The sequence below is a fragment of the Cibotium barometz genome, chromosome 35, assembly GCF_041138505.1.
Source record: "Cibotium barometz isolate CiBa-2024 chromosome 35, ASM4113850v1, whole genome shotgun sequence".
NCBI lineage: Eukaryota > Viridiplantae > Streptophyta > Polypodiopsida > Cyatheales > Cibotiaceae > Cibotium > Cibotium barometz.
This window is the reverse complement of record NC_141080.1, coordinates 20334825-20406913: the sequence shown is the minus strand read 5'-3', so window position 1 is coordinate 20406913 and position 72089 is coordinate 20334825. Positions and strand designations below refer to the sequence as shown.

The following is a 72089-nucleotide window of genomic DNA, read 5'->3' as shown; positions in this document are numbered from 1 at the left end:
AGCAACTTTGTTTTTCAAATCACTTGCCCATAAATTGCATATTAATAGCTCACACCCCCTTGTGATTTCTTTGGCAATCACATTGTGGCAAAAGAATCTAAAGTGGGATTTGTGAAAATCTTTCATATAATAGCCTAAGACCCTCACACATGACAATCCTACCCGGTGGTTTCGCACATTCCAACCCATATACTTTTTGATGATATTGCCAATTCAGCAAGAGAAGCCCATAACTTTAACAATCATTTGAAAATGTACATGATTCAATGTACCGCCCTTTTCCAATGCAAAAAGCTCACTAATGCACTTGACATGGACGAATTGCTCCAAGGGTTCCCATTAAACAAGATCCATATCATCATTACCCACACTGACATGATGGTGATAGAGACTTCGAGGATTTTTGTCTTCAAAGGAGTGTGCAAATTGCTAAGTTGTTCTCCTTCGGGCAAAGTAATAATATATAGAAAAGCATGCAATGTAGCAACTAGATCTGTAGAAGTTCTGTAATACTGGCTAGACGAGGATGCCTAGCACGCTCAGGAGCAAACATATCAGCGCAAAAAAAGCAACACACAGACACAAAGCAATACACACAAACACAAATAGACAGAAAGCAACACGATACCCGATACCCTAGCAAAACGACAAAAAGCAACACAACCAACATAGACATGCACACCCAAACCAACAAACCGCAATAGCAGACAAACAGAGACAAAGAACACACAAACACAAGTGCAAAAAGCTCACTAATGCACTTGACATGGATGAATTGCTCCAAGGGTTCCCATTAAACAAGATCAATATCATCATTATCCACACTGACATGATGGTGATAGAGACTTCAAGTATTTTTATCTTCAAAGGAGTGTTCTTAACATTTGGGCTGGATTCTGATGACCTAGCCTTGTTGTTCACCACAGAATGCAAATTGCCAAGTTGTTCTCCATCGGGAAAAGTAATAATATGCAGAAAAGCATGCAATGTAGCAATTAGATCTGTAGAAGTTCTATAATACTGGCTAGACGAGGATGCCCAGCAAACATACCAGTGCACAAAAAGCAACACACAGACACAAACAGACACAAAGCAACACACACAAACACAAATAGACAAAAAGCAACACGATACCCGATACCCTAGCAAAACGACAAAAAGCAACACAACCAACATAGACATGCACACCCAAACCAACAAACCACAATAGTAGACAAACAGAGCCAAAGCACATACAGACACAAGATGAAACACAAACTAAATAGATAGAGAATGAAGAAAGACCCAGATGAAGTTATAAAGGTGCCCACCCGCACAACGAGCATGGTACCAAAGACAAACCCATCAGTGTCAGTGCTAGACCAAGACCACATGACCACCAACAACAGCATGCAAACCCACTCCCATCATAACTAGAACATAGAGAAATACAAAAATAGGAAGATAGAGAAGATACAGCAATAGGAGAGATAAAAATGGAATGTTACCTTCATGCAACTTGACCGAAGACCACCAGAGTAGTAGTAGCTCGCAACCCAACCCAACCGACCATCGAACACCAACAGATTCCCCAGGCCGAGGGAACCATACAGAGGCAGCAAGCATGAGTGTTGGACATAGCCCCCACATTTTTATATGTGGTCGCATGGGATAAGAGTGGGGGATCCTCATGGCTTTCTTCTATTTGCCTCGCGACCTTGCGCATTCCCTATCCTTGTGCGTTCGCTTCGTCACTTCTGGTATGGTATCTGCTGCTGCTTGTCGTGGTCGTTGAGATGAGTCTCGTTGAACCCTAGTAAAGGTGACGCTGCTGCTATTTGTGTATTGCCACCAATGGTAGACTGGTTAGCTGGCATGCCAAACGACGTCATTACTGGGCGAGGCAGCGTTGAGTCGCAGCGTTGTGGCCCCTGAGGGGGTCATTGATGCTAACACACACGTAGCATAGAAATATCCCATATGCTGAATAAAGGGTGTGGATTGTAACGTTTATAATGCATAATGCTTGTAAAAGAGAAAATAATTTCCATGTTTTTATATGTGGTCGCATGGAATGAGAAGTGGGGGAGCCTTGGGTTCTAAGGTTTTAGCTCCCTTCTATTTTCCTCATGACCTAACGCACTCCCTCTCCTTGTGCTCTCGCTTTGTCAATTATGATAATGAGCACAAGCACAACGTAGGACAAGCAAACCATAGCTAACCACGACATGTAGGGTGATGCCTCGAAAAGAGGAGCCCACTCCCCATCCTTATAGCCCACTCCTCCTCACCAGCATGCAACCATCTAATAGTTGTTACTCAATGGTTGAGATGGAGGCAAAGTCAAACTCAATTTTAAGTTGCCATTTTTTTAAATAGAAGTCTAGGCTAAGTGTATTAAAGATGAAAATGAAGTTGGGCAATTGATCGGTCTATATTTGTGTGGATAAAATGATGCAGGAGTGTTTAAGTGTATTTGTATGTGAAGGCTACATATATTTAATTTGAAAATGGATTTTGAGGAGCCCACTCCCCGTCCTTATAGCCCACTCCTCCTCACCAGCATGCAACCATCTAATAGTTGTTACTCATGGTTGAGATGGAGGCAAAGTCAAACTCAATTTTAAGTTGCCATTTTTTCAAAATAGAAGTCTAGGCTAAGTGTATTAAAGATGAAAATGAAGTTGGGCAATTGATCGGTCTATATATGTGTGGATAAAATGATGGACGAGTGTTTAAGCGTATTTGTATGTGAAGGCTACATATATTTAATTTGAAAATGGATTTTGAGACATGCTAATTAGTCTATTTGAAGGTGAAGAAAATGTATCTTGAGGCTTAAACTCAAGTTTGAGCTTCTATAAGGTGTGACATCTAGAAAGGTTAGAAAGTTTGAGGCTATGTAACCCTAGTGAAACCATGAAATAGCACTTGTACAAATGAGAAAACCCATGAAGCCCTAGAAATTAAGACTCTCCACCTCATTTCATAAGTTTGACCCTCTCTTATGTTAGCCACACTCTTAAGCAAGAAGAAACATACACAAAGTATTTAGCAAATCATCACTTACTTTTGAGAAAGGAGCTACCTGCTGCAAGATTAACCAAGAAGATAGAAGGCTCCAAATCAATGTGAAGCTACCAAGTCCTGAACAACCTGTTTTGGGAAAAAACAATATTGAAACATGTATATAATATTTAGGTTGTCTATTTCTAATGATTATTACATAAAATAGGATCCATAAACACTCAATGTTTTTTTTTAATGATTATTGTTGTTTACTGTTATCACTTGCTGAAGTATGAAAGAGAGTTATGTGTGAGAAATAGATGTAAGTAAAGGAATGCTTTAATGTTTATTTTGAGATAGACATGTGGATTTGAGAGACACAAACTTGGAAACCTCAAATGTTAGGAATAAAGAGATAGAAATCGTTTGGGTATTGTTTATTGTATTTATATAATAGGGAAACAACCGTAATATAAGAAGATTAGTCAAATGGGGTTTATCATACCTTGTTTGAAAGAAAGACAAAGAATCAAAGAGGACAATATGCATGTAGAGGGGATACTGATGGCAATGTAAGAGGAAGGAAAAAATTAAGAGGATGGGTAAAAAAATATAGGTTTTTGATGGCAGCAAAGAGAAAGGGGAAAACGCAGGGGCTTGATGGTGAAGATGAAGAAACTGCGGTTGGTATCAAGGAAGAAGAATGCACAACAATGAAGATAAATGATTCATTGTGATGACGGGAAACACGGACTTGTGAGTTATGGTGATGGAGACACTAGGCATTTTTTGCTTACTTCCTCCTTGCGCTTTTCCTCCTTGCGTTGGAATGTTTCAAGAAAACATTAGGAGAAATATAGATTCTCGATTTTGCCCCTTAAGGGCTTTCTCTCTCTTCCATGAATCAAGGAAAAGTGGTGAAAAAAATGTTATAATATTGTCATTCTCTCTCCTCATCAATGAGATCTTTTTGTATTATTTTTATAAGAGATTCACCTATTATTTTATTGTATTAATGTCCCATGTCCAAAGTTAGGACCACCCATCCTCAAAATTCTCAAACCTAAAATAATAATATTCTATCTAATCTAAAAATGTGAAGCATCTAAGATGTGATACTCTTAAATACCCACATGAATTTTTAACTTCTAAATCCTTCAAAATAGTGACACTCTTAAATACCCACAAGAATTTTTAACCGGAGTCATCAGGTTTCGCATGTGGATTCAAAAATCTCTACATGTTGAATAGTATCCCCATCCCCAGAGAATTTTTGAACGAGCTTGGAAATGATGTGTGGCTTCATTTGGGAGGGTCGGGATTCTAGAGCAGTGCCTAGTTCCCTGACCATTCCTTGGCCCATTTTCGCGGGCTATATTCAACAAATCCGTCCTTATGGCTACATTAAGATCGTTGGTTGGATCCACCCTTGGTCTTTGAGGAATTGCTCCCCCCTACCTAGACCTCTTCCTCTTCCTATGTTGGCTCTTCTAGGTATCTCCGGTCTATGGGATGGTACTGCCACTTCATTTTGGACTGGCTCATCATTAGCCGCCTCTGTACATCTTTGCAGAATTAAGAGTTCTATGTCCTATAGGAACATGGGATGATTGATCATATGCTCGATGTCCTTTTTGGTGTACATGCGGTCTTCCACTTCACCTGCTCTTGGTAGGTTATCCTCTTCATCTAGGGTTACAAACCATTCCTCTACTCTGGGCTTTTCATTAATGGGTTCTAAGTTTGGAATTTCTCCCTCACTTCTTCCCATGACTATTTCCAGCTCTCTTTACCCCGTGAGATTGGAGTAGGTTTACACTTCCCATCTCCTTTTGTTAGGCTCTAGCCCTTCTAGTATCAAGCTCTTGTTTCCTTAAGCTCAATTCTCGTAGCTTCCGTTCCACCTCGATCCTTTTCAAATTTGAGGTTGGAAAGAATACTTGACCAGTCCTGGCCGCACTTTCCATGTCTCTTCTCATTCGGGGGGTGCCAGTGTTTGACGGCCTTGAATTTGAAGTTTGGATAGACACTTCTTGCCTTGGACCAAGTCCAGGGCTGGTTGACGGACCCATGCCTGCAGATTGCACTTCTTTGTCATTGCTGGTTTGGAGACCAAAAAATCCCCGGGCTATAGTAATGATATCGCTCGATCTGGTTGGGGAGGGTGGTTTCTCCTCTTCCCCAAACCCAGAGTATCGCAACCCTTCTTCCATGGATTCTTCACTACTAGTTTCAAGGGTGGTCAAATTCCTTAAGACACTCAATTGAGTGCTTACTGAGTGGCATGAACCCACACTTTTTTGATAGGAATATCCTGGGTGATTTGATGCACTATCGTTTTAGGAGTGAGGTCGTCTTCGATGAGCTTTCTAGACCACCTCAAGTGCATGTATAAATGATTTGATAAGCTAATTTTGCTACTCTAATTAAATTTTGGTCAGATTCTGTCGACTTATTTCTGAGGTCGTGAGATTGCAGAGTATTAATAGTTCACGGCGTGAACTATCAGAAAACAGTTCATGGCGTGAATGATTTTTTACACTTTCACGTGTTTAATTTTTTTGCTTTTGGACTCAGAATTCCACGTTACCTTGTTATGATTTTTTACACTTTCACGTGTTTAATTTTTTTGCTTTTGGACTCAGAATTCCACGTTACCTTGTTATGATTTTCAATTTTCTCAAAACTTCCTTAGCCTTAATTTGACTATACCAAGTTCGTGAGTTTGATTTTATTAAGGCGTGAAATTACAGAAAAAGTTCACATCGTGAACTAAAAATGATTCACGTCGTGAAGGGTTCTAAAATGGTTCACATTATGAAATGAAAATGTTTCACGCTGTGATGAAGTGCTCTGAAATAGTTCACATCGTGAATAATTTTTTGCATGTTCACGATTCTTAATTTTGTCAGACCTCGTAGTGTCAGAGGTGTCAGGATAAGGCTACCTATTTTTGGCAAGGTAATCCTGTGAATTGTGGCATTGATGCCGAGAGCGGTTCATGGCGTGAAGTTGCACGTCGTGAACGATTTTCCTGTAGTTTCACGTGGAAACTTCCCGCGTCGACTAAGGTGATTTTGAGTACAAAATACTTATCCAACTGTTTCCAAAATGATTGTGCTACACCTAAGGAGTGTAATACAAGTTCAAGGGCATAGTCAATGGCTCCTTATTTTTTTAATTTTTGTGAATTTTTAAAAAGAAAGAAAAACAGAACACCAATCTGCTCGTTCACATTGATGATTCCAGTGATGCAAATATCAAAATTAACTAGAAAAAAAAGTGAAGCTCTCTTCCAAGACCACTCCACCACACAATTGCACAATAAACACAACCAATTTCTCACAATTTTTCACTTCCACACAAATCTTATCCATTCATTTCCTACACAATGGACTACCAAAATGCAAAGGCAATCATGAATCTTATGCGATGGGAGCTGAAACTCCAAGAGGAAGGAAGAAACAAAGGTGTTTCCCTGACAGCGGCACCAAAAATGTTATAGAGGCTACCACACCTCCAAGAGGGAAGTCAATGCATTCACCTAAGGGAAGAGCAATAGAACACAACTATTATAGGGCACTTACCAATGCTTCGAACTTGAGTCCCTTGAGGCCTCCAAGCTCACTTGTTAAGCTCCAAACCTCCAAGCTCCACCTCCTTGTCACTATAGAGTCGCTTGCACCATCACATAAGGCAATCACTCTCTCTCACTCTCCCACACAAGCATGAAACATACAAGCATAGAAGAGGCAAAATTGCTAGAATGCTCTCTCTCAATCTCTCTCAAGACACAAAGAAGAGATCTCCATATAGCGCAAAGGGGGATTGTGTCTATTCAGTTACGAGAAAATGTCTTATATACATTTGGCCCTTATTCACACTTGGATGCCCAAAACTTACTTAACTAAGGCCTTGGGTGGCCAATATCTCATAATGTACAACTTTTATAGTGCCTTTACATGACACTTATTAATGTCCTCAATTGGAGGAGCATACTTGTTAATCCAAAATGGGATTAACATCTTTCTCTGAATCTCTCTCTGTGTGACTAACTAACTTTGTTTACTATCTAAGTCTCTCTCTAGTCTCTGTAACTCACTCTCTACCTCACTTCTCTCTCTCTCTCTCTCTCTCTCTCTCTCTCTCTCTCTCTCTCTCTCTCTCTCTCTCTAGCACACTTTCTCTTTAAGTCTCTCTCTTTTTTCCTTTTTTTTTCATAATAGAAGATATGTTACCAAAATTACTTTACAAATGGCCACATGGCCAGGTGATGTACTAGCTTTCCCTCACACTAATTACTCCGAACCACAGGTGTAGCTCGGATTACCCTCATCCAATATACAGCTTTGTCATTCTCCACCAAATGAGCTGATTGCAAGGAAAAGACTTGACACAATAGTAGCCCTCTTATACAACCTATGTGAGCTGTAATACCAACTTTTGCATCAAATATGATGGCATTCCTAGTTAAGCAGATATGCCACAAACCTGTCCACCTGAAAAAAATGAAAGAAAACTGAATGTTCTGTGTTATCTGACCCATTTTTAAGTCTCTCTCTCTCTCTCTCTCTCTCTCTCTCTCTCTCTCTCTCTCTCTCTCTCTCTCTCTCTCTCTCTCTCTCTCTCTCTCTCTCTCTCTTTAACACTCCGAATCTCTCTTACTCTCTCTATTCTCTCAAACTGGCTAACTCTCTCTAACACACACTCTCTCTCCCTCTCCTTCTCTCTCTATCTCTCTTTGTCTCTCTTTCTAGCCATCTCCTTTTCTTTGTACTTTCTCGTTGTTCTCTTCCTCGATTTTATGGCCATCCTATCCATCTTATCAAAAGGGTGAGTGCACAAAAGCACATCTTTAGCATGGCAATCTTGAAGTCTATTTTTCCATTGAAGAATAATCTAAAGCTGTACCTTAGATTCAAATTAGATAAGAAAAATGTAGCATTGGAGTTCATAGTGCTTTTAGATACAAGTTCTTGGATGTTGACCATGTTTAGCCTTAAGACCATGAATAAGTTTCGCACTTTGCTTAACTAAAATGACATAATATGATATGTTTTATATTTGCAATTTCTACCATAATCACTCTTCTTTTTCTCAATTTAATTGGACAAAAGAAAGTACATATAAGTGTTGTGCCAACACAACACTTACATTGAGGTGTCTTCTCATATAACACTATGATGTGGTCTACCACTTTGCCACATCTTTACCTTGTTTACTTGGTATAAATCTTTAATATGCTTAATTAACTATGACAAAATATACATGGGTGCTTTGAATATTAGGCTTTCTTCAAGCTCACTTTTGGTCGTTAAATTCCCTGGCCCTGAGGGGATAGGTAGGTCATAGTTTACGAGGGCAAACACCAGGGTTATATATCCTACTGATTTCTACTCATATTGCAAGACTCTTAGGTAAGAGGAGAAGCCATGGTTTTTCAACAAGGAAGACCCTTCAAGTAAGCATGTGTGTGTGTGTGTGTGTGTGTGTGTGTGTGTGTGTGTGTGTGTGTGTGTGTGTGTGTATGTGTGTGTGTGTGTGTGTGTGTGTGTGTGTGTGTTTGAGATATTGAGAGAGAGAGAGAGAGAGAGAGGTGATGTGTGTGTGTGTGTGTGTGTGTTTCCATACATGAGAGTTGGATAGAGAGGAGAAACAACATAATCATAAAATGATTAACCACAAGAACATTGCAAAGAAGAATTAAAACAATAATATAAATAAGAAAAAACACATTTTTGGTATTAAAAAAATAAAAATATTTTTTTAAAATTTTTAAACCACTGAAGTTAAAGTGGTTAACACTAACCCTAATCCTAACCCTAATACAAACGGTATCATAAATGATATTTCGTAATCGTTTATTTAAGACCTCCTAACAAGTCATTCTTTCTCCCTCTCACACATACACACATCCCTCTCTATTTCTCTCTCTCACACACATCTCTCTCTCTATCTCTATTATGGAGGCCAAAGCTTAGTTTCCCCAACAATGAAACAGGTGAGATGAGGGTGTCTTTGAGCAATGGCAAAGGCTTTGTGAACAAAGAATTTCTTATTCGAAAATGTTTACCATCACAGTTCAAGGGTTTAGAGGCGATCACAATCACAGTAGATAAAGAGATGCATGTTGCCCTTGTTCCACTACAAGATATAGAAGGTAAGGACCTCTACCTCCTTGATGACCTGATATCTCTTACATATGAGGTATGTGAAAGCTAAAAATCCAATACATCAATTGGGACCTCTAATTATGTGAACATTGAAAGTTTAACAAATTCTCATGATAGTCTGCTCTGAAGATATCTGTATTAGATGCAGTGCCTCTATACATCGAGTTACCCAACCATGATGTACTTTCACCCTTGAAATTGAAAAGCACTGTAGAGTTCTTGTTGAACATGAGGAAGGATAACGCTTTGACAAAGTTGGTGAGATGTATTCTACGGGTCTTTCAGGTGAATGACATTCCTAGATTCTATGATAGGGATGTAATATTTGAGTTTCCCATCACCTTGGGTTCTGGACCAGGAATGGATGGCGGCATGGATCATATGTACGATGGTCACATGTGGACAAAGACAACTACATTGAATGTCAACTTTCGAGGGGTGGCGGCATGGATCATATGTACGATGGTCACATGTGGACAAAGACAACTACATTGAATGTGTGTAGAATAAGCCATTGCATTGGTGAAATGCATTGTTTACACACCACATGTGGACAAAGACAACTACATTGAATGTCAACTTTCGAGGGGTGTGTAGAATAAGCCATTGCATTGGTGAAATGCATTGTTTACACACCACATGCCCTTGGTATTTGAACAATGGCTTTCCTCATGACATTAGTTTCAAAGGATGCATAAAGAAAACTTGTGCAGTTGGTGTCCTAGTCATTAATGATGGAAAGCTCAATTGTCATATTACAAAAAGCTAGCTACTTGCAAACAATCTTGTGCGTGTTATGTGTATTATGTCATGCCTAGTGATAGACTAGCACAGCTTCTGATACACACCGGAGTTCATTCACATGGTGTCCAAGTTAGAACATCAAAGGCATTGCTTGATAAGACTAAATCAATGGTTCAAAGAGTAATTAAAGTTGATCTAGGTACTGGTCCAAGGAAGGTGCAAATGTGTTGCAAAGGAGTTGGTGCTTACTTCATTAGTCCGAGAAGGAGATCAAGGACATGAGCTTGGAGATACAGAATTCAATAATGTGCTGGAAGAGCTCGGCCCGCTAGTTGAGAACAAGTGGTATGTTAATTGAGAGAAGCATTTGTTAAGGCCATATATACAAAGGGATTAAAATTTCTTTTCTTGTAGGTTTCGAAGGTCAGTAGCTCACACACGCCAAGGACAGCCTAAGTCATCTTTTGGCTATGATGACTTCCTACGTTTGAAGAGGGATTGCAATTATGACTTCTTCCATGGAAGCTGATTTCCAGGTCAAGGCAATGAAACTAAACGTTGTTTTGTTTTCAAGATGTCTACTAAAGGACCAACCTCAGGTGTTGAACTCGTTAATAGAATGAGGTGTTTAGGGAATGGTGATCTAAGAAGAGCTTGGCTCCAATTTGACTGCAACACCAGATGCATCATAGATTAGCTAACAATGGCTTGTCACGTTTATGATCCAAAGTAGTAACAATGGCTTGTCACTAGTAATAATATCTTTTGAAAAAAGAAATTCTTTGTTATTACCTCTTTTAGCATATTGACTTTTAGTTGCAGCCTGCCATGGACCTCCTGCCATGGACCTTTGGTGGCTGAGCTGGTGGAAATTGCGCATTGCACATTGGGGTAATGTAATGATTTTGGTATGTATAAGAACCATTGTCTTTAAAAAAAGTGTCTTTAATGATGTTTCTAATATGTCTCTAACTATTACATAAGTGGAGAAGAGCGATGATCAGTCATGTATACCACGAACAAACTTGTCAAAGTCTAAACATGAAAGCTAGTTAGCCGGGGAGGGTTTCAAACAAAAAATAACACTCTACAATGCATGTGTATTAGACATGGCTAATTTTTTATTACAGAGTGCAAAGCAAAATTCACACATGATGGGCAAGCATATCGAAGTAGGTCCAAGCCTTGAAAAGCAAATTGAGAGGGCAAATGTGCATACTCGAAGCCCAGCACAAGCTGTGAGGATAGTAAAGAGGACCACTTTAGGTACACCTATGTACAAGGCTCCAACTCATTTGGAAGGTGATCGGGAATCAGCCCTCGACACAAGAGACGACAATGTTATGTAATTGATGTGGATGATGATGCTAGTCATAGGCCTGAGTACAACGTGCACATGAGAGATATGAAGTCTATTGGACATCGTAGGAAAATACATTTCATGGATGAAGATGTGGACATAAGAAATGAACTGAGTGACAAAATCACCCATACATAAGACATTTTGAAAAATTAGAAAGAACTCCAAAGGGCAGCATAGTAAAGTGTTTGGGTTATATAGGTAGTAGTAAGTAAGGATGCATGATTGTAGGATGTGCAAAATGAGTACCTGCACCATCATTTTTTTAAACAAGGTCCCATGCTGCTGGGAAGACTAGCAAAATGATGTGGTTTTGCAATAATGATATCATGCATACATGGGTTGTGGACAAGAACATTGACCATGTAAGATTCCTCCCCAGCCTCTCAGGATGTCCAGTATCTTCCCCTGTAGTCAATTCCCTCTTCAGAAATATAAAAGATCTTGTTTCTACCAGTTTTGGCCTAGAGAGAGAAAATCTTATAGAGAGTGGTAATTCAGTTTTTAAATATTTTTGGATAGAAAAATATCTCATCTTATTAAAAAAAGTTTCCCTGAATCAAAAGTTCAAAAAGATTTCCAGAAGGTGCATTAGAAATTAAGTATAATCTGTTCAAGAGGCATTATCCTGAGGGTCAAGATTTTTTCCAAATTTTAAATTAAGGTTCCTATGGACCAATAAGATTCATCCAAATGTAGAGAGGAGGTAAATGAAGAAATAAAAGGAAAATTTCCTAAAAATGAGTAAATACTCACATAAGATGAAGAGTTGACTAAGGACAAGGTTAATAAGTAAAAGAGAGAGATATTTAGAAGTAATGATGCATTTTTGACACCTCAATATGAGGGAACTCCCCTCATGAAGGAGGACATGCTTGAATGAGTTTTAAACTCCCAAATAATGAGATATTTTTATCTCTCCTCTCTCCTGTTTCAACTAGATCCAAAAAGTGAGCAAAACTGACCTAAAAATGGTCAAAAATTGACCAAACTGATCGGGAAAATTCTAGAATCAGTTTGCTTGGTTAGAAGCTCACGTTTTTCTATAAATAGAAGCCTTCCCCTTTGTTGGAACTCAATAGTGTTTATGCACTGTTACTCTACTCCTCCCAAGCCAAGAACTGTGAATTTATTTAATAATTCACTAGTTTTTGACATTTCCCTCTTCCAAAGATTGGTGGCCACTCTTGTTACAAACAAGAGTTGAACCCTCAAACCATCAAGCCAAAGGAAAGCTCCAAGAAATTATGTAAGTAGAGATTCTTGTAATTTTCTTTATTGATTTTATGTTTTTCTAATATTTATGATTGTTTGAAGTGATAAATGGATGCTATGCCTTGATCGAAAGGCTTTTCCCCTCTCTCTTCTTAGAATCAACCCTTCTTTATCCTAGTTAAAGTGATAATTATTGGAATTAAACTTTTTATAATGTTTTCTCTTTTATAAGTGAACTTTGATTAGCCTAGATTACTTTAAATCATCTAGAATTAAATTTTTAAGACAAATTAAGTAGGAAAATTTAAAAAATAATCAGCCATACAAAGGAGGTTATGGCGAAATTTTTGGAAATAGGTATTATCTTTTATTATGCTAAAAGAGTAATTCCTATCAATTCTATACTCTAAAAGTGTCATTTTCATGCATAGAAGATGCAAATTGATTATTATTAAATTTTTTAATGCATAAAAGAATAATCTTTTTATTATGAAAGTGTTACTTTCATCAAAATAGATTTTTATGCATAAAGGAATAATTTTCTTTTATTATGAAAGTGTTACTTTCATCAAAAAAGATTTTTATGCATAAAGGAATAATTTTCTTTTATTATGAAAGTGTTACTTTCATCAAAATAGATTTTTATGCATAAAGGAATAATTTTCTTTTATTATGAAAGTGTTACTTTCATCAAAATAGATTTTTTATGCATAAAGGAATAATTTTCTTTTATTATGAAAGTGTTACTTTCGTCAAAATGGATTTTTGTGCATAAAAGAAAAAAAAAATTATAAAAGTGTTACTTTTATCATTATTAATTTTTATGCATAAAAGTATGCATGAAAGGTTATATTTTTATTATAAAAGTGTTACTTTTATCATTATTAATTTTTATGCATAAAAGTATGCATGAAAGGTTATATTTTTATTATAAAAGTGTTACTTTTATCATTATTAATTTTTATGCATGAAAGTATGCATGAAAGTATTACTTTTATCATTATTAATTTTCATGCATAAAAGTATGTATGAAAGGTTTTTTTTTTAATTATAAAAGTGTTACTTTTATCATAAATATTTTTATGCATAAACATATGCATAAAAGATATTTTTATATTAAAAGTGTGATTTTCATTATAAACGATTTGTATGCATAAACCTATGCATAAAAGATATTTTTTATATATTAAAAGTGTGATTTTCATCATAAATGATTTTATGCATAAATTAGATGCATAAAAGAAATTCTTTTATATTAAAAGAGTGATATTTATCATAAATGATTTGTATGCATAAACATATGCATAAAAGATATTTTTATATTAAAAGTGTGATTTTCATTATAAATGATTTGTATGCATAAACCTATGCATAAAAAATATTTTTTTATATATTAAAAGTGTGATTTTTATCATAAATGATTTTATGCATAAATTAGATGCATAAAAGAAATTCTTTTATATTAAAAGAGTGATTTTCATCATAAATGATTTGTCTGCATAAACATATGCATAAAAGATATTTTTTTATATTAAAAGTATGATTTTTATCATAAACGATTTTATGCATAAATTAGATTCATAAGAGAAATTCTTTTATTCTAAAAGTGTAATTCCTACTAAATTGGATTTATGTATGGAAAGATGCATAAAGAATTTATTTTAATCCAAAAGTGTTATTCTCATCAATTTTGATTTTATGCATAGAAAGATGCATAAAGAAATCTATTTTTATTTCAAAAGAGTTATTTTCATCAATTTTAATTTTATGCATAGAAAGATGCATAAAGAAATCTATTTTTAGTTCAAAAGAGTTATTTTTGTCAATTTTGATTCATTGATTTTTAATTCAAAAGTGTCTCATTTAAAATGAATTTATGCATAGGAAGATGCATAAAAGATTGATTTTTATTTCAAAAGTGTTATTCTCCTTAAAATGGAATTCATGCATAAATAGATGCGTAAAGAAATCTTATATCAAAAATAAGAATTCTCTTGTATTCTATAAATAGATATGAGGATGTGAAATGAATCAGATAGATAAAAATGAACGAAGAATGAATGTATGAATGTGGATGTATGGATGTGGGTGTGGATGTGGATGCATGAATGTGGATGTGGAAGTGGATGTATGGATGTGAATGTATGAATGTGGATGCGAAAATGGATGTATGGATGTAGATATAGATGTGAATGTATGAATGTGGATGTGAAAATGGATGTGGATGTGAATGTATGAATGTGGATGTATGGATGTGGATGTGGATGTGGATGTATGAATGTGGATGTGGAAGTGGAAGTGGATGTATGGATGTGGATGTATAGATGTAGATATGGATGTGAATGTATGGATGTGGATGTGGATGTGGATGTGGATGTATGAATGTGGATGTGAAAATGGATGTATGGATGTAAATGTGGATGTGGATGTATGGATGTGGATGTATGAATGTGGATGTGAAAATGGATGTATGGATGTAGATGTGAATGTAGATGTACGAATGTGGATGTGTATGTGGAATAATGAATGCAAAAATTTATGTGAAGGGATATGACATCGATATGAACAAATGGATGAGATGAGATGTCATGTGAATCAGAATGTGAATGAATGATATAAGATGTAAATAAATGAGATGTAATGAGAAATGGATATGATGAGACGTAATGTAATTTAAGAAAGTTAGGAATGGATGTTATGTGAAGTGAATGAATCTGATGTGATGGGATGGAAAACGATGTATCCGGTTAAGAATGGATACACATATGAATTGGATTTGGGTTAAGTAATATGGATTGATGTGGAACAATGTGGAAAGACGAGAGTTCAATATAGAAACTGTATTTGTGACTGTTTGTAAATGACTGTTTTATGTCAAGAATGCTGGGGAAGCATTTTGGCCGTCTTGTGATTAAGGTCGTGGAGACCTAACTGATAAAGTTGCAACTGCTGACGGAGAGTCATCGGAGGACGTCTCACGTAGCAAGGTTGGCCGAGGTCTTGACCAACCTCGGTTCGATTTAAATGGTGAGCTTTCGGTACGGTGGATGAGGGACCAAGGAAGCGGCCTATGAGTGAAGCGCTAGGTGACCTGCGAAGGATCCTAGAGGGTGCTCACCATACGATGCTCGGGCTCTGGGTCGCCGAAGATACCCACACGTGCGTCGTGGAAGATATTGGAACAAGGAGTAAGAGTTGTTTTCTGAAACCAGGCATGGATCTGGTTGATTGACCTTGCTGGTCCTTAACGGATGAGTCCATGGCTCTCTTATATGGATCTGTTGATTGATCTTGTTGATCTTCAACGAGGATTCCATCTTGATTTTTATATGTAAAAATATTGTCGGGTACTATGAGCTAGGAAAGAAAAGGCCCCTGAGTGAACAGGTGGTGAGCGTTATGGTTGCCAATGATGCCATAAGTACACCGATGAATGAATGATTGGAAATATGGATTCAACCAGAGATTTTGAGGATTGTCATCAGTGACATAATGGTTTCATTAAAGGGTTGTTTTAAAGTTAGCTGATGCTGCTGAGAAAAAGGCAATTTCATATTGGGTGTGTAAGTGGTGTGACTAGTTTTATGTTTGCATGAACTTCCGGCTAGGGGGCCTGGGAACTCTTTTCCCTGGTACTCGGGACAAAACCTAACCAAATTCCTAATTGGATCCCATCACTACAGTGTTTGGGCGGTTGGCTAACCCATGGGACTGGATGGGGTTAGGCTGGACTGATGGATCCGTAAATCGAGACTCAATTTCTGTTTAGTTCGATAGATGAAGTAAATCCTGGACAAAAATTGTCCTATGGAAAAGAATCAACGGCTGTGCCTCTCAATGAGAAAAAAAGCGTTGGTCTCTATGATCCAAGTACAGTCTTTTTCCCTGATCTGACTATGGGACTTACAGGTTCGGTCAGATGAGCTCAGTTAGTTAAGGCTTTTGACTACGTTAGGGAAAAGTTATCCTGGTGGAATTGCCCGTGCTTTTCAGGCAAGAGAAGTTTTTCTGAGTTCGGTTTGGAAGAATCGAGGAATTAGTCACCTATTCGGATATCCGTGGGCGCGAGGCCCTAAGTGTGGGACCCTGCCCCGCGCAAGATGTGCTACTTCCGCTGCTAGCACCCCAAATCCGTTGCGCGGTGGGGACAGGGATCTCACAGACCATCCCCCACACAATGTGCCTACTATATGGATGAAGGCACAAATCTGACAGTGGAGTAGATAAATGCATTGGTGCTTGCAGGCTACAAGTTATAGAGTAAGCCATTGGGAAGGGAGCAACAAACTCCATTGAGCTCAAGTCAACCAGAAGGAGACAAAGAGAGAGAGTTAGAGAGACTGTGAGTGACATGAGGTAGGGAGTGAGAGAGATTTAGAAAAAGAGTGAGAGTGAGAGTGAGTATGAAGTGAGGTAGAGAGTGAGATAGAGAGAGTTAGAGAATGAGTTAGAGAGAGAGAGAGAGAGAGAGAGAGAGACTTAAACAAAGAGTAAGTTAGAGTGAGGTAGAGAGAGTCTGAGAGAGTTAGAGAGTTAGGGAAAGGTGAAGAGAGTTAGAGAGTCAGGGAAAGGTAAAGAGGGTAAGTTAGAGAGAGATAATGCTTGTTAGAGAGAGAAAATACATAGATAGATAGAGGGATAGAGAGTTAAAGAGACAAAGAGAGTGTGTTAGAGAGATAGATGGATAGTGTGAGTGAGTAAGAGTGAGGGGGAGAGAGCTAGCGAGAGAGAGAGAGAGAGAGAGAGAGAGAGTGTGTGTGTGTGTGTGTGTGTGTGTGTGTGTGATTGATGTGGGGTAGAGAGTGAGATACAAAGAGTTAGAGAGAAAAGGTAAAGAGAGTGAGTTAGAGAGAAAGAGTGAGAGAGAGAGAGAGAGAGAGAGAGAGAGAGAGAGAGAGAGAGAGAGAGAGAGAGAGAAAGAGTGTGTGTGTGTGTGTAAGAGAGATATAGAGAGAGTTAAAAGTAGAAAGTTGAAGTTGAGAGAGAGAGAGAGAGAGAGAGAGAGAGAGAGAGAGAGAGAGTTGGCCAATTGGAGAGAAAAAGAGAGAGGTAGAGAGAGTAAGAGATATTGAGAGAGAGAAAGAGTTAGAAAGAGAGAATTGTATATATATATATAAAGAGAGAGAGAGAGAGAGAGAGAGAGAGAGAGAGAGAGAGAGAGAGAGAGAGACAAGGTGAGAGTGAGTGAAGTGAGGTAGAGAGTGAAGTGAGGTAGAGAGTGAGATACAAAGAGTTAGAGAGGGAGAGAATTGGAGAATGAGTGAGAGAAAGGCAAAGAGAGTGAGTTAGACAGAGAGTGTTAGAAAGAGACACAAAGTTAGAGAGAGAGTGGGTGTTAGAGAGAGGTAGAGAGCTAGAGTGAGGGAGAGTTAAAGAGATATAGAGAGAGTTAGAACGATAGAATTAGAGAGAGAGAGAGAGAGAGAGAGAGAGAGGTTAGAGAGAGAGAGAGAGAGAGAGAGAGAGAGAGTTATAGGGTGAGAGTGAGTGAAGTGAGGTAGAGAGTGAAGTGAGGTAGAGAGTGAGATACAAAGAGTTAGAGAGGGAGAGAATTGGAGAATGAGTGAGAGAAATGCAAAGAGAGTGAGTTAGACAAAGAGTGTTAGAAAGAGACACAAAGTTAGAGAGAGAGTGGGTGTTAGAGAGAGGGAGAGAGCTAGAGTGAGGGAGAGTTAAAGAGATATAGAGAGAGTTAGAACGATAGACACACACACACACACACACAGAGAGTTAAATTGAGAGTGAGTGAGAGTAAGTGAGAGTAAGGTAGAGAGAGAGAGAGAGTTAAACTGAGAGTGAGTGAAAGTGAGAGTAAGTGAGAGAGAGAGAGAGAGAGAGAGAGAGAGAGAGAGAGAGAGTTAAACTGAGAGTGAGTGAGAGTAAGGTAGAGACAGAGTGAGTGTGTGTGTGTTAGAGAGAGGGAGAGAGCTAGAGTGAGGGAGAGTTAAAGAGATATAGAGAGAGTTAGAACGATAGACAGAGAGAGAAAGAGAGAGAGAGAGAGAGTTGAACTGAGATAGACAGAGAGAGAGAGAGAGAGAGAGAGAGAGAGAGAGAGAGAGAGAGAGTTGAACTGAGAGAGTTAAACTGAGAGTGAGTGAGAGTAAGGTAGAGACAGAGTGAGTGTGCGTGTGAGAGAGAGAGAGAGAGAGAGAGAGAGAGAGAGAGTTAGAGAAAGACAAAGAGAGTGAGTTAGAGAGAGAGAAGGTAGAAGTATATAGAGAGATTTAGAGAGAGAAAGAGAGTGTGTTAGAGGAGTTAGAGAGAGTTGATTAGTTCTAGAGAAATAGAGAACGTTAGAGAGAGAGAGAGAGAGAGAGAGAGAGAGAGAGAGAGAGAGGTTGGCTAGTTCAAGAGAGATAGAGAGAATTAGAGAGAGTAAGAGAGAGAGAGAGAGAGAGAGAGAGAGAGAGAGAGAGAGAGAGAGAGAGAGAGTTGGCCAATTCGAGAGAAATAGAGAGATTCAAAGAGGTAGAGAAAGTAAGAGAAATTGAGAGAGTTAGAGAGACACAAAGAGCATTAGAGATAGAGTATGTCAGTTTGAGACAAATAGAGAGACTGAGAGAGATAGAGATAGTTAATGATAGAGAGAGAGAGACAGGGAGAGCGTGAGAGTTAGATGGAGAGTGGGTTTTAGAGAGAGAGAGAGAGAGAGAGAGAGAGAGAGAGAGAGAGAGAGAGAGAGAGAGAGAGAGTATGAAGTGAGATAAAGAGTAAGGTTAGAGAGAGGGAGAGAGTTAAGTGAGGTAGAGAGTAAGGTTAGAGAGAGGAACAGAGTTAAGTGAGGTAGAGAGTGAGATATAGAAGGTTAGAGAGAGGTAGTTTGAGAGTGAGGGTGAGTTAGAGAGATAAAGATTTAGAGAGTGGGTGTTAGAGAGAGATAGAGTTAGATTTAGAGTGAGAGAGAGTTAAAGAGATAGAGAGAGAGTCAAAGAGATTTAGAGAGAGAGTTAAATAGAGAGTGAGGTAGAGAGAGGTAGAGAGAGAGTGATTTAGAGAGAGTGAATGAGAGAGTGATAGAGATTTAGAGAAAGGTAAAGAGAGTGAGTTAGAGAGTTAGGGAAAGGTAAATAGAGTGAGTTATAGAGACAAAGCTAGAGAGAGAGATAATGGGTGTTAGCAAGAGATAAAAGATAGATAGATAGAGGGATAGAGAGAGAGAGAGAGTTAGAGAGACAGAGAGTGTGTTAGAGAGAGTTAGAGACAGTGTTGGCCAGCTCTATAGAAATAGAGAGAGTTAGAGTAAGAGAGAATGAGAGAGTTAACGAGAGAGAGAGAGAGAGAGAGAGAGAGAGAGAGAGAGAGAGAGAGAGAGAGAGAGAGAGAGAGAGAGAGATAATGATAGTAGAGAGAGGTAGAGAGTTAATGACAGAGTGACAGGGAGAGTTGTAGAGACTTACAAAGTTAATGAGAGTGAGAGAGAGAGAGAGAGAGTGTGTGTGTGTGTGTGTGTTCGAGAGAGAGTTAGAGAGAGGAGAGCTAGTGAGAGAGAGAGTTGGTGAGAGTTCGAGAGGTAGAGAGTTAATGACAGAGTGACAGGGAGAGTTGCAGAGACTTACAAAGTTAATGAGAGCGAGAGAGAGAGAGAGAGAGAGAGAGAGAGAGAGAGAGAGAGAGAGAGAGAGAGTATTAGAGAGAGTTGGCGAGAGTTCGAAAGAAATTGAGAGTTAGAGATAGTAAGAGAGATTGAGAGAGTTAAAGAGAGGGAGAAAGTTAGAGAGAGAGAGAGAGAGAGAGAGAGAGAGAATGTGTGTGATTGACGTGACGTAGAGAGTGAGAGAGTTAAAGAGTGAGAGGGAGGGAAGTGAGGTAGAGAGTGATATACAAAGAGTTAGAGAGAGAGAGAGAGGATGACTGAGAGAAAGGTAAAGAGAGTGAGATACAAAGTTAGAGAGAGATTAGGTGAGAGAAAGAGAGAGAGAGAGAGAGAGAGAAACAGAGAGCCAGAGTGAGAGAGAGTTAAAGAGATCAAGAGAGTAAGAAAGAGAGTTAGAGAGTTAATGACACAGAGTTTGAAAGAGTTAGAGAGGTAATGACAAAGAGACATAAAGAGTTAGAGAGTTAATGACATAGAGAGAGAGAGATTATGTGTGTGTGTGTGTGTGTGTGTGTGTGTGTGTGTGTGTGTGTGTGTGTGTGTGTGAGAGAGAGAGAGAGAGAGAGTGATTGAAGTGAGGTAGAGAGTGAGAGTGAGTGAAGTGAGGTAGAGAGTGAGATATAAAGAGTTAGAGAATGAGTGAGAGAAAGGCAAAGAGAGTGAGTTAGAGAGAGAGTGAGAGTGAGTGAAGTGAGGTAGAGAGTGAGATATAAAGAGTTAGAGAATGAGTGAGAGAAAGGCAAAGAGAGTGAGTTAGAGAGAGAGTGTTAAAGAGATACAAAGACAGTTAGAAAGAGATACATAGTTAGAGAGAGAGTGGGTGTTAAAGAGATACAAAGACAGTTAGAAAGATAGAGAGAGAGAGAGAGAGAGAGTAAGGTAGAGACAGAGTGAGTGTGTGTGTGTGTGTGTGTGTGTGAGAGAGAGAGAGAGAGAGAGAGAGAGAAAGGTAGAGACAGAGTGAGTGAGTGTGTGTGTGTGTGTGTGTGTGTGTGTGTGTGTGTGTGTGTGAGAGAGAGAGAGAGAGAGAGAGAGAGAGAGTAAGGTAGAGACAGAGTGAGTGTGTGTGTGTGTGTGTGTGTGTGTGTGTGTGTGTGTGTGAGAGAGAGAGAGAGAGAGAGAGTTAGAGAAAGGTAAAGAGAGTGAGTTAGAGAGAGAAAAAAGGTAGAAGTATATAGAGAGAATTAGAGAGAGAAAGAGAGTGTGTTCGAGAGAGTTAGAGAAAGAGTTGGCCAATTCTACAGAAATAGAGAGCATTAGAGAGAGTAAGAGAGAGTGTGTGTGTTAGAGAGAGAGAGAGAGAGAGAGAGAGAGAGAGAGAGAGAGAGTAAGCAAGAGAGTTGGCCGATTCGAGAGAAATAGAGAGATTGAGAGAGCTAGAGAAAGTAAGAGAGAGAGAGAGAGCGTTGGCCAGTTCGAAAGAAATAGAGAGAGTAAGAGAGATTGAGAGAGCTAGAGAGAGAGAATGAGGTAGAGAGTGTGAGTGATTTTAGGTAGGGAGTGTGAGGGAGTTAGAAAAAGAACTAGAGTGAGAGTGCGTGAAGTAAGGTAGAGAGTGAGATACAGAGGGTGCTAGAGAGACAAAGTAAGAGAGAGATGATTGGTGTTAGAGAGAGAGAGAAAATATAGATAGAGGGATAGAAAGAGTGTGTGTTAGAGTTAGGCAGATAGAGGGATAGAGAGAGTGAGTAAGAGTGAGGGAGAGAGAAAGTGAGAGAGTTATTGATGTGAGGTAGAAAGTGAGAGAGTTATTGATGTGAGGTAGAAAGTGAGAGAGTTAGAGAAAGAGTGATATGAGAGAAGTGAGCTAAAGAGTGAGATACAAAGAGTTAGAGAGATAGAGAGTTCGAGAATCAGTGGAAAAATCAAAAGAAATCCTTACCAAGTTACCAAAAGTGTGCTTGTTAAGGTTTTACCTTGAAAAAAATCATAAAACTAGATAGGTTGATTCTCATGAATGTCTCAATTCTCATGCTCATGAAAATCAAACCCTACGGTGTTCTCATGTCGTGAGAATATCTCTATATTTTCATGCATGTGAAAATCAGTCCAAAGACCAAAAAGCAGTGCACAAACTTCTGTACTCTATTTTTTGTTTTGAGTGTAATTTTGCATGCTAGGAAAACATTATATGCAACTAAGATTAGGGAGAGTGTTTTGTGACCTCACTCCGAAAGCTAGTGCATCGAACTATTCACCATCCTTTTTATCAATGGAGTGTAGGATCTATTCACTTGGCTAGCAATGTTTGCTTTGAGGTGACAATAATCTTTTGAAATAAGTAGTGTGGAATCCATGAAAGATGCTCCAAGTATTGAGGAGAAAGTTGACAAGAGGATTGTATCCTCCTATAAGATCAAGTGGCCTTTTGGACTATGCCAAATTTTTTTGTGGACCTCGATTTGAAAATGATCAAGAGGATCAATCAGCTACCTATGGTCAAGCAAAGAGTAGTGGGCTACTAAATGTTGTAGGTGGGTCCAGTACACAAATTGAACCTCCTCCTCCAACAGTATCTGTACAAGTGCAAACCCTTGTGTATGTCTCTGAGACAAACTCCAAGTCACTCCTAGGATAAGAAGAGATGTAGATAGTGCTCTTAGGATTGATAGAGGCATATTCTTTCCTATTATAAAGGAATTATGGAAGAAGAAATTAGAGAAGCTCAACTATGGATGTAGCTATTCAACACAAAAAAACAAAGCTTGGACTTGAGACGAGCTAATGCTCAAAAGAGGGATATAGAATGTGCACAATCCTTAAACAATATTGAGTTCCAATTTGAACCAATTACACAAGCCCAAAAAACTTTGGTTCAAGCTTTGGAGGAGAGAATGCCACCCTTAGAACCATTCCAAGAGGTTCAAGGGAGGGTTGGGAGTTGGCTACTCAACGTGATGTTGTGGACCCCAATCTTGATAAGTCAAAGGAGTCCACATAGCAGTTGTATACCAAATTAGACATTTACAAATTGTTGAGTAATCCTGAGTTCCTTGCACACATGTAGACTATGCTATTAAAAAACCAAGACCACCGAGGTGACCAACAACAAATACATGTTGTAGCAATCCTACCTAATTTATTGAGAATGGTTAAAGAAACAGGTAGGAGGGATTCAAGGGAGTTAGGGATGATTTCACAACTGTCAAGGACATCACAACCATTTAACATTGTTAAACTTATGCAATAGCTTATGGGTGATGGAGATCTTATCCAGTGTTTAGAAATTTTTGAGTTAGTCTATGATGAGGCTTATGAGCCTATGGATAACTTGACAAAAATATATTCTTTTTCTCCAACTTTAGATAGATGATGAGATGACTTGACAAAAAACTAATCTTTTTCTCTAACTTTAGATGGGAAAGGTCATTAATGGTACAAAACACTAATGCATGAGGATAAAATCAATTTACTCGACTCAAAAATGTATTTGTACCAAGTTTTGCACATAGTGGTTAAAAATGGAGCCCATTAGCAGAACTCTATTGCATAAAGCAAGATGTGCATGAGTCGATCAGAATTAATGCTCTTAATCAAAACATCTAAACTCTTGGTGCAAACTTTGGGAGAGGTTTTGACTTGTGATCACTATTATCATGTAACCCAAAGATGCATGATTATCTGCTCTTATCCAAGCTGACAAAGCTAAATGGTTGTTGCAAAATGGCCATAGACTTTAAGGGCAACATGTTGGAATTGTCTCAGCGAGATGATACTTAGCCTCCATCATCGGCTACATCATCTCGGGTTTTGAGTCGTCACATGACTCAAGAGCTCGTGAGAAGAAAGTAAATAACGTGATTGTAGACAAGCCAAGCACGGCCATATAAGAGGTAAGCGAACCATCAAGTAATCAATATCTCTATTGCCAAAGAGAGCACAATCATATGCTCACACTTGCAACACATACAATTTTGTTTTATGTGCTCATTGTATGCACTTGTCACGATACTAGCATGTGTCGATACCCTTGTAATCAACCGCTAGCCCAATTTCCTGTGCCAATGCAATCTCTAGCTTTACCAACACCACCAACTCATGTCACGACCCATAAACAACGAAATGTGTAAAATGAGCCAAGGCAATCTCTAGCTTAACCAACACCATCACTCATGTCACGACCCATAAACAACGAAATGTGTAAAATGAGCCAAGGGAAATGTATATGATACCTAATATTCCTATAGCACCACCAGTCTAACCACCCCCACTTAAACATACACTAACCACCTAAATATACACTAACCAATCAAGTGTTGATTGAGGAGCTGCCTAGAGAAAGGGAGTATCCTCGTGAGTCAAACTAAACAATGACTATTATGAGGAGCCACATGATATCTCACCGGACTTCTATATTATGAAAGTGCTAGAAAGGGAGTATCCTCGCGTCGTGAGTCAAACTAAACAATGACTATTATGAGGAGCCACATGATATCTCACCGGACTTCTATATTATGCAAGTGCTACACTAGACTTCTATATTATGCACGTGCTACGCTAGACTAGTGTTTTCGCCACGGCTCAGTGGGAGGATAAGATATGTGAGGAGAGATCCATTGCAATGTTACAATTACCATGGACCTCACCGAATAGTAGAGTGCTTTCTCAAGTATGTTTTGCAAATCAACCACAAGCACCTATGCAAATAGTGGCAGCTCCAGCCTTTACACGTTCACAGTGTGAAGTGGGGCAATTTTATCAAAGACTATCCATAAAAATCAAGCAAAGAGGCTTCAGCTTTCGCCAATCCCGTAACAAGCCTCCGCATGATTTTTTTAAAGCCTCTAGACGAGTAGTAACAATTACTCCGTGCACAAATCTAACAACACAGATCCGCATGATTTTTTTAAAGCCTAGACGAGTAGTAATAACCCCACCCGTATTACTCCGTGCACAAACCTAACAACAAAGACAAGGCAAATCTTCGGTTACCGACTTCAACCTCTAGATGTTCAGTTGCCGATTTCAGCCTCTAAACTAGGGAGAAGAAGATGGGTTAAGCTATACACACGTTGTTCGATTATAGAGATGGGATCGACTCTGTAAACTGAAGAGGATCTAATTCTATGGGAATTGAAAGCAAGGACCTCTTTGCAAGAGTGACAAGGGAGGGGCAAGAAGCGCCTCATGCAAAATTCAAAACATATTTTCAACGAATTAGATAAGGATAGGCAATTAATTGTCCAAACTGCTCAACACGGTCCGTGCACTTTTGAAACATTGTGTGTGTGTCATAGAACTCACTCCTTGACATCAAGAATCTGCGCTAAGTGTAAAGAAGGCTTTAACTCATGAGCACTTTAAGGCTCAATACACGGTATTATGTAAAATAGAAGAGAAAAGAGGCCGCTCATTTTGTTGCTGCTCGGTTGTTTCGCTTGCTATTGATAATAGTATTGGGTTACTAGTTTTGAGGAAGGGCAGATGTACAAGAGGATTGGCAAGATCGTGTGTTCTATAGAGCCTTAAGGTTTATACATAACAAGCGTGAGTGGAAGGTACTCTTGGCAGGGCTACGGTGGTGCACGCTGCACAGTTTGGAGAGCGCGCAAACGTTGAAGTGCTGAAGCGTTTAGCTACTACGTGTCCTGCTCCTTTGGCCCTGCCTCACCACATGATTGAACAACCCCTTTCCCTTGGCCTGGCTGATGGTGTGGAACAGGTGGTAAATAATATCGAAGTTTTTCTTTGTACAGGAGGAGAAGCTAAGAATGATTTTTCATGTACTGTTACGAAACCGTGTGAGCTTCTTCACCAAGTGTAAAAGATGGAAATAGCAATGAGACTGTCATGTGCACAGTGTGTATCTACCATGTGCTACACGCACGCAAGACTAGTTTCGAGGCTTGGGGAAGCTTGGAACTAGGTAGACTGATTGACGAGTTGAGTTAGGGAAATACTAACAGTCGGGCACCCAAGTATGAACGGGCGGACGCCCAAGTGTGGACGCCCGATGACCGGCCAAGAGCCTATAAAAGGGTGGCCAAGGTTAGTTATGGGGATATAGAGAGTCCCGCGAGTTTGTGCGAGCTCTATGGTCTTGGAGCCAGGATCTAGTGCAGACGTGCACCTGCGTTACGCAGCCGAGGCCAGCAGCAATCTCGAGGCCCGCGAGGGCAGCTTCGTGGCGGTATGAAACGTCGCGAGAGGAGGAGATTGGTCGGTACGTCAACCTAGTTAGCTCAGCTCGTGGCTCGGTGGGGACAGCCAAAACTGTGGGCTTGCCCACGGCTGTCATGGTTGGGAGGTGAGTCAGGCATGCACCCCCTTGTTGTTTGTTTATTCGTTTGTTTGCAGGATTCGAGTCTCGAACCAAGATCGATCATGAGGGGATCCGTGGAGTTTCGACAGTGGTATCAGAGCATACCTCGTGAACGAGCAAGTCGGTAGGTAGAGAAGAAGAGGTCGAAGAAAGGTATGTGTTAAAAAGATTGCTGTTTTTTCTGTGCATACTGCTGTTTTCAGAATAGTATGTGTTTTTTTTCTTCATCAAAGAGACCCATGTTAATGGGAGATGATAGTCTTAGAAGGGTCGTTTGCTTTGCAAAGAAGAGAAGAGACTTGTTGTGCAGTCGCATGAACTGCAGGGAGAGAAAAAAAAAAGCACGATGCTTTTCTGGTTTGAACGTTCGAGAGAGAGCGAGCGAGAGAATTGTTGGATTGCATATTTGCATTGGTTGGCCGAGTGCTATGGACACGTATGGTTGGCCGGGTGCTGCGGGTGGTTAAGGGTGCAAGTGCATGGCAGCCAGGACCAGTCGGCTGGCAGGCGCCTAGGCCTACGTAGCCAAGCGGCCAGGCCTGCCAAGCCAGGCGGCCAGGCTTGCGTGGCCAACCCAAGCAGCGCTTACGCCAGGTGGGCAGCGCCCAGGCCAGCCCAGGCCTACGCAGGCCCCCCAGCCAGGCCCCTGTAGTAGGCGGCCAACTCTATGTTGGCAGGCGGCCCAGCGCAAGTAATGGCTGGCGCAAGCGCAACCTACCGTGAAGACGCCGGCAGCACATCAGCTGACGACAGCATCCGCCGGAAGAAAAGCATATGCCGGCAACTTCAGTTTTGACGGCAGCTTCAAACGCCGAGACGGGCTAATCCAAGAGGAGAAAAAAAACGAGAAAAGCACATGTTTTTTTAAAGCTTTCTTTTTTTTAGGTTTATTTTTTAAAAAAAGTTTAAAAGTCATCTCCTCTAAGGTTTAAAAGTGTTTTTTTTAAGAATATAGAATATATATATATCCATATATATATATATATATATATATTTATTTATTTATTTATTTATTTATTTATTTATTCAAGAAAAAAACACAAAAGCAAAAGCAAAAGCTAAGCCTAGCTTTTGGAGATTTTTAGCTTTTGGGAAACCTTTATAAACCTCCTCAAGTGGGCTTCTTGCCACACATCTCTCAAGTTTTCAAGCTCTCAAGCTCTCAAGATCCCTTGCACTTTCATTGTGCAAAGATCGAATTTTCTCTCCACGTACCCTCTTCACGATGTCGACCCAAGAATCAGAGTTGGAGCCCCTTGTGGAACACGAAGGCTTGCCGGCTACGGAAGGTACCGATGCCGATCTTTTTCATGATTTTGTGTCAAAATCAGATTTCCAAGAGTTCAAAGTAGCTCTCGAAGCTTCTTCGACGGAATGTCAGGCACAAATCGCAGCCCAGATGCAAGCTTTGCAGAACTCCATTGCTCTATTGACCACTACCCTCTCTACTTTCTCGGGTATGGATACCTTGGCTTCTGCTTTAGGCCCCAACATTACTCTGGAACCGTTCGGGAGCGAGCAAAAGCAGCGAACCAAGGAGATCGTGGACACGTGGCTACACAAGTGGCAAGTTCACTTTCAGTTTCATCCATATGATGATGGAAAGAAGATACAGTTAGCAGCAGGTTTCCTGTCCGGCAAAGCTTTGCTTTGGTGGAAGGAACTCAACCCTAAGCCAACGACTTGGACACAATTCGAAGACATCTTCAAGAAAGAATTCCTCAAGAAAGAGGATGATTATGATGTTGCTGCTGTCCGGTTTTCAGCTTTGACCATGACCTCGCAGCACCTCACTTATGAGGTCTACCTCCAGAAGTTTCGTGACTTGCAGATGAAAGCTACAAAGATGGATCCCACTACTCTTTTGGGTTTTTCGTAGCTGGTTTACCAGACTCGTACCGTTTACAGGTTAAAAATAACAAACGTAAAACACTGGACGAGGCCATTCATTCAGCTCGTATCTATGATGATACGATGGTCTCTTCCAAGTCAAAACCCGTTACCGAGCAGGGGAACAAGCATAAAAGAAAGTTCTCCGCACCTATGGCTAACACAATAGAAGGAAAGACTTCGGACCAACCTTCGAAGAATTCAAGTTCGACACCAGCGAAGAAGAAACGACTCCTTAGGGCTTTGAAGCTCAAGAAGGAAGGACGTTGTTTTATCTGCGAAGAAAAAGGACACATGCATAACAAGTGCCCGAAGCAAAAGGGTACCAAGTCAAACGCAGGACCTAAGCCAAAGGCAGCTAACCAGTTGTCTTTGACATGTACCTCAATTACTGTACTTTCTCGCCCTAGTACTTGTTCTGATTGTCTGTTCAATTCTAAAGTATTTGGCTTGCATGATCTTCTCCAAGTTTATGGAGAAGTGAATGGCTATAAAATTCACATTCTTTTAGACCCTGGCAGTTCGCATAACTTTGTTAACTACAAACTTGTACAAAAATTGAGTCTTGATACGACACTAAGCGACCATACCTATGAGATACGTCTAACTACGGGAAGGCAAGTTTGGGATCGCAAGGTGGAGATGCTTCCAATCCAGATTCAGGACTACAAAGATACTCTGGAATGCTATGTAATGCATCTGGAAAATGTAGACTTGTTATTAGGGATTGAGTGGTTTAAGACTCTTGAAGTCCAGATAGATTGGTCTAGTCATATTTTTTCTTTTCAGCATAGGGACACCAAGTATAGTATTTTACGTGATTGTATTCATCCCTCTTAGGGACCTCTTATAAATATAATTGATTTTGGAAATATAATGGATTCTTCTTTGTATACCGCTTTCCATTGTGTATTGATTCCACTTTCTTCTTTTCTCATCCCTTCCATGGATGTGAATGAATTAAGTGTGTTTGAAAGCAAAGAATTACAGAAGATACTTGATTCGTTTCAAGATGTATTTCCTAAGGAACTGCCGTCGGGTTTACCACCTGAACGGGCAGTAGATCATCGTATTGACTTGATCCCTGGTGCTCATCCTGTCAGTATTCCACCTTAGAGGATGAGCCAACCCGAGGAAGATGAGTTGGCTAAACAACTCGAAGATTATTTGAGGATGGGCCAGATCTGTCCAAGTAAATCACCTTGGGGTGCACCTTTGTTGCTTAGGAGAAAGAAGGACAACACCTGGAGAATGTGTATAGACTACAAGAGATTGAACAAGCTGACAATTAAGAACCGTTATCCTCTCCCTAGATCAGATGACCTGATTGACCGGTTAGCAGGAGCGAAATATTTCGCAAAGATAGATTTACGTACTGGCTATCACCAGATACGTATTCATGAAAGGCATGTCGAAAGAACCGCCTTTCGGACTAGGTATGGCCATTACGAGTTTCTCGTATTACCTTTTGGGTTAACCAATGCTCCAGCCACTTTCCAGCAAATGATGAACGATCTTTTTCGTGAATATTTGGGAAAATTTGTGGTGGTGTTCTGGATGATATTTTGATTTATAGTCGTACTCTTGAGGATCATGTCAGACACCTCACGATTGTCTTATCTATTTTAAGACAGAATCGACTATCCTTTGCAAATCCCAAGTAATAAATGGGAAAGTATTTCCATGGATTTTATTACCGGATTGCTAAGAACACATCAAGGCCACGATTCTATTTGGGTTGTGGTAGATCGCTTGACAAAAATGGCTAGATTTTTACCGACCCGAAAGACTATTACAGCTACGCAATTAGCACGGTAGTTTATCGAGCAATTGTTTAGACTGTACGGGTTACCGCAGGACATAGTCAGTGATAGGGACTCTAAGTTTACGAGTGATTTTTGGAAACTTGTTTTTGAGAAGTTGGAAACAACTTTGAATTTGAGTTCCTCTGATCATCCTCAATCTGATGGCCAGACTGAAAGAGTGAATCAGATTTTGGAGGATATGATTCGAGCATATATATCCAAAAGACAGAGTTCATGGGAGGATTTTCTTCCTATGTTAGAATTTGCATATAACAGTACTAAGCATACGAGTACAGGATTTAGTCCTTTTATGCTTATGTATGGTTTTCAACCTAGATCACCTGTTACAGTAGGATTCTCAGGACTTCAACATGATGCAGCACGTAATTTTTTGCAAGATATGCAGGAAATGTTACAAGTTGCGAAGGAATCTATTAGAAGTGCTCAAGACCGAGACAGGTTTTATTCTAATAGACATCGTTCACCCAGAGAGTTCTCTGAAGGAACGATGGTGTATTTGCAAGTTCCGAAAGATTCCGAGACTTTACGGATAGGTAGATCTCCGAAATTATCCCCTAGATATTGTGGACCGTTTCGTGTTACACGACGGATTGGTTAAGTTGCATATGAATTGGATTTGCCTTCTCATGTGAAAGTTCATCCTGTATTTCACGTCAGTAAACTTAAGGAAGTACTGGGTGGAGCAAATCAGTTAGTTACTCCTCAAGAAATTATAGATGTCGAGGACATGACATTTGTTCCATACGAACCTGAAAAGATTCTTGGATTTCGTGAACGAAGATTGCGTAATACGCTTATCATGGAATACAAGATCAAGTGGAAGGATCGTGTTGAGGAGGACGCTACATGGGAGACATTGACTACTCTTCAGAGAGATTACCTTGGCTTTTTAGTGAGCTCAGGAGTGAGCTAGAGGAAGGGGAGTATGTCATGTGTACAGTGTGTATCTACCGTGTGCTACACGCACGCAAGACTAGTTTCGAGGCTTGGGGAAGCTTGGAACTAGGCAAGCTGATTGACGAGCTGAGTTAGGGAAATACTAACGGACGGGCACCCAAGTATGGACGAGCGAGCGCCCAGGTGTGGACGCCCGATGACCGACCAAGAGCCTATAAAAGGGTGGCCAAGGTTAGTTATGGAGATATAGAGAGTCTCGCGAGTTTGTGAGAGCTCTATGGTCTTGGAGCCAGGATCTAGTGCAGACGTGCACCTGCTTTACGCAGCCGAGGCCGGCAGCAATCTCGAGGCCCGCGAGGGCAGCTTCGTGGCGGTATGGGACGTCGCGAGGAGAAGATTGGTCGGTACGTCAACCTAGTTAGCTCAGCTCGTGGCTCGGTGGAGACAGCCAAGACTGTGGGCTTGCCCACGGCTGTCATGGTTGGGAGGTGAGTCAGGCCTGCACCCCCTTGTTGTTTTTTTATTCGTTTGTTTGCAGGATTTGAGTCTCGAACCAAGATCAATCACGAGGGGATCCGTGGGGATTTGACAGAGACGCTAAGGAAGTTTGCAAGTATTGCTCTCCATGGCTCTTTTTAAACACACACAAAAGCTAGATGTTTAGAGTGCCATCTCTTAGGTCCCTTGCTTACATTGAAAGCCTTTGAGTGATCACAGGGACTTTTGGGTGGGTGACAGAAGGGTATGGAGCAAGAAGCTTCCAGCACAATGGAGATGAGAAGCAGCTTTTGAAAGAATGTGCACAAGCGAAAGCAAATAAACATGAAGCAAGAACAAGAGCTTTATTAGCTTGAGGTTACAGAGTACAAGAGCCAGCAAGTAGGGCAATGTAAGATGATTGAATGAATAAAAGAGAACAACTCTTATATACTTGTGCATGAAGCAGGTCGGCTGTAGAAACATGCCGACAGGACCTCCACGACAACATAAGAAGATGCAATATTTTAACACCCTCTCTGCATCTTAAAGTGTGCAACAAAGTCAGAAGAAAACTGATGACGAAGGTGCGACCATGGACACCTCGGCATGGCCAGTACTGAGTACACCTCGAAAAATGCACGTCAGCTTGTTGTCTTCAGAAAACATAATGCCACTGTAAAGAGCAAAAGAAAATCTACTTGGCTCAGAACTCAAAGTAGAACTGTGAACACATCACATCTAATGACCTCGAACAAATGAACATGGAACACATCATGTCCATAGTCTCTGCTGACCAATAGTTCTGGAACTCATCCGAACCATGAAGGAAACTTGGTTGATCCTGGAACTCGTCCGGACCATCAAGTGAACTTGCCTGTCTTTATACTTGGAACTCCGACACACGGGTCCCATGCTCCAGATTTAATATAAGAGAGCTTTTGAAAGCCCCCTCTCCCGCCCACAAGCCATTACTGGAAGAAAGCACGCGCGGGGGGGGGGGGGGGGGGGGGGGGGGGATGCCCTTAGGATCAGAGCAGGACACCAGTCATGTTCTCTCCAGTTTGTAAGGCCTCGGGAGAGCTGGGATTATCACTAGACGAGTCTGTGTCAAAAGCATGTGACCTGTCTTTGCCCTTCTTTGAAGACTTGCCCTTGTCCTTGGCTTTGCCTTTGTCCTTTGACTGACAATCCTTTGACAGGTGGCCTTTCTTACCACACTTGTAACACCGACTCCGAACTTTCTTCTGCACCGTCGCAAGTGCCTGATCAAGTCCAATAGACAATGAAACTTTCAACTTCCCCTGTGAAACTAGGATGGATTCCTCTTCCAAGAGGAGAGTACACAGATTATCAAACTCGAGGGAACGTGTTGTGATCTGAACCCGCAAAGCTCGGGAAACCATGTCATAATTTGCAGGAAGCCTGATGAGGAGGAGAGTAGCTAACTGAGAAGAGGTCAAGGCAATACCCATTGCCACTAATTGGTCATGGATTACCTTAACCTTCATCATAAACGAATGCATGGAAGTCCCTACTGTAAACTCCAGAGAAAAGAGCTGACCCAATAGGTTGACAGACCGCATTGTAGAGTCCCATGCATATAGATCTGTCACCTTTCTCCAAACAGAAGCAGCACAATCCAATGTTTACACGACGGGGGAGACCTCCGGTGAGATGGCTTGTAGTGAGCTTTTGAGTCTTGATTCTCCCAAGCTGAAAGTTCTGCGAGAAAAGCATCCTCCTGGTCTTGAGTCCACTTCCTAGAGCTGGTAGGGCGTTCGGGCTTTCGTTCGTGGCCCTGAACAATCTCCCAGAGTCCCTTGTGTGTGAACCAGACCTTCATCTATAGCATCCAGTGATCATAGTTTGAACCACTAAGCTTGTCCTCCTTGTTCGTGCGGGGGGAGGACCCATGTCTGCCTCAAAGAAGCTATGTCTCAAACAACCTTTGTAGCTAAGCAATCCACGTGCTCTCTCAACACCTTTCCACAGGATCCAACTAGGGACTAGTAGCCCCCTCTGAAGGTGCAGGCTAGACAGCAGCAAAAGAAACCCAAAACACACCACCGGGAACCTCCTACCGGAAGGGGGAGGGGATCTTGGAGGGGGAAGAGCTGATGTGCCACTTGTCAGGCAAAAAATATCCTTCAAGAACCTGCCACAAAATTGATGTCCTTATTGAATTTGCAGCGAGAACTCCTCCACTTGCCTCTGTAGAAGAAAATGCAGCCTGGGGGCTGGACGATAGCAGTAAGAGGGCTTGTAGATCAAAAAACGCAGCTAATGAAGAAAACGCAACCACTGTTGAAGTATCTACAGCTTGGAGAATCCAGGGAAGCAAAAAACGCAAGGCATAGTTGAAGAAGGAGAGAGACAAAGAGCATATTTGTGCAATAGCCGGAGCCTAAGCGTATGATACCATGAAAGAATGTACACAAGCGGAAGCAAATAAACATGAGAGAGAGAGAGATTGCAAGCAAGAACAAAAGCTTTATTAGCTTGAGGTTACAGAGTACAAGACCAAGCAAATAGGGCAATGTAAGATGAGTGAATAAATAAAAGAGAACAACTCTTATAATATACTTGCGCATGAAGCAGGTCGGCTATAGAAACAGGACGACATGACCTCCACGACAGCATAAGAAGATGTAATATTTTAACAGCTTTGAGGCTCCAGTTGTTGAGAGGTTCAAAAAATTTTTGTGAGCACATAGTTAGAGTCACCATGTTATGTACCATCAAGCACATCCTAAGGAAAACTATGGCACAAGGAGGCATCAAGCTGCCATTGGAATACTTCAACCTGGGCTTACGTTATAAAATTGAGTTGCGCACACCAAAGCGTGTGCCTTGTAGTAAAGATCTACACTATGGAGGGGTCGGTCACTAATTAGATCCCTCCCTCATTTTGATGTGGGGAAAAAATGAATGTTTGATTCCCACCATTGACTCGGTCAAAGCATCCTTGTTAACAACGCGGCTGATAGGTAGGCAAGGTAGTGGATAGCTCCTGAGGGAATAAATGCTAAAGATATAGCAACGTAGTGGACAGCTCCTGAGGGAATAAATGCTAAAGATATAGCAAGTCACTAGTGTAGGAAAAAAGGAAAAGCAAACCAATCATAGAATAGTTTTTCATCAGTGACAAGAATACTTCAATTTATTCTCACATGTGCATTTTTGTTGCGGATCATTGGACTATTGTTGTCCAAAATTCTGATTTCCTTGTTGGCGGTCACCATGGCATGCCTTCTTTCCACATTCCAGGGTAACTCGAATTAGTCCTGTGGAGTTCGGTTTTGTACGGCTAGTGAGTGGCAGCAGAAATCAAAATTGAGGGATGCTTATGATATTTTCTCAAGGTCTGCTGCTGATTACGAGTGGAGTTTTAAGATGCATGACATGGTAAGTTCTAAGAGCTTAGGATGCATTGTGACAGAAGGTTTTCCAATACGCTTCAATTTATCAGTTTCCAATGTATACGTGATGGATATTTTCCCAAAGTCTATGCGAGAATGATCGACTCTGAGAAGTTGCATCAAGCCGGGAGAGCACCAAAGTAAAGGCCACATGCTGCATTAGGAGCCCTGAAGTTTGATGTGCACATATGGAACCCCCCAGCTAAGTTTCATGCAACACCCAGAAAAGCAAGTCATACCTGATCATTCTTAGTCACCATGGCTCTGCAGAGAAAAAGCTAATTGAGGTTACACGAGCTCAACACTGGAAGAGTTCAAGAAGACGTACAATTCAAAGCAGGGAAGGAGCTCTTTGTCTGATACCTTGGATGGTAGAGCTATGAGTCAAAAATAATATATCATATAATGATTCCAAATGTACAGGAGGATCCACAGTGAACATTTCAGCATCATTTATTGCACTCCAGAACCCAGAAACAATAACAGTCCCTCAATACACTGCAGACTCAAAAAAAAATGATCCATTAATACATGACCTGACCGGACCCTTGATAAGGGCCTAAAAAATTCCCTGAATGATACGCAGGGCAGAAGTAAAGCCCTTATTAACTCAGTGTGGAGGACATTTTGCAGTGAGTGTATAGTATGCTACAACCTCGTAGGTATATCAGAAATCAGCAAGAGGCTTGAGGAGACAAAATTGATTGCAAAGCGGCTTGTTGTTGAGGCTGTAGGGAAGACCAGGTGGAAGCTAGGGCAGGAGGAGGCAAGGTCTGCTGCATTTGTCTCAAGAGATTTACCATGCGAGCGACTGTCTGCTCTGAAGCAAGGTCATTGCCAGCACTCAAAACCTGTAAACAAGAAGGTGCCAGCAATCTTTGCCGATTCAAGATACACTAGCACCACCAAATCATTGAAAAACACTCAAATTATAGGAGTTTGTTGCACACCTCTGCAAAAACTGCAATGACTTTTGGCAGATATTGATTATTTGCTCCAAGTAGTTGCGGGTCAGATCTGTTGCAGAAGTGACACATGTACCATTTGAAGGACAGGTAACAATGTACATCAAATCAAGTAAGAACACAGAACCAGCAACAAGTACCACCAACCTTTCTACCATTGAGCATAATTGCTCGTGCACAATTTTGGCTTCGACTAGGTCATTCCGTATTGGCAAACAGCTAAGCCACGCAGGTACCACCTGCCATTGCCAGTAACAGGCTTAGAAAATTCTGATATAGGTTCTTGAAATCATCATCATAGCTGCTTTGCCCTAAGACAACATGAAATAGTTCCCATGCCTGAAGAGGCGTTCTTCAGGATGCCCTCAACCAGAAGGTCATTTACCCATTGAGGTGATAACACTTCCTAAACTACAAACCAGACGCATTTAAGAAGAGAAAGGTTAAGATATGCTTGTAGCATTCTTGTACCCAACGTGTCATGGTCAGCCTTAAGGAGGGCACGCAACCACTTCATGGATGCACTAAACTAACTGATTGATTCAAGCTCAAATGGCATAGTCCCACAGAACTAACTGATTGATTCAAGCTTGAATGCATAGTCCTACCAGTGGGCACCAGGCACCAGATGGCGTAAAAGACCACCCACGTAACCATGTGCGTTACAGAAAATTGTAATTATGTTCCTTCCATTGAAACCTGGAAAACCTGGTAGATGGCATAGTCCCACCATCTACCAGTGGGCACCAGGCACCAGATGGCATAAAAGACCACCCATGTAACCATGCGCCTTACAGAACATTGCAACTATATTCCTCCATTGAAACCTGAAAAACCTCTTTACCTGTGCAGAATCGATACCGTCTCTTTGAAACTCACAAATCTTTCCAAGTGCAGAAACTGCATTGTCTGTTGCCATAACATTGTCTGCAGAAAATGCTGTTGGCTGACTGATAACATCTTTCAATTTTGTCAAAGCCTCTGATTCAAGAGCCATTGTTCACAAGTTAATCATTGAATCTATGAAATACAACTCTTTTTCATGGAAGAAAAACTGCCAATTTAAGATCCCGCACCTCCAACAATGGGTTGAAATTTTTCACCACCAAACTCTGCACAGACTCCGATCCCATAAACAGCAGCCTGAAGCACCAAGGTAAGGCATTATGTTACATTAACTAAAATGCCTCATACAACAAGCAAGCAGAAAATGAACAAGCACTCAATGAGCTCACCTGCCTAACATCAGGATCAGTATCTGTGCAAGCTTCCAGAAGGAAGGGAAGAAATGTATCATAGTATCTGCATGAGACCATAGCCATCAGTAGTTCAATACTAGCAATTAAAACTATCATTGATATTGGGATTGGGATGTATCATGAAAAACAAAAAATGTAGCTTACTTGCTTGCTGATTCATGGCACTGCTCTGCCACATCATCAAAAATACAAATAGCTATGCGTCTCTCCTCTGGTGTGCGATCTTTGCCCTGATAAAGAAATGCATTAGAGACTATATATAATAGCCAATCAACATCCAGCAACAAGCAAAAGTGTATGGCACCAAACCAATTACCAGCATTGGTGTAATGAAAGGAATGAGTTCTTCAAAACAAGATAAAAACGGAGTTTTAAATGTCTTTATGAGCGTCCCAAGACACTCTCCAATCTGCAAAAAAACATAGTAGCCATATAAGCATGTCTTACACTTGTGAGAAGAGTGAAACATGCAGCCCAGCAGCTTGACTTGCCTGGTCAAAAACTTCTTCCTCTTGTGCATTCTCCTCTTGCAAAAGTTCTCCCTCCTCCGCATCAAAATCTTCTGTTTTGGCTCGCTCTGCCCTCTCTCTCTTTCTGGTGCAGCTAGCTGTGATTGCTTGCTTGAATTCGTCCACCATCAACTTAATGTGTCCACCATCTAGCAAGACTCCTGCAGTCTGCATCCCAAGATCATCCAAACTGAAAAAGTCAAAATGCTTGCAACATGAAGCAAAAGGTGTAGATTTCACTTATTAACAGAAACTATTTTAGTCTAGATATAGTTTTCAGATATTTAGATGGGCATTTACAATTTAACTGAAACCATGGTGTATATCCCTAGTTTTTGGCCAGGGTTTGGAGAAGGTCGGCCTCCCTAATGGCAATCCAAACTTTTGCTAACTAAACTCTTGAAAGTTAGAAAATTCCAATAATATCTAGTATGATTCTTCATTGAATGCATTTGGAATTGACAAAGAAAAGATTCTTCTTTGACAATAATGATTCTCGTCTCTTTCCCAAAGTCCATATGAAAATCCCCATTTAATGATTGGCATTCCTGGAAAAGGAATGCCATGGTTAGTGGAGGTTTCCCAAAAGAATCAAAAGTGTATTGATTTGGTGATTGGTGGGATACAGTGTTAAAAGACACATATAAAAACATTCAAAAGAATCTTTGAAAGACCATCCCTTCATAAATGAAAAACAAGGACATAACAAGGACAAATACAAACATTCTTTTTATAGATCCTCCCCTTCAATAATGAAGGGTGCAACTTGAAAAGGATTATTAATTTTCTATTGAGTAACTTTTAAGCTCTCTCTCTCTCTCTCTCTCTCTCTCTCTCTCTCTCTCTCTCTCATATAAAACAAGTTAGACAAGCTTTACTAAAAAATACTTTTTTCTTATAATAGTAATTAAAAATTCAAGGCATGCCCAATCAGAAACATTCCATGGTTCAAACATAGAAAATTTAGTGCAATTTCAATTTTCAACCAAAAAAAAAGGCATGCGTAGCAAGTAACCTGTATGCATTCATTGATTGATTCCAGCATGCTTGAAAGGACTTCTGTTTCGGGCTCCTGCAAGTAGTAAATAATAGACAAGAAAGACATGAGATAAAAAAGCAAATCCTTGACAAGCTGAAAAGTATTTTTCAGTGCCAAGGTAGATGATCATATCCAGTGAAAATCAGACCTTATGCAAGGCTTCAACCAGGGCAGGAATAATATAATTTGAGAGTTGCTTCACATATGACTCGTCCCTTCCAGCAGCAACACCCTTCTCAACTGCCAGCTTGGCAGCGCGCAACAGCTCTGACATTGCTGACGAAATGGAAGAAGGTTTCACAGTTGAATAATGTGGCATTTTGAAAAACCTTGAAACTATGCAGTAGAAATTCTTTGAAAAAGTATGGATGTTTGAGGCCCACAGGCAGCACATTTTTCATTAATATTGCCATTGTGCACTATGTTAAATACTAATCCAACCTAGGAGGTATTATTGCTGATTGATAATCACCCAAGAAGTGGTTCACAAAGCTTTGGTGTCCTAAGAAGCGTGCGCAAACAGAGGTGGTTCACAAAGCTTTGGTGTCCTAAGAAATTCTTTAAAAATGTATGGATGTTTGAGGCCCACAGGCAGCCAGTTTTTCATTAATCTTGCCATTGTGCACTATGTAAAACACTAATCCAACCTAGGAGGTGTTATTGCCGATTGATAATCACCCAAGAAGAGGTGGTTCACAAAGCTTTGGTGTCCTAAGAAGCGTGCGTAAACAGACCTGTAGTCTCTAGTACAGCAGTGACATGAGAACTACCTGATACAGCAGCCTTCCGAACTTCTTCATGGAAATAGAACTTAAGCAGAGGCACAAGAATAGAAGCAACCTGTAGACAAGGGAGAAATAGAACTTAAGCAGAGGCACAAGAATAGAAGCAACCTGTAGATGGGAGAAAGCTAGAAACATGTATCTGGCAAAAACCTCATCTAGCAAAGTTTTCAGTGCTATTCTTTACCTGATCAATCCAAGGATAAAACCCTTCCTTCAGTTCAACTGCATAGCAACAAAGCATATTGCAAGCCGTGGCCTTCTCCTCCAGCACACTTGTTCGAATACCAATCTTCTTGTCACCGATTGTGATTGTCTCTACACTGAGCATGGAAAGAAGCCAGCTATGACAATCTTAATCCAGGAAAACAAGCTCCAGAACCATACACCTTTCTTACGTCCTCAGTATTTAAAGAACTACCTTTCATCGTCTGAGTCGATGCCATCATTCTCGGAGTCATCTGCATCTGTTATTGTCACATCAGGTTTGAGTTGTGCAGAATGTAGGAGTGGTGGCATGACAATGTTCATGTAAGGCAGGAAATCTTGGCCCAAGCACTTGCACAACCTTGCCCATGCCTGTACATGACATAAGAGAAGGACAAACCATGTAAACTTTTGAAATCATGTCACTTTGGCAAAATGTAAAGTTGAATACACCATTATTGAATTACCAAATAACCATATGCTGCGTGCAACAAGTGCTTTGCAATTCCATGACAAGAGAAGCTGTAAACCTGAAGCATGTAACTTATGGTAGGATCGTCATCTTCTAATTGAGCTCCCTGAAGGTTCATGAGTACCTCCATGACCTATATACATCAGAAGCTCGTGACAGACTTAGTAACCTGCACTTCCCTCCTGTTGTTCATTAATTGACAACAGGCGTACAAAGCTTATACCTGCTTGGCATCCTGTCCAAACTTCTCTTTGCCAACAGCCATTCCTACAAGACTTATGCACTCCATGGACTTTGCCCGAAGCATTCTGTTTGCTTTGTCAGTTGCATTAATCAAAATTGCTTTCAAATATGGCATCACAGTGTCGTAATACACTTGGAAATTGGTCTGCGAAGAGGGACAGCAATCAAACATAAATAACTCACTTGAGACTCCATATTACGATTTGCCTTACAAGACCAGAAGAAACATTTAACTACCTGGGTGGAATCAGCAACAGAGGCAAGAGCCGTCAAAGCTCCCTCTTGGACCATACGCTTACCATTCTAGAGAGAGAACACCAAAAATTAAGTCTCATGGAAAATGCATAAAGCTCTCTTCAAGGAGTTTGTTATATGCCACTGCACTTGCCTGTAATAGGACAAGTAGCTTGCTTACAACTCCGTCCAAGTAGGGTGTCAATATCTGAGGCGTACAGCTTTCACTAAAATTTAAGATTGCAGCTGCTGCATGGGCCTGTTCATACACAAAGCGAGATGTACTGGGTAAAAGTGCCCCTTGAAAACATCTCTGAGAAATATTTTTACAAGCTGAAACTTTACATTTGTCCCCCTGACTCAAGCTAGACTATCACCTGGACCCTTGGGTTTTGATAGTCATCCATAGCTCCCACGAGAGATGGCAAAACTCGCTGGTGATATTGCTCTTGCAGATCTGGACCAAGATCGGTAGATAGTTGTCCAATAGCATTAATAGCTGCCCATCTCACTCTTGGATGAGGATCTTGAAAAGAATTGAGGACCATATTCACAACTGGCTCCAGATTTTTAGTCATGACCTGCATGAAAATAACTGATTATTGGCCAACACAACCATAAAATAAACTTAAGGGCAAACAAACATCACATGAAGCACAATGCTACCCAAATCAAGCTCATAAATCCTGCACGAATATCCCTTCAAACCATTTGTGGCAAGCCATTGACATGCTGCCAGCCGCAACCAGCTCCACATGCACCTTTACAACCTCTCAAAGAAATGCAAGACACAAAGAAAGGCAGCCCACAAAATGTTGCAGCAAGATTTTTTTGCAAACGACTGCGTGCTTGAGCTGGAGCCCCCCTCTGCCTACCTGCATGCGTGTGCCGCATCACCCCCCCCCCCCCCCCGCGCCGGCGCACATCCGTCAGCCAGCCCTGTCGTCCTCTACTCCCCCCCTTCCTATCACTCTAGCCTGCACCTTCCAGCCACTTTGGCATCCTCTGCTACCGCCCTCCTCTGCAATAGTGCCCTTGCGCTGCTTTCCGCCCTCCTCAGCCCCTTGTTTATCCCCCCTCGCCTCTTCATTCCGCCACCTCCTTTTAGCACCTTGGTCCTGCCCTTCTTTTGCCCTCCCATAGCTCTATCTCCTTCCCCCGGTTCGCGCACTAACGCCTGGCTCTCCCGATCTCAGCACCTTTGGACCGTGGTTCTCCAAGAGCTTGGACTACCCGGCACCGAACGGGTGTTGCCGTGGAGAGAATCCCTTATCAGATTTATCACAAAGTACTTTCCTTAAATCTGAAAATTCACTTACTTGTGGATGGCAGATGGAAGTCCAATACCCATGGTGTCTGTGTGCAGCTACTTGAGAGGGACACCGAGACACAGCAGCATGTCGAGAGTAGTAGTTGCTTTGGGAAAAGTATTACCTCCTGAAGAAAAGAGATGCCGCCTATGTAAAGGAGGCACAACCGCCTACAAAGGAGAAGAGGAGCAGCCGCTGGAGATAGATACACAGGGGCCTGCTGTGAAGGCAGTGCAACCTGTATGGAGGTGACACACAGCCGCTGGAGATAGATACACAGGGGCCTGCTGTGAAGGCAGTGCAACCTGTATGGAGGTGACACACAGCCTGTATGGTTGCCAGGCTACAAGCCACAGTGGAGAAGGGATGGCAGCCTGCAGCCGCCGGCCTGTAGTGCACAGTTTGTGGGAGAGGACACACAGTGGACAGCCGCCTGCTGAAGTTGGAGCGTTGCCTGCATGAGATGGACAGCCGCCTTGTTCAGAGGTGTAACGCCTGGCTGCAGGAGCCTGTGAGATGGCACAGTCGCCTGCAGGTGAGGAAGTGGAATAGGCGCAGCTGTCTGCTGTAGATGCAGCACACAGCCACCCGCAAGGTCGCCTACTGGTGAGAAGGCGGGCTGCTGGAGAATCAACACAACCTGCTGGACGGGGGGAAATCGCCGACTGCTGAGGTGATGAAGCCCAACTTGTATGGACAGGAGGCGTCTGGCTGCAGCCTGCGCCGCCTGTAGTGCAGAGAGAATAGCCGTCCGTAAGAGGACTAGTGCAGCCGCCCTGAACCAGTATAACCGGTTGCCTACCCAGCTGGTGAAGATGGCGTCGCTTTTGAAGAAGCAGGCGTACAATCCTCCGTGTATCTTTGGGGTGGTCATGATGCTTCTTTTGTAAAGGTTGGAGTGGAGTTAAACAATTAGATTTTGCTGGCTCCCCACGTTTGCATGTGGGCGGCCAGTTCCATGGTGGTGTGGGTAGGTGACCATGCACCCACCCCCACACACACACAAGTTAAGTGTGGCTCCCCACCTTGGCCCCTACGTGGGTGCCCAAAGGGGGTGCCCACTTTGAAGTGAATGTGAACATACAAGCTTATAAAATGAAAGGTTATAAAATAAACTATTAAACCAACATGTGCAATACACTTACCACCTGTTCACATGCAACAAAACTCGTCAGAAGACAGAGCAAACTTCACCACTCACTGGCAAGCGTCCCCGCTCAGTAAGTAACACGTCAAGCAGGCAAACACAAAAATACAAGTCATGCGAAAACAGTTTCAAACATGCAAAACATGAGTGCATGTGCAAATAGTATCATGGACATATCTCCCGTTCATGGAACAAGTACAAAATATCTATCGGCACAAAAATGGCACGACGTAAAACATAAATCCTGGTCTTCCTATGGAGTGACAGTCCCATAGGTAAAACACAGTTCCAGGCACGAGCCTCCCTATGGAGTGATAGTCCCATAGGTAAGACACCGCACAAATACTGGCTCTTCCATGGCGTGACAATCCCATGGATAGAACACAGTCCAGGTCATACACGGGTGGCACCAGTCTGGCTCCCGTCCATACGACACCTTCCTGCTAACACACGGGTGGCACCAGTCTGGCTCCCGTCCATGTCAAGCAAAAATACTGGCCTCTTCACGTGAGACACCGGCCTGGCCTCAAGTGAACGAGACACAAAAACTAGAGATGGACCAAATGGTCGGCCAATTGGTGACATCCCCCCGGGCTTCTAAAGAGTTGTTCTCAACTAAAAAGCCTCAAGATATGCCTGCAACAACTGTGGGTAGTCAACAAAATAGTCCTCATTTACCCATTTTGCATCAATAGGCAAATAATTTTTAAACTTCACAAGGTATCTCCTGGAAAGCTTCCCTGCAGGTAGCTTTCGCTCCTTGTGAAAAACAATATGTTCTGGCAAGAGGATCTTCTCAAGCTCATCAATCTCTAGCGGATCTTCTGTGAGACAGGCTCGTCAGGATCTGGCCCCACATATTTCCGAAATAGACTCACATGAAAGGCATTGTGAATCTTCCAGTGACTAGGCAAAGCAAGTCTATATGACACTTCATTGATCTTTTGAATCACCTTGAAGGGTCTATAATAGGAATACATCGGCCACCACATTTTTCTTTCCTGGAGTATGCACAATCTGAAAATGAAACATGGAAAGAAAGTTTGCCATTCTCATCTGCTTCTCTGAAAGCTTTGTTTGAGATAGAAAATATCTCAAGCTTTGATGATCTGTCTTGACTACAAATTCAGCTCCAAGAAGATAATGTTTCCATATCTTTAAGGCATGAATTACAGCCAAGAGCTCTTTCTCATAGATATCTATATGAAGCTCAGCATCACGCAAACGATGGCTCTCGTATGCAACTGCATGCCCTTCTTGATTTAGGACAGCTCCTATGCAATCACCACAAGCATCACATTCAACTACGAATGACCTGTGCAAGTCACGAACAATCAATACTGGACCACATATGATAGCATGCTTGAGCTGCAAGAAAGCATCCTGTTCTTTTGAAGTCCATTTGAAAGTGGTTTTCTTCTTTGTGAGATCATGTAGAGGGGTGGTTATCATAGCAAAATGCCTTATGAATCGCCTATAATACAAACATAATCCCAGAAAACTTCGTACTTGATGTACGTTTTGCAATTCGGGCCAATTCCGAATGGTCTCTATCTTGCAGGATCCATTGTAACTCCATCCTTGGATACAATGTGTCCCAAATAATGAATCTCTGAAAGGAAGAACTCACTTTTCTTGGCATTAATGAAAAGTTTATGCTTCCGCAACTCTTCGAACACTGTGACCAAATGAGTTCTGTGTTCCTGCTCATTCTTGGAGAAAACCAAGATATCATCAAAGAATACTCCTGTGAATTTGCAATGGGATCAGAATATCTTATCCATCGTACGATTAAACGTAGCAGGAGCATTGGTGAGACCAAAAGGCATTACCAAAAATTCATATAATCCAAAGGCTGTTCTGAATGCAGTTTTATGGACATCTTGTGGAACCACTCGTATTTGGTGATAACCACTCTTCAAATCAAGTCGGCTGAAACAAGCCGAACCATCAAGCTTATCCAAAATGTCATCAATACACGGAATTGGGAATCTGTTCTTGATGGTAAGCTTGTTTAAAGCTCTATAGTCCACACACATGCGGAATGATCCGTCCTTCTTGTGAACAAGAAGCACAGGAGAGCAATAAGGTGAGGAACTGGGCTGAACCAAACCTTTATCTAAAAGCTCATTTACTTGCTTCATGATCTCTTCTTGTTGTGCAGCACTCACTCGGTATGCGGGTTTGTTACGTGGAGAATTACCTGGCACAAGATCTATGTGATGATCTTCGGGCCTTTGGGGAGGTAATTCACCTGGCAATGAATCAGCAAAACAGTCGTTGAATGCATAAAGAAAATTCAGCCTACATTAGTGATAGCATCCACATTTTGATGATTTGGCACAAGGCTATCACGAACAAAAACCAAGTACGCAGAAAGACTCTTTTTCATTGCTTTATTAATTTGGATGTGTGATACAAGTGGGATGGAATCCCCTTCTTTGCCAGCATCAATAAAATGCATGCGGCCTTTATGCATAAAAGAAATCATATTGGTCTTGTACTCTTTGTGGGGCTCAAGCCTATGGTGCCATGGCTTGCCCAACAATACATCACATCCATTTAGTGGTGCAACTAAGAAATGTTCATTATCAAGGTAGCCTGGATATGTATGCGCAACTTCCCTATCAATGGAGTAACCTGCACCTCTTTACCAACAAATGCAGCTTCGGCTTCAATCTAAGGTCCCATATTCTCAACCTCAGTACCCAATGCAGCTGGCGTTTGCATAGAGATGAAGTTATCGGATGCACAGTCATCAAACATGAATAAGGCGGGCTGATCCTTGATTTGTCCCCAAGCCTTGCATACCATTCGCTCTTTTGCATCATGTTCCGTGTTTCCTTGCACATCAGGAATTGCATGTACATTAGCATTGGTCTGCTTGTCCTCGTGCCCAATGAGCAGCGGTCCCTTTCAAAAACATGCTAGCATGGCGTACTTTAGACTTCTCAGTGAAGTCTTCATCGCTAAAGGCAATGTCAAACTATGCCACAAATGCTAACACTTTAGAAGCATCATGCTCTCCATGAAAAACATCAAACTTAACAGATTTGTCACCTGCTTTAAATTCCTTGAGCTTTCTGACATGAGGCTCATGGTCTTCTCAAAGTGGCATGTGCTCCACGAACTTGAGAGTCAGATACATGTGACTTTCCTGCATAAGGCAATGTCTCTCCATGAGACAATTCAGTGGGCAACGCTCTTCTAGTTGCAGACCTGTCACCCTCATGCCCTCCATGAGCACTAGCATACATATACCTGTCAGGCTTTGTGCCTTGTGGAGAAGACGCATGACGAGAGGTGACTGTCACCTCTTCCTTTTGCATAAAAGACCTCAACCTTTGAGATGCGGGATCTCCATGCTTCAAGCGAGGTGGATTTTTGAATTTCAGCTCTCCATCGTCCCCCTCTTTGATGTCACCTTTGCGGAGGAGGTAGGCAAGTGCCAACTCCCTTGGTTTCTTGCCCACTTCCCGTGCCATGGACTCAAAAGTTACATCTACCATTGCATCAGCTTTCCTAGCTTCAATGGCAATTTGCACATGGGGATCTTCATGCAAAAAATTTAGCTCTTGCTCTTGTGCCTGCAAAAGCTTTCTCATATGTTCCAATTCAGCCCTCATTGCATCAGGCTCTTCTTCTAGCATGACTGTCTTTCCTCGAGACAGTTGACCCTTTGATTCACTATCATTAACCCTTTCAAGGGACTTGTGCCTTCCTCGCAGAGCATCAGAACCACGAGAGGCACTAGATGGACCCCTCAAATTAGACACTTCCAAAGGGTTGCCTTGGCTGTCCATTGTGTTAAGTGTGCTAAAAGCGGGATCTCCAATACACAAGTTCGTTTCCCCACTAAGAAGAGGGAAACCTGAGGAGGGTTCGTGAATCGTTCCTCCTGGTCCAGGACCATGGGCACAAGCTCCTCCCACGTGATGGTGCTGAGCCTGCCACCATCATCACCTTCCATATGCCGTAGTTGCTCTCGTCCAACTGACGGTCCACCGGGAACGTGGGGAGTGTCGGGATCTTCACATGTCTCTAGGCCATCTCAAACAGTGTTTGACACATTCCGATCGATCTGGAACGTGTGCTTGTCCCACTTGACATCAGGAAGAAACTTGTGAAACCATTGGATACCCAAAATTATGTCTGCTCCTACAAGAGGGGCAACCATAAAGTCACGCACAAACTCTATGCCCTGAATCACTAACTTAGCACCTAGAGCTTCATACTTGACGCTCGTTGTCATACCTATGCTAAAACCCTCAACCTGTTTGTCCACCGGAGTCAGCTCGAAACGGGCACGCCTAGCGGCCTGTTCCGTGACCACATCCTCCGTGCTGCCGCTATCAAACAAGACAACGACTCTCTGGCCACCTATGTAGCCAAAGGACTTGAGCAATTCGTTGCGCTCATACTCCTCGTCATGGGCGCCCTTCTGCTTATCTTCGAGCTCCCGGCTAATAATTGCTCCAACTGAAGCACCGGGGTTGAAGAACTAGGGTTAGCCGCTGGGGTCTGTGTGGGAGCTGTGCTCACCACGGAAGCTGTGGAGGCGGCAGCGGCCTTTGGAGGCTTCTTCGGACAATCCCGAGAAGTATGTCCTTTTGTGTGACAAAAGAAACATCTACCCTCCTTCTTGTACTGAGAAAGCTCCTCAGCACTCAACTTGCCACCTGTCTTGCCTGCCTCCGCTTTCTAGTCTGGAGTAAGCTTAGACGCATTGTTCGAGTTCTTGGAGCCAGAGGCTCCTGGGCTCTGTCCTGGGGAAGACCCGGTTTGGTTCTGGCTTTTGCCCCCCGAGGTGTTAGCCCTGGGAGAAGCCGGCTGGGAAGTCTTGGGCTTGCCACCATTGTGTTTCATTTCTACACTCTGCGCAAGCGAGAGTGCGTCCTCAAAGGTGGCTGGCCTAAACATATGCACCTCCCATTGGATTTGCGTGTCCAGGCCGTACAAAAACTGCCCTTTCTTGTCCGTACCAAATAAGCCTAATTGCAGACACAAGGTCGAAATTTTATTGGCAAACTGAAGGACTAGTTGCGCGTTCTGACGCGCTGCCCTGAACTCGTCTTCGAGTCGCTCAAGATAGTAGGGCGGTAGAAACCGCTACTTAAGGTCACGGACGAATTCGTCCCACCCATAAGCTGCCATACCTGCTCTGGTGTGGGCATGAGCCCACTGAGTTCACCAAGGAATGGCCTCACCTTCCAAGTACCAACTAGCTAAGATCACTTTGTCAGTATCTGTTTTCCTAACTGCGGCAAAGTAAGCTTCAAATTGATGCAACCATGAATAAAGAGTTGCGGGATCGAGTTTACCATTATACTTACTGAAATTCATTTTCTCGGGAAAATGATTCGAGGGCGCCGCCGGTGTCAATCTAGCGTCCAAAGCTCTGAGGGAACGCTCGTGTTCCACGCGTCGCATGGCGTCGTCTTCTCGTTGTCGAATCTCCAATACACCTATCTGCAACTCAAGCAAGGAGCTTGGCTGCGACTGTGACCCCGCGAGAGGGTCCCTGTGAGTGACGAGGATCTGTTATCTGGGATACGGAAGGAGAGGGAGGAGGAGATGGAAAACGCGACGCTGGAGAGAGAGAACGCTCCTCCAGAGCCAAGATCCGCGCCTTCTGCTCATCCAACTTGGCTGTCTAGTCTGCGATTGCTCGCATCATCTGCTGGAACATGTCTGTGACACTCAAGCCTGGTGCCCTAGCTAGGCTGCCTGGTACACTCTGGTCCCATGGTTCTCGTTCTCTCTCGTCGCCGAAGCTCGCCATAGCAGGAAAATGCAATTCCTTTCCGGAACGCAATCTGACCATCCACTATCTGTGTGGGAGACTTCCGGAGGCTTCCGGAGGCTAAAAACCAACCGTCCTTCGAGGGACAGGAGTCACTCCGAAAGGGGTAGTCCACCGGCGTCTAAAAACCAACCACACGAGCGAAAAAAAATTTTGGTTTTCTTTGCTGAATCTTTGTCCTTGAAGTAGGCTCTGATACCATTGTAATATGCGGAAGCTTCGGAGAAGGATCGATACTTCAAAACTCAGAAATCAGCACTCTTTTCGCGACGGAATTAACGCACAAACTGAAAGGAGATGTGCAGAAAATAGAGAGAGAGATGGAGAGGACACAGTATTGGGTCCCAATTACCCTCTGTAGGGCCCCCACCACGGATGGTGTATTTGCTTTATTAGAATGATGTAAATCTAAAAACAAATACAGGAAACTTGACCTTTTCTTGGCTGGAAAATCCTGCCCTTGACCTTCAGAAGTCCACCCCTTTGCTTGGCAATCTCCTTGGCTTGACTGGCCCTTGATTGGCTTGAGCACTTGGTGAAAACTGAGATGAATGATGGGATTATGGCCTCCACTATTTATACTCCTCCTCAGGAGCAGTCGGCCAGCTGAAAAACAGGCTATGTCCCACTACTGGTGGAAATTCCGCAATAAATGCTGAATTAAATCTCAAAAAATACTGCCTTTTTTTCCTAACAGGCTGAAAGTGATGCGCCTGCTTCTGATTGGCTGGACACCACTTTTGTCCACAATCCCAAGGCTGGGCAGCCTGTATGGGCTGCCCCATACATGCCCTACAGCCATCTAAAGGCTGTATGCTCCTGAAAATAGCCTTATCTTTGCCCTAGGGCTGTCCCACACCCCTTCCATGGCTGGTGGGTCCAGCCTGGGCCTTCCTGGCCCTCATGGGGATGGTTTTCACACCATTCCCATGCCCATACTAAGCTCCGGGGTAGCCCTATGGGCTGGCCCCTTGTCTTAAACATAATCTACTCAGTGATCTGGCATCCGGTACCATACCAGATACACAAAACCACTGACATCATTCTAGAGGGAGACTCACAGCGCGGACTGGCACTCTTTCATGTGCAGGAAAGTGCACACCTAACCTTAGACTCCTGTGCAGGACAATGCACACCTGACCTCGGACATCTAAGATGGATCCCTGGCTGACTCGTCCCGGACTGGGCTCACATGGGACCAGTTCACCATCCCAAGTCCTGCAACTTCTGTACAAAAATGTATACGTGGCATCCAAGTGCGGGATGCACGTGACACCTACAGGTGAGAAGGCGGGCTGCTGGAGAATCAACACAACCTGCTGGACAGGGGGAAATCGCCGACTGCTGAGGTGATGAAGCGCAACTTGTATGGACAGGAGGCGTCTCGCTGCAGCCTGCGCCGCCTGTAGTGCAGAGAGAATAGCCGTCCGTAAGAGGACTAGTGCAGCCGCCCTGAACCAGTACAACCGCCTACCCAGCTGGTGAAGATGGCGTCGCTTTTGAAGAAGCAGGCGTACAATCCTCCGTGTATCTTTGGGGTGGTCATGATGCTTCTTTTGTAAAGGTTGGAGTGGAGTTAAACAATTAGATTTTGCTGGCTCCCCACGTTTGCATGTGGGCGGCCAGTTCCATGGTGGTGTGGGTAGGTGACCATGCACCCACCCCCACACACACACAAGTTAAGTGTGGCTCCCCACCTTGGCCCCTACATGGGTGCCCAAAGGGGGTGCCCACTTTTAAGTGAATGTGAACATACAAGCCTATAAAATGAAAGGTTATAAAATAAACTATTAAACCAACATGTGCAATACACTTACCACCTGTTCACATGCAACAAAACTCGTCAGAAGACAGAGCAAACTTCACCACTCACTGGCAAGCGTCCCCGCTCAGTAAGTAACACGTCAAGCAGGCAAACACAAGAATACAAGTCATGCGAAAACAGTTTCAAACATGCAAAACATGAGTGCATGTGCAAATAGTATCATGGACATATCTCCCGTTCATGGAACAAGTACAAAATATCTGTCGGCACAAAAATGACACGACGTAAAACATAAATCCTGGTCTTCCTATGGAGTGACAGTCCCATAGGTAAAACACAGTTCCAGGCACGAGCCTCCCTATGGAGTGATAGTCCCATAGGTAAGACGGCACAAATACTGGCTCTTCCATGGCGTGACAATCCCATGGATAGAACACAGTCCAGGTCATACACGGGTGGCACCAGTCTGGCTCCCGTCCATACGACACCTTCCTGCTAACACACGGGTGGCACCAGTCTGACTCCCGTCCATGTCAAGCAAAAATACTAGCCTCTTCACATGAGACACCGGCCTGGCCTCAAGTGAACGAGACACAAAAACTGGAGATGGACCAAATGGTCGGCCAATTGGTGACAACAATAGTTGCCTCCCTTGAGGCCTCAGGCATCTTCTGCAGGCTATCCTCATCGGCAAGCATGGAAAGATCACTATTCACTAATATTCATCCTTTGGGGCGCGAACACTACCAACTCGAAATTGATTCGCCAGCAGCATCAGACAAAGCCATGCAGCTAAGCCCCGTCGCAGTGTGTCCCGCCTAGGCCTTCTTTGCAAGGTGGCACCACGACTTCCGCCAACCCCCTGGCTGGCGTCTTAGGCTTTCCCGTGACAATTAACTTTCCTAGCCTCAAGAAGGAATATCTCCCCCTTCTCCCGGTGATATGAGTTATCAGGAGAGTGATGGAATCCTGTCATGTGCACAGTGTGTATCTACTATGTGCTACACGCACACAAGACTAGCTTCGAGGTTTGGGGAAGCTTGGAGCTAGGCAGGCTGATTGGCGAGCTGAGTTAGGGATAGACTGACGGGCGGGCACCAAGTATGGACGGGCGGGCATCCAAGTGTGGACGCTTGATGACCGGCCAAGAACCTATAAAAGGGTGGCCAAGATAAGTCATTAGTCATATAGAGTCTCGCGTGACTTTGTGAGAGCTCTATGGTCAGGAGCCTGGATCTAGTGCAGACGTGCACCTGCTTCATGCAGCCGAGGCCGACAGCAGTCTCGAGGCCCGCGAGGGTAGCTTCGTGGCGGTACGGGACGTCACGAGGTAGAGATTGGTCGGTACGTCCATCTAGTTAGCTCAGTTCATGGCTCGGTGGGGACAACCAAGACTTGCGGGCTTGCCCACGGCTGTCAAGGTTGGGAGGTGAGTCAGGCCTGCACCCCCATCATGTTTGTTTCGTTTGTTTGCAGGTTTCGAGTCTTGAACCAAGAGCTTTCCAAGAGGAGATCCTATGGGGATTTGACAGTGGTATCAGAGCAAGCCTCGTGAACGAGCAAGTCGGTAGGTAGAGAGAAAGAGGTCGAAGAAAAGGTATGAGTTCGAGAAGCTTGCTGTTTGTTCTGTGCATATACTGCTGTTTTTCAGATTCAATATGTTGCTTTTTCATCATAGAAGCCCGTGATGGTGGAGATTGTGGTCTAGAAAGGGTTGGTTTTCTTAGCAAGAAGAAGGGCTAGATGTATATTCTTGAACTGTATGAACAGTTTGAGGTGAGATAGAAAAGAGAAAAAGCTTGTCGGCTAATTATTCGTAAAAGAGAGAGAGAGAGAGAGAAAGTGATGCCTAGAGGGGTGGTAGCGCTGCCTTTATGTACAAGCAGGCAGGCGGACCAGTACTTGCACATAGGCGGGCTGGTACTCGCAACCTAGTGGTATGTGTGCAGGCGCTGGTGCGCAGGCTGGCACAGGCGCCCATATTGTGGAGGCGGCCAGGAATACGCACGGGTACACGCACGCAGATAGTCGGGCGCAAGATATGTGCGCATGCGGCAACGCCAGGCAGACGATCACAGGCGCACACGAGCAGTCGACGGAATCCATTCGTACGCAGAAACGCTGCAGGCGGCAAAGTGGGCAGTCGACGAGTGGTATGCAGACAGGCACCCTGGCGGCGCTAAGATTACCGTGGAGAAAACGCGAAAAAGCACACGATGGGTGGCGGGTTTTTTTTAGCTTTTGCTATTTTATTTTATTTTTTAAACAAACCCCCATGCGATGCTTGTTCTGAACCTTAAAAGAGGGGTTTTAAAAATTCATTGCTTTCCAAGTGTTTTTTTAAAGAAAAGTAGAATATATATATATATATTTATTTTTTAATTTTTTTTTAAACACAAAAGCAATGCATAAACACATGCTTTTCGGAAGGTCTATAAAATATCCCTCTAGTGGGCTTCTTGCCACACATCTCTCAAGCTCTCAAGCTGTCAAGTCCTCTAGCACTCTCCTTGTGCAAGATAAATATTTTTTTCTCACCTTGCCCTCTTCAAGATGTCGACCCAAGAATCCGAGTTGGAGCCCCTTATCGAACGTGAAGACCTGCCGGCTACGGAAGACACCGATGCCGATCTTTTCAACGATTATGTGTCAAAATCAGATTTCCAAGAGTTTAAAGTTGCTCTCGAAGCTTCTTCCTCGGAACGTCAAGCACAAATCGCCGCGCAGATGCAGGCTTCGCAGAACTCCATCTCTTTGTTGACCACTACCCTATCTACTCTTTCGGGTATGGATACCTTGGCATCTGCTTTACGCCCGGAACAGTTTGGAGGCGAGCAAAAGCAGCGTACCAAGGAGATAGTGGACACTTGGCTACATAAGTGGCAAGTCCATTTTCAGTTTCATCCATATGACGATGGAAAAAAGATCCATATGCCGTAGTTGTTCCCGTCCAACTAGCGGTCCACCGGGAACGTGGGGAGTGTCGGGATCTTCACGTGCTTCTTTGCTATCTCAAGCAAACCTGCCATCTCAAGGGTTCACAAGGTCTTGTGAAGGGAGGTGGGTGGGGAAAAAAAAAAAAAAAAGAGGAGGCTGCAAATAGAATGCAAGGTGGCTGTCCAACGATGATGGCTGCCTTCTACCTGATCTCCAAGTCTCGTACATCCCAAAACAATCTCCAATCAGCACCTAAATCAGCAAACCCTCAACGTCCCACTGTCTCCAAGCTTCAAGCCACCTGGGGCTCTAATACCATGTCAGAATGCACAGCAAAAATGAAGACAACTGCTATAGAGAGCAATACACAAATGCAAGAGAGAGAGAGAAGCTAGTGTCACTCTACTATATACACCAGTAAAATCTCGGAATGTACAATGAATAGTGTGGGGGCGCAAGGGGCCATTTTATATGGCCCCAGGCTGCTGGTCGGCCAGCACAAAACAGGCCGACTGCAGCAAAAATGCTCACGACCAGCAATACGTACAATCGGCTAGGTGAAAAATCAGTCGGCCACTACTATAGGTCAGATCGGGTAGCAGAGTCCAGTCAACCAGCATCAGATACAGCGGACAGGCACAAAACAGCCTCCCACACCAAGCAAAAAATGGGAAAAATACACGGAAGTGAGGAAAAAATGGGGACACACCAAAATTGGGCGGGCACACCCACAACAAAGGCCCTAACATAGTGTACAGACAGGAGATGACTGCTAACATGTCCCCCCAAAAAAAATAGTTACTTGGGACACAGTTGCTTGGGCCACTATGGCTGAGGCCACCATGGCTTATGCAGAGGATGGGGGGGCCTTGCACTACAAGTCGCTCATCGATGTATCTCCGCAATTCCAGTTCCAGCTCCCGCCACTGATCACTGGACACCCAATTCTTGCCAGAGATGGGAGATTTGCATTAACATTGCCACATGGCATATTTGGAGAGCTCGTTGTAGCGAGGCCATTGAGGGCACCCTCATCCCACCAGCGGAGTCCATCCACAGCATCTGGCTCAATATCATTCATACCCTCTATGGACATTGGCAGAAGCTTCAGGGTGGCTCCGATCACCTGCGGAAGCACCGCGAGGCCTTTTTGCAGATCAGGCGTCGTCACGGTCCTTTTCTCACTAACATGGATGGTGAACCCACTTGGCATTATAGACCACCTCTGTGGTTGCGCCCCCGTCCCCCGCCCCCCATGAGGTAGCCTTCTCCCCCCGAAGCTACCAACCAGGGGAGAAGAGCTCGCCCCCACCCCCCGCCCCCTTTTTTTCCAGTTTTCTTGATTATCACTCCCCTCCATGGAGCTGAGTTTATACATAGCCAGCACGGCTGTTTTGCTTGGTAACTAATAGAAGGATTTCTTTCAAATGGAAAAAACAAACATTTGTGGCAATCCTACGTCATACAGCTCACTTGAAAAACCTTAATTGCTGAGAGTATTGCTGCCCTTTCCGCTGCAATTGTTCCTTATTCTTAATGCGTACGTATTGGCCACCAATGTTGAACCAGGATTTGTTCTAACTAGTTGCCTTCGAGACTCCACCAGGTTGCTAGCATCCCTCCCTCGAAACCAAGTTACCTCTGAGACCATGCATCATTTGCTAGACAATGCCAAGTAATTACTTCCTGTGGTTGCTTTCTTAACATGTCTTGGATCTCACCATTAGAAAGCTCAACCATCCTAGTCACCTTATATCCTGTCCCTGCTAGGTAAAAAAAGCTGAGAGTCAAACCTGTCTAGACTCACGAAGTAGTGACTTACAAGATGCTTTCGCCATGGTTACCATCTTGACGAAGACAGAACTGTAGTCCCTCCCTTGCCACAACAAATCACAAAGAAAATTTTCAAGAACTTGAGTCAAATACCATGGATTCCCTCCATGGTATCCCCCCAGTCAAAATTCATAGATTCTATAGGCACCCCTACAACCCACTCGAACCTGAAAGCATACAGTACAACCCAAACGAAACTGACTACACTAAATAAACAAATCAAGCTCATCACAGAGACCAATGTGATGGACAGGAAAGGCAAACTCCTGCCACAGCATGTCACAACACCCAGCAAGACCACTCAATTCAGAAACATCAAGAAGTTTACTGCACACCATATCAACAAGAGTAAGGGCCTACCTTGGAACAACCTTCTGCAATTTGAGCCAGAGATATCAAGGCTGCATGCCGTTTCCTCCAATCCTGATCCGAAATGTAGGCAGGCAGCAATTCAGAGGCAACAGGTAAAACAGTATTGCCACCCAATGAATTGGCAAGGCGATCAAGACATTCTTGCCCAACTTCATAATTGCTGCTCTCTCCTGCATTCTCGTCTTCAGTCTCAGCAGAATGCCAAGTAGGATCATCCTCCACATCAAGAAGCATCTTGAGGAGAGTGGCAAAGAGCCTTCCAATGAACTGAGGCAATTTCCGCATCATTCCAGGGGCTCTCTCTCTGGCTTCGGCGAGAGTGATCAGAAACTCTACTGCCAGATGACGAGTAGCTTCTTCAAGACCATCAGCATCTGCAATCTGCAACATACTGCTCACCACTTCCACGAGCTGTTTTCGGAGGAATCGTGGCTCGGTTCCTGCAACCTCAATGAACATCTCCAAAGCCTCCTGTGCAGTGGCTTCTTCGTGAAGGTCCAGAGCTTGGGTGAGGGTCTGCATCATACCTGGCAAAAGATCTTGGAAACACTCTCTGTCCTGGGGGGTTTCCAGTGTCTGAACAAAATTGGAAGTAGCTCGGAGAGCTGCTAGCCTCACATCGCCTGGCATTGACGAGGCCAATGTCTGTTGAAAGATAGCATGTAGGGTAGGTAAATGGGGATGCAGCTGAGGTCCCATGTACTGAGCCAGTTGCCCAAAGATCATTAAGGCGCTCTCTTTCCATCGGCTGGTGTCCGAGCTCACGCATTGAAAAAGAAAGGGCAGAAGCTCCCCCCATTGACCGTCATCAGCAATGCTTGCCGCAAGCTCCGCTACGGTATCGCAGAGCTTTTTAAGGACGCCCTTGACCTGCTCTTGCTGCACGCAGAGAAGGAGCTGCTCTTTTACCGAGGCCTGTGTTTGTGGGGAGAGCTGCGGCCAGATTGCGAGCTGCTTGCGGACCAGAACTGCGGCCATGGAGCGGGCCTCGACCGCCTGTGAGAACCGCAAGGTGTGCACGAGCTTGAGAACTAGAGTGTCCGCATGTCTGGTCCGGCAGATGTTAAAGAGCTGCTCCGCATGACCGCGCGCCTCATTGCCTGCGCTCATGAGCTGCGCGATCAGGGATTCAAATGGAACTGGGTCCGGGCCGAGCAAAGAAGCGACCTGTGCGTCCAGAGCATGCTGGTCCAAGCCAGAAGCAGCCATTGAAACAGTGATGGAAAGGTATGCAGTACTTCCAGCAGAGATGATCGCAGACGACAAAGTAAATAAAAGTGCCTCAGTGAGTTGCAGAAAAATAGGGTTTCTCCGGGAGCCTAACAGAATAAGGGTTTTTCTGAGAGTTTCAAAGAATTGAGGCTGCCGGCAGCTTCAGAAAATTAGGGTTTCACTGGATCCAATGATGATACAGGTGAAATTTTAGCTGTGGCGAAAATTAGGGTTTCTCACAGAAAGTGAAGACGATGTAATCATAGACAGAGAGAGAATATATTATACATACGTATATGAAGATATATATATAGTGCCAAAATATAATATATATATTTTTAAATGCACCCGACATTTTTTAACATTAACTTGCTTGGAATATTGCAACCTTTGTTAAAGGGGTTACGTGCATTAATCTTTGTTAAAGGGGTGGTTGTGGATTAATGTGGGGCAGCTGGATTAAGTAAGGCTGCTCATTTCTACACGAGCAACATAGCTAGGCCAATTTTTTCCGCCCACCAGCCCAAGCTAGAGATGGTAGCAAGCTAAAGACCCAAAGTGAAGCTAGTTGGGTGTTCTAATAGCTTGTTGCCATACAATGTGAGTTCATAGACTTTGTACAGACAAACTTTGTGATATTTAGAAGCTTAGCAAAATATAAACTACAACTTGTCAACCCAAGCACGTGGAGTTTTCCCAAAGACAAGCTCGTTGCGTGCTTCCCAGAGATGATGTTAATGACAACTGCCAAGCTAGTACTCTCAATAGATTTTATTGGTTGAAACTTGCATGCCCATCACACAGAGGGGACCCACATTTGCTCGGCAATGGTAGGTGGCGGGTGATACTACAAGGCCTAGCTTTAGTGTGGAGCATTGAATCGAATGGCTATCCTTTTGAGCCAAATGCACATGCTTTGGCATCCACTTTACTGTGTGGGCTATGAGCCCCTCTAGTTCATCCGGCCACACTTAAACAAGTGCTATAGCCATTGGAAAGTGGCTTCATGAGGGAGACAAATGTTTGGGATTGCCTCTTTCTAGTCCCATGCTCCATTTCATATTTTGCTCGAGATGGGTGGGTAAGTGCACTTTTTTAAGCGAGAAGCATGAAAACATTTTGTAAACCCCCCCTCCCCCCCACCAATCAACACTTCCAACCGTGAAAATGCCGCATCTAATCCTCAATAGAAATGCACATGTCCTACTATGTAACCACCCCCATAAAAAATATGTATGCTACCATCGATTATGGATGAATAACAATTCACATAACTAAAAAAGTTTCCTAGCATTTATATCCCAGAGTGAGTGCACAGCTTTCAAGAATATAAAGACTTGTGACTGGCATAGAGTTTGCTATATACTCAAGTTTTAGCATCTTCTATCCAATTTGTTGTGGCAATTGGTCTTTTTGAAGTGAAGTTGTTGCCAACCTTCTTCCTTACAATATGTATTCGCTTCATCAACATAATATGATTACACTCAATAATAACTTTCAATTTGTGCTTATCTCTATCTATACCATGGGCTCCTTTTCCTCCAATCCTAAATTGTGGTCCTCTTTGATGCACTTTGTGGTGGCAGTCATTTAGAGGACTAAAAAGAACAAAATGGATGGACTTAAAAGGAGTCCATGCTCTACAAGATATATCATGTGACAATGGGCAATGCTAGACCGGGCAATCAATTAAGAAAAGCAAGGCTAGACACGTGTTATGCATCCTATGGGATCAACAATCTGTTTCTCAATACCAAGGTCAAAGTCTAGTGCAACATTGCTCTCTCAAACCAGTACCCCATCATGTGTTCTCTGTCTCAAGGAAATCAAAAGGTCAGGGCAGGCTAGTTTCACACCGATTCCAAGTTGTTTTAGGTGCCCGCAGTGGGTAGAAACCTTAAGCAAATATGGGAACATCACTTCAATGACTACACGTCTCCATCAAAGGCATGGACCCATGCTATTAGAGACTCTCAAAAGCTGCTCCTATATATAAAAAAGGAGGAGGTCATGAGGATCATGACAAATAGGAGAGAAAAAAAGTACAAAGAGATGCAAACTCTAGAATATAAAATCAACCAAGGCTTACAAGAGGACCTAATCAAGGTTAGAGAAGAGATACAATGTCAGCACATCAAACTCTATCTAAGAGATTGGTGGGTTGGAAAGAGTGATAGACCTTCTAGAGAGATGTTGTCCCTCCTTAAAAAGAAGGCTAGCACATACCACATCCCTATGTTAAAAGATAGAAGTGGCAATGATGCAGAATATGTGGCTAAAAACATGGACATAATCAAGGAACATTTTTCCTTTGTCCTCAGTGCACAAAAGGACCATAGAGAGGAAAGGAAATTCGCCATCCAAACCATATCAGAATGCATACCTCCAAGTTTCAACCTTCTTAGAAGAGGATATTTCTCTAGGAGAATTAGAGGATGTAATTAATGCTATGCATGATGGAAAGAGCCCCGAGCTCGATGATGAGTTCTTTAAAACCTATAAAGAACTCCTACTAACTCCTCTATTTAAGATTTGGAATGAATCAGTGAAATATGGTGCCCTCCCCTTCTCAATAAATGAAGGGGTCATCAGATTAGTTCATAAGAGAGGGCCTAAGGATGAGATTTCTAACTGGAGACCTATAACTATGCTGACCACGGCATATAAAATCTTTGCAACTTTGCAAAAGCCCTAACAAGAAGACTCTCTCGACATTTGAAGGACTCGATAAGACCATAGCAAAAGGGATTCATCAAAGGCAGATATATACTCGATGCCATTATAGCTCTTTGGGAAGGAGTGGAGTATACTCAGCAAACCAAACAGGACTTTATGTTCTTCAAGCTAGATTTTGACAAAGCTTATGAGACAGATTGGAGTGGAACTTTGTTTTAAAGTCCCTAAGAAATATGGGGCTAGGGCTCAACTTTGTAAAGATGGTTAAAGTAATTTCTGGTGAGGCTCAAGCTAGAGTGATAGTAAATGGCCATTCACATAATCTTTTATATTAGAAAGATCTATTAGACAAGGCTAGCCCCCCTACTATTTGTTATCGACTGCAGATGCCCTAGGTTGGCTAGTCCAAAAGGCCATGGACAAAGGTCAGGTAAGGGGCATCTCCCTACCATACAACAAAGGGTAAACTTGTCTTCAACAATCTGCAGACAATACCAATGGTCTGATTCATAATAATGACCAATTAACAAGCTTTCTTGGAGTGTCTCAGGCTTTTTTCCCTGGCATCGGGATCAATTATTAAATCACTCTAAAGCAAGGATTAAAACAATGCTTATTTTACAGAGCCTCCGCACAATGGCTATTAGAAGAAGGATGCAAGGTTATTAAGGAAGGGCAGATCTTCGGGGACTTCTTTGGTATTCCGATGGGTGTATTCCGATGGGTTTCAGTGTAACCATGTATTCCGATGGGTTTCAGTGTAACCATGCATCAAAGGTGGTTGTGGGTGTTGGATAGAGTATAAAACAAATTTAAATGATGGAGTGGGCTCCAACACAGCTTTGCAAGAAGAACTATAGTTCTCCAACACATCCTCTTCCCTACTGCTATATACTTTCTTTCATGTTGGCACCCCTCAAACAATGATCTCAAGCAATTAGAGAGATTATGCAAAAAATCCCTATGGTCTGGAAATGCAGAGAAATCTAAAATGCCTAAAGTTGCATGGAAAGTATGTGCTTTGCCTAAGAATGAAGGGGATTTGGGCATACCAAACATCATTGATGTAGCAGATCGTATGGCTACTATATGGTTAGTGAGAAGCATTATATGTCCTTGGGAGGATTGGGCAAAACTTCTTAATTAAAATTTAGATAACTTCAGAGTGTCTTGCTTTCACCAATGGAAGAAGATTCCCAAAATGATGCTCTTCTACAGTCTAATGAAAATAAAAGTATAAGGGATCCCTCTAGTTAGATCATTATGGCAAGCCTATAATAGATGTAAGCCAAAAATCAGACTCCACAACAAGATTAGGAAACGTGGTGGTATTCTACATTTGGACTCCATCTAGTTTTCCATGGCAGTTGAAAGTTGTATATCAGAAAACTTGTACAAGCATGCCCACAAACTCCACAAAAAAGGGCATTAGTACATGGGGTGATCTGTGGTGCAAGAATAACCAAAAATGGGTGACTATTCATCAAGAGCTCAAGGATTGTTGTAAGCTATTTGAAATCGGATCTCCAACTAATCTCCGAGAGGAAAAAGCTATGAAATGAGGAGAAATCAAATCTGATCCAACTCAAGGGACCCCTGACAGCCAAAGCCTTCTCATGGAAGTTCAAACATAAACTGTTACCCATCCCAACTCTCCTCCTCAAGGGCCCCCCTTGCACTCTAAGCTAAATAACATATGGAACCTACTGTGGGGGACAGAAAACAATGGGGATTTAAGTTATCAATAATTTGGTCACCAATGATTTCACGAAAAAAAATCTTGCCTGCTCTAGCTGATTATGCACAAATCCCTATGGAGCGATATATTGGCTAGAGCCAATCAAATAGGATATGGAGATTGGATATACCTTAGATGTAAAAGGGAACAAGAAACCATTACACATCTATTCATTGGATGCCCTCACAACAACAGAGAATGACTCTAGTACTTGAATCTATGTGTCTCCCCTCTTTAGAATTGGGCACTTAACTGGCAGGAAATCTTATTAGAGCAACAGTTAAAGTGCTATGCAGATACAAATACCAACATGGTCCCTATTTAATCATACAAATACCAACATGCTCCCTAGTCTGAGATGTGATCTGCGTGTGCAAATGAAACTCTTGCATAAAGCTAGCTTTAAGGTGTGTGAAGCACAGTATATGAAAAATGATGTTGAAGAGATGTTGTATATGGGAAAGGGCAAATAAGATTTTAAAGAGAAACCCAACCTAATATAGAAAAGGATGGGCAGGTGGCTAGCGAGGAAGTATAGATTATGAGGAAGGATTCTGAGTTGACCAGATATATTTAGAACCTGACCACTCTGCGAAATGAATTGGCCTAGGACAATGTAGTTATGCTTCTTGGTCAAAAAGCAAGTTATTTTGTAAATGCTCATCGACTATATTTAAATATATTTATGTGCTTAAAAAATTAAAAGAAAAGAAAACCTATAGCTTGGACCCCTATGCACCTAAGATAATGGATGCAAGTTGCCTTAAAGCCTTGTATTCATATCTCAAAGAGGGCTTTAAAGTAGGTGTAATGTGTGCAAATGTATGCACACACGTGTTTGAGTACACTATGTCTCTAGACTAGCATAGTCCAAGTACACATAACCATGGGAGATGCTTTTCTTCTTTGTATAACTAAAATAGCCCTCTCTCTCTCTCTCTCTCTCTCTCTCTCTCTCTCTCTCTCTCTCTCTCTCTCTCTCTCTCTCTCTCTCTCTCTCTCTCTCTCTCTCTATATATATATATATATATATATATATCTAATGTGTTATTTTTGTATAAGGTTATGGTTACGTGATTGATATGTATTTACTCATAAGCATTGTAGCTTTTATATGCAAAAGACTATTTTTCACTACTTGATTAAAAATTGCATCATATGTAGTGTGGTATTGTTACATAAGGCAAACTTTGCTCACGCTTAAAATTTGCATGTGTCTCTAGTTTATCGTTAGTTCAAGATAATCCAATAAATCTATCTTGGTAAAAAGAGCACCCATATGCTAAGTATTACGTAACTTTAGTAGGCAAACATTGTCCATGTTGAAATGAATGCAAAAATCTAACTTGATAAAGAGCACCCACATGCTAGTAGTGTGTCACTATAGTGGGAAAACATTATTCACGTTGGAATAGAATGCAAAAATCTAACTTTATAAAGAGAACCCACATGCTAAGGATTGTGTTACTATAGTTCTCGTTGAAATTGAATGCTATTAAGCATTGGCATATTAAATATCACCCACATGCTAAAGTAATGTGACACAACATATATAAACTTTTCTCACATCAAAAACTTGAATGATTTACATGCAAAGACTAATATGTATGGTTTAAAGTGGTTTACATGCAAATATTTATACTTAGCCCATATTTGTCTGGCATTACCCTTCCTTATTACTAACGGTTTTAATGTACATGGGGGGGACGGGAAAATAAGTATATTCTTTAAATATCCACAAGTGAAAACAATTATATATCCCCAAATTTTCAAATTACATAAAAAATCTCATAGTTGTTAATTGATAAACAAGTTTAATGTGAAAACAAATATATATGCATATAATTTCAATCACATTGCAAACTCATAGTTGTGAATTAAAAAACAAGTTTAATGATGATTTCCAATCAAACATATTCCAATATTTCTAGTTGTACCCTAAATTGGAGCCAAAAAGTTATTAATCTTTTGAGCTAAAATCTAAGCATAAGAATTCCAATATTTATAGTTGTACCATAAATTGGAGTCAAAAAGTTTTAAATATTTTGAGCTTTACCAAGCAAATTACACATAGAATATATGCATAAGAGTTTAACTTAGATGTTTCTATACAAACTATATTGCCTCACAAATCATGAGATGAGCTAGTTGCATTTGAGAACTACACAAGAGAAAGGACTTTATAGTCCTTAAGTTGCCATTGGAAACTAATACAATGGGATATCACTTAGTTTTCATTAAGTTGTTAATGAAAACTAATACAATGGGATGTTAGTATCTTACACAAGAGAAAGGACATTAAGTCCTTAAGTTGTTAATGAAGACTAATACAATGGTATATCATGATAGTACTACATCTACAATTACACTTGGAACATTGATAACTTTTCTAAATTGATTTATGCTGCCACGATATCATCATGTAAATATAATATTTTCAATGTCTTTTAAATTGAGTGTAGCTACACTTGACCATCTTGAAAGAAGCTTACTAGGCAGCTCGATGGGCTACCAAGTAAAAACTTCATCATGGAATAACATAAACTACTTGCACCAACATGTCTCCATAATGTTGGCAAAAAGTTCCGTAACTTAAACCCGAAGATGGTGTAAGGCTACTAAAACATGCCTAGGTTGACATTTTTGGTATTAGTTGCTAGAGACATTAAAAAATGTTAGAGAAAACTAAGGTTTAGTTAATTAAAAATCTAAAGACATTTGTAATGAGCCATTAAGTTAACCACCCACTTTGTGTATGAGTTGATTTCTCTACATTATAATGTACATTATTATATGTTTTAGCTTACTCTTTGCTTTGTGAGGTTTTCCATGTTGTTTTTCTCTCTATTATGCATGCTTTCATTAATTAATCAGTATTATATTGTTTGAGAGTCCACAAGCACATTAAGGAATTGTCTACAGACAAAGCATTCATAAAATAGTTATGTCTCATCTTTGCTTTATGCTTCTTCAATTGAAAAGCTTCTTTTTTTCTCTCTTTTTGTTTGTTTTGTACTCTCTTTATGCTTCTTCAATTGAAAAGCTTCTTTTTTTCTCTCTTCTTGTTTGTTTTGTACTCTCTTTATTTTAATATGCATGTAATCACTTCGCTTTTTAATTTTACGGATTCTAGTAAGAAAAGAGCTCCGAAGTGAAGGATGAGCACCAATCTCAAAAAAATAGACAATGGTGGGTGGCTTATGTCTCTACACATACCACATGGGTTGTAAGTAGCTTGCACATTTTATAGGGGCTCATCCAAAAAGGGTTCCATTGGTACCACCTTAGGCCTTGCCTAAATGTTAACACAACAACATAGTCAATGTTATGGGGATCAACATCATTATGGTGCTAAGGCTATGCAATACTATGCAAATTTTAAAATTAAGGCAATTACCTTAAAACAGGGGCATAATGCAAAAAGCTTGAGTGGTACGTACACCATTGGAATGCAATGGTTCTAGTGGTACCACCTTAGGCCTTGCTTTAACACTAACACAACAACATAGTCGATGTTATAGGGATCAACATCATTACGTTGTAAGGTTGGGCAATACTATGCAAATTGCCTTTAAACAGGGCCGTAATGCAATAAGCTTGAGTTGGTATGTACACCATTGGAATATATGCCATCTATAGTGCAAATGAAGCTAGTTAAGTATATGCTTAAGTTATGCCACTTGCAATACATCACATGCTTAGCTTATGGCCTATTTGGCAAAATATGAGCTGCTACAAAGCCACGCGTGAAAGATATTCCACCTACATCACTCATGAAAAAAATTTCTCTCATGGAGAATAATAAACCAAAATGAGACTTAAAAGGGGGACTATTTTTGCCAAAATGAAACTTAAAATGCAAGCTATTCTAGCCAAAATTCATAGTAGTCTCCTAAAAGTCACACATTAAGTTAAGATCATAAGTATCAGTTTGACACCACTCCTCAATCAAAGGGAACAATGTAGAACTTTTAGGAAGAATATTGCATATAAATCCAAACACAAGGGCAAACCTTCCCTAGGGATGGATTAATTAGAGATGAAAATTCAACAAACATGAGAAAATAAATCTCAAGTGTCTTGTATAGCACAACTAATCATAAGCATTTTATTTCTCACATTAAGGTCTTAGGGCATGAGATGCATATAAGTCTATACAACACTTTAAGACCACCAAATTCTTAGTGATTGTAAGGGCCATAGAAGTGTTGGTTTCAAAACTAAGTATTTTCTATGTGCCTAGATGGCATTGTTACTAGTTGTGGTACATAGATTTGCCTATTAATTGTTGATGCATCAATTTGTCAAAAGAGGGCATGGGATGAAATCAACTAAAGGAAGCTTTTCCTTAAGATGTTCCAAACCCACTACATCTGGGACCAACTAGATTTACAACGAAGAGATATGGAGAAAAAAGGTGATACAATTAAGATCACATTACATGAGTTGAAAGCATCAATGTCCCACTAAGAGGAGAGACCTTGTGACAAAGAACTCAAATAATACTTCACAATGGTTGATATGGAGCAAAAAGGTGATATAATTTAAGATTACATCACATGAGTTGAAAGCATCACCGAGAGCAGAGACCTTGTGACAAAGCACTCAAACAATATTTCACTATGGTTCCTTACCTTTCAAGAACAAGAAAGAGCTACAAAGGCCCCATAGAAAGTAAATGATTCTCAACAAGAAAAACTAGAGAGATTAATGGAGGTAACATGCCCAAGTGTGATTATTTATGTAACTTACAAGAAGACAATGAGAGCTTGTAGAGGAATCTTAGATAATATCCTAAGAGAGTTGTGGAAAAGAAAACATATATCAAATTAGGGATAATAGTCTCAAGGTTCTAAAGTCCAAACACATCTCCCTACGAACCCCAAATTTGGGGATAAGACTCTCATGGTTTAAAAGTCCAAAATAGGGATAATACTCTCAAGGTTCTAAAATCCAAATAGATCTCCCTAGCATCACACAAACCACAAAAGGGGAGGCACAAACCACAAAAGGGGAGGACTCCAATAAGAGGGTGGTTGACACCATGATCCAAAATAAATTCTTATATTCAAATTATCAAATCCATTCCTTGAGCCAAAAATATACTCTCCATGGGAAGGATTAAGAAGAGAGAACAAGAAAAGAGCACGTAGATGCAGAGAGACCTTAGTTAATCTAAGGTCTACACCTTGGAGTATGAAGTGACACACAAAGCATATGATGTTGTCCAATCTAAATAGGTGCTCTTCCACTGTACACTCCAAGCATTAAAAAAAGCTCCAACAGGTTGCAAGGGCAAACACGACATCACGTTTTCCTCTCTAGCCTGCTAGGGATTTTTTTAATGCTTTACTTGTGATGTACCATGCCCACCATGCTCTACAAATTAACCCACCATGCTTTGCTAGAGGGGACAAGTTCTACCATGAAAGGGGCATCGAAGACATAAGGATGGCTCTCCAAATGTCATTAATTACCTAAATGTGACTCACCAATCACTTGTTATGAGTGATAAGTTGCCATGTGTGTTTTGCTTGTTATGCTTGTTTTACTTGCCTTGTTTATTTATGAGGAAAGGTAGCCTGGTTAGCTAAACCAAAGTCAGGTGCTTAAGAAGAATTTGCTTGCATTTTCCATTCAAGGAGTTGGTTTTATTTTGTGTTTTATCAAATGGATAAAGGTGCTTAAGAAGAATTTGCTTGCATTTGCCATTGATTTCAAGGAGTTGGTTTTATTTTGTGTTTTATCAAATGGATAAAGGTGGTAGGAGACAAGAATTGAAAAAGATGGTAGTGTCTGCTTTCGGGAGAAGAAGAGTTGGGTGTAAAAAGGACCCTCCACTAAGCCAACCTTCTATGGGCGGAGGTACCTTAGAGGAGATTGATGAAACCACCCCAACTACGTAGGAGGTGCACACTAGTCATGTTGATGAGCTGGTTGATGTTGTGGAGACGTGTGTTCATGTCACTACTATAGGTGAATTTTAGGGGAGTGAGAATATGGATAGTGGGGATTAGTGATTTGGACTTCCAATTGGTAAGTGGAGGTGATTAGTGTCCTCAGGTTTCTTTGTGTAGAATAATCACCCATGCCCGAGTAAGAGGGTTGAGGAGGGATGTGTTAGCCCTAAGTCTGCATTTCAGCATGAAGGGTACATGGGGGAAAAGGGTACATTTATTACATTGGTTTGTACATGTAAGGGGGAGGAGATTATTGTGGATGATGCTGTGAGGGCCTCTTTGTCTCATTTATGGTGGTGAGAGATTGACGATGAATTTGAGACAAAATTAGCAAGGAGGCTAGATCTTCACTTCTAGAATGTTATATGTTTGGGAAGGAAATCACGGGACAATGGCATGGATGTACTTGATTAAGGAGGTGTACATCTCCTTGATTAAGGAGATGTACACTAAAACAAAGTGGAGGCACATAAGGGTCGGGTGCATAATAATTGGCCCTAGAAAGACAAGTGAGAATTCTCTACTAGTAGGCTTGTAAAGAATGAATGCGTGAGTATATATGTCACAATAATAAAAAATTAATCTTTAGTATGTTTATGGTTTAATGGACTAATATTTATGTGGTTTTTTTAGTAATGCTAAATGAGCATGTAGTTATCAAGCTGATCTTGAGCGATACACTTATTAATGTAAACAATATTTGTGAGTGTGACACTGAGAAATATATGAGTACTCTCACTGCAGAAGAGTGCAAGATTATTAAGAACATAAGGTCAAGGGAGCTAAAAGGCATAAGGCCTTGGTATCCTTTGACACAAGCACACTTGGATCAGCTTGTTTTTCAAGTAATGCAAAGCTTATCATTGATTGTTTTATAATTTGAAAATAAAAATATCAACTTTTTTACACCCAAATGCTTTATACTATTACATTTTTGTTTGAGATTAGGTTAAATATAATGCCAAATTGAAGAGGATCATTAAAAGAGTGAGAAGTAAAGTGCCCGTTGAAGAAAGAGGTGATGTTGAAAAGCAAGCTAAAGATCGGATCCAAAGACAAATATCGGAAAGGTATTCTTGACTTGTGTGAATTTTATGTTGTACCTTGTGTTAACTAGTATGTCAATATTCTTATGAGTAGTAATTTGTATGGTATTTATTATGGTCAATCTATTTCAGATCTTAAATTGTATTGATCCTTAGCTTGGAGATGTTTGGAAGAAAAAATTATTAGCATTGCACCATGATGATAAAGACTCCATAGTGACCCTTGAAAAGTTGGTCTGTTGAAATATACAAGTGAATGGGTGTGTGCAGGAACAAGTCCTTAGCAAGAGGCTGTAAAAGAGAATTTGTAATTGAGTGGGTAGTAGTGAAAAGGTGAGAGGTATCTATTGATGAGAGAATCAAGGGTAGCATGAGTGAATATAGGGGTGTGGAAAGATTCTAGGAAAAGGTACTCCAAGTTGTAGGGGAGGTGGCACAAATCAAGGAGAATCAGTGGGATTAGATGCTTGGCATCTTGTGGATGTAAACCCTATAAATTGAGGCATTGGCCTAATGAGTATTTTTTGGTTTTTGAGTATCCATGCCTACATTATTTGATTAGATTAATTGCTCACTAATCTCATCTTAATCATCATCTAATCACATGCTTATTATGTTGATTCTTGCATTTGATCCACCATAGCCCACTCATGCTTGCATTTTAACAAGGTCTTCCTACTTTCTTTACTAGAGGGTAATCCCATGATGTGAAACATGTATCACATGCTCAAGCAAGATGTGGAATACCGAGGGTGAAAGTTCTTTCATAGTCTCCTATTGATAAGTAAGTAGACATACTTAATTTCACATATGATTTTTGGACAATTTGATAACTTAATCCTCTGATGATGTGTATATGCTATTCACAACTACTTTTCTTTGTTAGTTGGCGTAATCGACTTCTATATAAGAGAAGATTATGAATTATGCTATTAATTTTCATTTTATTTTTGTGTTATGACAAATATGGTTAGCAAGGGAAGTGTTCTTGGATACGATTAAGAGGAATGCCATTACCTCTTTGGAAAACCTATGTGGAGTGCTTTCAGATGTCCTCCCATTTGTGATCCATGGGGACTAAGAATTACTCTCTCACATTATCTAGATGACATTAAACTAGAGGGAAGAAAGCACATGTTTGCTACTTTGAGAATGAAGGATACCAAAGCAGAGTCAAACCAAACATTGAACTAACACAAGATGCAAGTCAAGCTGCATTACAAGTACACTACAATGTCAACACAGAGAGTTGATTATTACCACTATGAAATATGGCTCTAATATGCATGAATGAATCTGTGGTTGATTTGTCTTGAGTTGTCTTTTTGTTGATAAAAGATACCTCTCTCACTTATTGAATGAAAAAAGGATTTTGGCAAAATTTCTTGATTTTTTGGAGTTTAATGCTTAATTAATGGAAATGTTCCATCAAGTTGAGCCTCAAACTATTTAGTAAGGGATCTAGGTGATAAATCTAGCTTAAAAGAGGGGGAAAAGGTAAAATTGTGTAGGAAAAATAGGCAAAATTGGCTCATTAAAAAGTCCAATAGTTGGTTCAGACTCTAATCGTCGTCCAATCGCTCAGAAATGATCGAGAGTGGACTGAAAAGTCAAATCGTGGGTGGTTCTCTACAGATTTATAAATTGTAAGAGAATCAACTAAAGGGGAGTTATGCTATTACTGACCAAATCTAACTGAGAATATAGAGGAGACTTGCACATTAAATGCAAAAAGTTTAGGAAATCTATCAAACTAACAGTCGGGCACAGGTAGTGACACGTTGGAAGTGCAATCATAGGATAGTCCAATCGTCTGCTCACAGCTTCCACAGTCCACTATCGCTTCAAAAAGTGCAATAGTCATAATACGACCGATGAGGTGTACGAGCAACAGTAGGATCCTAATCATGCTAAATCCTACAATCGTATGCATAGACCAATGGTCATCAGTACAACCTATTGTGTATGATGAGTTGTTGTGTTTGATCATTTGTTAAAAGTCTGATCGCTAGATAGGCTAGTCATCTGAGGTCCGATCCGTCGTCGATTAGTGAAGTTCAATATTGTACCATACATCAAAGGTGTAATCATCATGGGTTCAATCGCTCGATTAAATAAGTCCAATTATCCAATTGGAGATTCCAAGGATAAAATTTCAAGAACTTCCCGAGATTGATTTTACAGTTTCTCATATCTATAGGGAACCCAAGGACCCCCAAAAGAACTTATCATTCCTTAAGCACATAAAAATAAATCATTAAAAAAACCCAAAAATATCATAAAATCGAGAAAAATCCATAAAGAGAACCTATGTAAGTGACTCTGATCTTGGACCAAGTGCTTATGCATTTACGTTTAGGCCAAATCATTGCAACTTTGTACTTGAACCCAACTTTTGAACACCAAACATTATTAATAGTACACACTAATGCTAGGGAGTGAAACGAGACCAAGAGTCGATTTAACCACCCTAGTAGCTCTTGTTGGAAGCAGACCAAGAATTCTTCACTATAGAGTATATATCTTATCAAGATCATGGAGCATTAGTCCAATTTGGCATCCAAACTTAGATATAACCAAACGAGACCGTGTGGTATTCATAGGGACCGAAAGGCCCCAAGCCGACCAATGGGTGAGAGAAGGGCCACGAGTGAACAAGTTAGTGGTTAGGCTAGCCCACGAGAATAAGTTGGTGGCTAGGCTAGCAACACAAGAACAAGTTAATGTCTAGGCTAGCAACACAAGAACAAGTCAGTGTCTAGGCTAGCAACACGGGAACAAGTGAAGCGTACATCTTACAATGTTATGGGTTCCACACAACTAGCCAAGCCCGACACAAATGGGATACTCCTAGAGAGATGGCCAATGCTGTCATTGTGCAAAATAGAGCAAGATCTCTTAGACAACCCGTGAGTGGTATTATTAGCTAGTGGAAATTAAGTGTTCTATTTGGACTCCAATAGAATAATGTATATTTAACAAGGGATATCAAGAAGTTGGTAGAAACGCTGAGAAGATTACTAGAAGCTACCAAAGCTCAAACAGAGCCGATAAGGACTTAACGCCCTAATGTGATTGATAAACTCTTTTTAAGCAGGCTTAAAGTTGATGATGAAGGAATGGTGATGTACGAGGATGCCTCATACAACATCTATACAATCATTGATACTCCTATGACTTTTAGATCATTTTAATTCCTTGATGCACCCCTAGTGAGCAAGTGTTACCAACACACCATTGAAATGACATATGTTGATGATGAAGGTAACACCTATACCCTAAGACTTGCCGAGGAGGTAAGGAATATAGAGAGATCTAGGCAAGGTGGAGTTACACCACCCTTAGCCTACCAAAGAAAAATAACAGTAGGAGCAAGGGAAGTGAGAACCTCTCAGGAGAAAATCACTTCAAGAAGAAGAAGCCTAGCGGAGGAGCAAGAATTATCATTCTATAGCTGCAAATACGATGCCAAATTTCATATTCCTTCCTAATTGGACCTAATCAGGGAAGAAAGGATGAGGGAAAACAATACCATCCACTAGAAAGAGGCAATACCCCTTAAAAGAACAAGGGTAACCACTCTCTTAGAAACCAGAGTACCAGCTAAAGAAGCTTGGGGAACCGATAGACTACATAGTCATGAATGGACAACTATAAGCCTACCAAGATACCAATCGTGGAATACCCTATGATATATATAACTAATGTGCCCCCAGAACCCTTACCTGA

General features: G+C 41.7%; 1 protein-coding gene across 1 annotated transcript; it reads right to left on the bottom strand.

Moving 5' to 3' along the window:
* Window positions 1-35233: 35233 nt before the first annotated feature.
* Window positions 35234-57353, bottom strand: LOC147618208 (uncharacterized). Its single transcript, XM_086774648.1, has 20 exons — window positions 55717-57353; window positions 40939-41142; window positions 40716-40820; window positions 40565-40630; window positions 40308-40472; window positions 40143-40217; window positions 39827-39984; window positions 39593-39728; window positions 39394-39463; window positions 38772-38899; window positions 38600-38656; window positions 37567-37752; window positions 37392-37484; window positions 37220-37305; window positions 37052-37118; window positions 36893-36959; window positions 36661-36797; window positions 35964-36055; window positions 35802-35868; window positions 35234-35702 (listed from the first exon to the last, which is right to left on the bottom strand). The coding sequence occupies exons 1-20, from the start codon at window positions 56935-56937 to the stop codon at window positions 35526-35528; spliced, it is 3357 nt and encodes a 1118-aa protein (XP_086630774.1). The 5' UTR covers window positions 56938-57353; the 3' UTR covers window positions 35234-35525.
* Window positions 57354-72089: the final 14736 nt, after the last annotated feature.

Bases quoted from the DNA above. Each gene is read 5' to 3' on its own strand.
- LOC147618208 (XM_086774648.1), bottom strand. From the start codon at position 56,937: ATGGCTGCTTCTGGCTTGGACCAGCATGCTCTGGACGCACAGGTCGCT. The intron at 40,821-40,938 runs GTGATAGTCTAG...GTGTATGAACAG, and splicing joins ATCAAAACCCAAGGGTCCAG to GCCCATGCAGCAGCTGCAAT. The intron at 39,985-40,142 runs GTTTACAGCTTC...TGTCATGTACAG, and splicing joins CCATAAGTTACATGCTTCAG to GCATGGGCAAGGTTGTGCAA.